This window comes from Gobius niger, assembly GCF_951799975.1.
Source record: "Gobius niger genome assembly, chromosome: 11".
Taxonomy (NCBI): Eukaryota; Metazoa; Chordata; class Actinopteri; order Gobiiformes; family Gobiidae; genus Gobius; species Gobius niger.
The window spans coordinates 30,944,704-31,016,792 of NC_136862.1; the positions used below are offsets into that span (position 1 = coordinate 30,944,704).

The 72,089-nt window shown below is 43.5% G+C and overlaps 3 protein-coding genes across 3 annotated transcripts; 1 reads left to right on the forward strand and 2 right to left on the reverse strand.

Annotated features, from left to right (window-relative positions):
* Window positions 1–10,087: 10,087 nt before the first annotated feature.
* On the reverse strand, window positions 10,088–11,765 carry LOC306970700 (C-type lectin domain family 4 member K-like; the record flags this gene model as incomplete). The annotated part of the gene is made up of 6 exons (XM_079566728.1): window positions 11,641–11,765; window positions 11,394–11,457; window positions 10,611–10,681; window positions 10,421–10,540; window positions 10,229–10,340; window positions 10,088–10,155 (listed from the first exon to the last, which is right to left on the reverse strand). The coding sequence occupies exons 2-6, from the start codon at window positions 11,455–11,457 to the stop codon at window positions 10,088–10,090; spliced, it is 435 nt and encodes a 144-aa protein (XP_079422854.1). The 5' UTR covers window positions 11,641–11,765.
* An 8,307-nt stretch (window positions 11,766–20,072) lies between these two features.
* LOC306970838 (C-type lectin domain family 4 member K-like) lies at window positions 20,073–21,426 on the reverse strand. The gene is made up of 5 exons (XM_079566870.1): window positions 21,368–21,426; window positions 20,652–20,722; window positions 20,462–20,581; window positions 20,270–20,381; window positions 20,073–20,196 (listed from the first exon to the last, which is right to left on the reverse strand). Exons 1-5 carry the CDS (start codon window positions 21,420–21,422, stop codon window positions 20,129–20,131), a joined length of 426 nt encoding a protein of 141 aa, XP_079422996.1. The 5' UTR covers window positions 21,423–21,426; the 3' UTR covers window positions 20,073–20,128.
* Window positions 21,427–26,364: 4,938 nt separating this feature from the next.
* On the forward strand, window positions 26,365–28,043 carry LOC306970314 (lectin BRA-3-like). Its single transcript, XM_079566231.1, has 6 exons — window positions 26,365–26,420; window positions 26,605–26,668; window positions 27,394–27,464; window positions 27,535–27,654; window positions 27,735–27,846; window positions 27,920–28,043. Exons 2-6 carry the CDS (start codon window positions 26,605–26,607, stop codon window positions 27,985–27,987), a joined length of 435 nt encoding a protein of 144 aa, XP_079422357.1. The 5' UTR covers window positions 26,365–26,420; the 3' UTR covers window positions 27,988–28,043.
* Window positions 28,044–72,089: the final 44,046 nt, after the last annotated feature.

Genomic DNA, 72,089 nt, shown 5'->3' on the forward strand with positions numbered 1-72,089 from the left:
ATTGATCTCATTTGGCAAGGCAACTTTATTTATACCGTTCATTTTGTACACAAGGCAACTCAATGCGCCTTACAAAAGAAGATAATGCGAAATTACAATCAGGTTAAAGGAATAGGCCACCGTTTTTACATACTGAGATATGTTCTTACCTTAGCTTTGACGAGTTCTTTAGGACCTGTCTGATCTTCACCCGTGCCTTCAGTCACGTAAACACAGCGCAGACGGCGTTAGCATTTAGCCTCTCCCCCTCTCCACTATAGCTCCAAAACAGGTCAAGATAGAAGCTACCAAGCTCTTCCACGTTTTCCCTATTTCCCTATTTTGGCATCCGTGAAGTAAAGTCAAGATTACTGCGCGGATTTCGAACTACTCCTGGTATTATTACGCCTTACAATATAGTCCCCCCTTTTATCCGCTTAGAAAATCCACATTGTTTAATTTTGTGTAATTATACTTTGTAGTGTAACACTTCACGTAACCATATTTAAATAGGGAAAACGTGGAAGAGCTTGGTAGCTTCTATCTTGACCTGTTTTGGAGCTATAGAGGAGAGAGGGAGAGGCTAAATGCTAACGCCGTCTGTGCTGTGTTTACGTGACTGAAGGCACGGGGGAAGATCAGACAGGTCCTAAAGAACTCGTCAAAGCTCAGGTAAGAACATATCTCAGTATGTAATAACGGTGGCCTATTCCTTTAAGTTCAGGCAAACACATATATAGAAACATCAAGACATGGGAAATACATGATGACCGGCCATTGACCGGGGGGGGCGGGGCTGATGAAACGTGTTGAGGAAGACGCAGAGAACGATGGGGGAGTGGTTAGGGAGGGGGTATGTGTGTGTTATTTACAGTCTGAAAGTCAGTGTTATGCAAAATATGACCCATAGAGCTCAGTCCTTATCTGGTTTAGCTCTGTGGCTTGGCCTTGAAGGGAAAGTGTTGACGGCGTAGGAGAGATAAGTGGTCCAGCTGCTTCAAACCTCCTCTCTCACTTTGGGCGCTTGATCCCCGTTGTCATGGGAATAAGTTCGGCGAGCAGCTGATCGTTGTTACGTGAATGATAGGCTTTTGGAGCACTTGAATGTGAATGAACTAACTTTGAAGGTGTTGTGTCCTCGGGCAAGACGACCCACCTTGTCTCCAGTGTCTGCGTGCATTGGTGTATGAATGAGAGGGTGACTGGTTCGTTGCTGTAAAGCGCTTTGGGCCGGATGAAGCTAGAAAAGCGCTTTATAAGTCGAGACCATTTAGCTCAGATGAAACTAGACTGGAAACTAGTCTCGGGTCGGCCCACAAAGCGCTCCGACATGTGCGAAAACGACGCAAGAGAAAGCCCTGAACCTCGAACATCTAGCCTTGGATACAGCATGTGACAGAGTTAGAAGCTGAGCTGTTTCTGTAGCGTTTCCTCAGAGGGTTCATCGATATGAGCCTCAGATGTGTTTACTGTGTTGAGGCTAATTGCTAAGTGCAGACGCATGCTAATTAGGGATGCGCCGATACCACTTTCTCTAAAACCGATACGAGTACGAGTACTTTGATTTAAGTACTTGCCGATACCGAATACCGATACGAGTACAAGGCATTTTCTCCATTCTTACTTTTTTCACAGCAGATTGGTTTGTAATTAGTTAATTTACTCATGTACATTTCCTTAAGTAAAGTAGGTGACACATTTAAGAGCCGTTATATTAGAATTGTGCTGGTGCCATTTTTTTTTTTTTTTATTGCACAGTCCACCATAGACAGAAAAGCCCATGTCCAAAAGCTCCCCAATGCCTGTGCTTTATTCATGTATGTATTTTTATTTAGTATTGAGATTTTCGTCTTTACTTCAGCTCCTGTAGATTTTCTCGTGTGTTTGTAGTAACTTAGCGAGTAGCTACAGCGTTTTCATTGTTCTGCTGCAGCTCATTTTGGCTCAATATAAACATGCTGTATGTCTTTAATTTGCATTTTCTGAGGACTTTTTAGTCGTTGGGTTAGTTTTTCAGATGAATAAACCCCTGGGCATAAAACAGCGTCAGAATGGCCAAAACTGCTAGCCGCGAGTTAGCAACGTTAGCCTGTGTCTTGTAAACACTGCAGACTCCACGCTGCAGCACTAACAACATTAAGCTCTGGTTAAATCCAGCTCAGACTCTGGTTTAGAGAGCGCAGTCTGTAACAAAGTCAGCTCTATGTGGATTATTGTATTTACACTAAAGAATTCTCCAGTTTGTTGCTTCTTCTCTCCTCAGCTGAGAGCTGCGCCTAGTAGGTATCGATCAAATGGTATCGGTTTCTGGTATCGGGACCTCATGAATGAGTACGAGTATGAGTACAAGCATGTGGTATCGGCCCGATACCCAATACTGGTATCAGTATCGGTGCATCCCTAATGCTAATATCAGCAGCTGAGCACTAACGCACTGTTGACACTCCAGAATGTAAAATGAACTCATAAATTACTACAGTTACACACAAAATGCTACTGTCAGGTAGTTGTCATTGATTTTCATGAAGAGCTTGTTACATGTTATAGTGGGCGCGTCCGTGGAAGAGCATGGGAGCTTCCCACTTAACTCCTTTTGGAGCTATAGGAACATGCTGGGAGAGGCCAAATGAAAACAACATCTTTGGTCGTTGTGCGTGACAGAGTGCATGCACAAAGACAAGACAGTTGTTCCTTTAAAAATGGCGGCCTTGGCTACAGTGGGAGGAAAAAATATGTGAATCGTTTGGAATTTCTCACATTTCTGCCTAAATTGGTCATAAAATGTGCTCTGCTCTCTATTTAAATCACAAGAATGAGTTTTATTGTTTTTATTTATTTAATTGGGACAGTGCATATTAATGAACATCTGTAGTTACAGTGTAAATATGCCAGATTATAGCAAACATGCTAATTTCCATCTGCAGTCCCTCGGCAGGTGACACAGAAACCGTTAAAACTTACATTTACATTCAATTACAGGAAGGCATAAAACAAGTAAGAGGCTGGATTAAAAGTGGTTGCACAGTAGATTGTCAACAGTGTCTGCTTGAACTAATACCACTAATACATGTCATCGTACTTCTATTGGCCATAACAAGTAAACATTCACAGGACAGCGTAGAATAAGTAAGTACACCTCCTGGCTAAGGATCATCCGAGAGCTAACTAGACACGTGTAGGCGGACATTTGGAGTCAGGTGTGAGCCAGCCTGAAGTCCAATCGCTGAGGTGTGGCTTAAAGCTGCCCTGGGCACTGAAAAACACACTAGTTAAGAATTGTCTCTTGTTGAGAAGCATTGTCTGATGTGCCCCATGCCTCACTCAAAAGAGCTCTCTGAAGATCAAGAATTATTGATTTGTTTAAAGCTGATGTCCATGAATCCACGGTTAGAAAAATTATCTACAAATGAAGACAGTTCAGCCTATTTTAGTCCAAACAATGAATAACAATGCCTACATTTATTATGCGCACCCTTTGAAAGAAAATGTATTTTTGTTTGCTCACATTTTCACGGATTTCCGAATAAATCACGTGAAAAAGGATTCATTTTTTTAAACGCCCTGACACCGTTTGACAGCAGCACGCGGGTTATTCAGCCGTTCTAAAGCTAATTACCCCGTTATCTTTCCGCGGCACACGCTCATTTGTTTGAATCAGTCTCATTTCCTGCCCGTGTCCCCCCCCCCTCTCCAGCCCACGCCCCACTCCCTGTGTGTCCCGCTCTTATCTGCCGATTTCTGACAGCGCCACATGCCCCTGCAGCATTCCTCCGCTCCGGCGTCCAGGGATCGATACCCGCTAAACAAGTCGCTCTGCAGCTGAGGCGGGCTGCATGGCAATTGGCCCAACAGCACACGAAAACGCCAAATGATGCAATTTAACTCTGAGCAAGGGCCGGACAATATATTCCAAAAATAAAATACCCTTAACTACATTGCTTCAACTATTTTTACTCCATAACTTTATAAATAATGCAAGAATGCAGAGTAGAGCACGGTGAGCACTGATGTGGGTTCCGGTTGTGTCACTACACACGGGTCCAGGATACCAGCAACAGGACTGGAAAGCAGAAAGGTAAACGTGAATGCTGTCAAACAAATCCAAGGCACTTCGTGGTAGAAAAATAGACTAAAAGTCCTTTTATTCAGCCGTGGACATGTTGATATCACGTGTCCCTGAAATACAAATCTACACAAGTACCTAAGTGATCACTGCTACACTAGGATTACACATGTACATGTACATAAAAATATTAAAATGATCATTATTTTGAGCAGCTATTTTTGACGAACGACACAATGTTATATTCGACACATTAAAGGGATATTTCAGGATATTTGACATAGGGCCTCATTTCTTAGTTATCCAGAGTGTTGCTGATTTCTGGAGATTATTTTTGTAATTCATGCAGTTCTTATATTTGAAGAGTTTCGTGGCGCTAGGCTAATGCAAGGCTAGCACATGTCTATGGTATCAGCTAGCCTGCATTAAAAACAGTGTGACCCGCTCCACAGAGCACCTGAGGCAAATCACTTATAACGCCAGACTAACCATATAAATGTCTGTGTCGATTGAGTAATATTAACCATTTTGCATTTGGGCGGCGGTTAGCGCTCACGCCTCACAGCAAGAAGGTACCGGGTTCGATTCCAACCGGGACAGGGCCTTTCTGTGTGGAGTTTGCATGTTCTCCCCGTGCCTGCGTAGGTTTCCTCCGGGTACTCCGGTTTCCCCTACCACTAAAACATGTACAATAGATTCCCCTCTGGGGCCAGGACTCCCCTGAAAAAGAGATTCTTAATCTCAGTGGGACTATCCTGGTTAAATAAAGGTCAATAAAATAAATAAAAGACCTTATATTTGAGCAGCATCCGCTTCGTGGTTGTATAACTATAAGCTACGCAGCGGCGGAGTGATCTGCTAGAAAACAGTCCCTCAAAATGTGATCATTCATGTGATGCAAGGTCAGTTATATTCCAAAAATTATTCTATGGACACAGACATTCATATGGTTAGTCTGGTGTTCTAAGTGATTTGCCTCAGGTGCTCTGTGGAGCGGGTCAGACTGTTTTTATTGCAGGCTAGCTGTAGAAGTGTGCTAGCCTTGCACAATCCTAGCGCCACGTAACTCTTCAAATATAAGAACTGCATGAATTACAAAAAAAAATATCTCCAGAAATCAGCAACACTCTGGATAACTAGGAAATGATGATGTCAAAAATCCTGAAATATCCCTTTAAAATCTATTAATAGATGTAAGCTCTTGCATTTTTGTCCACAATAAGACTGCATTACTTGAGTGAAGTTACCCCCCCATAATGTCAGATTTGCTTCAAAATAGTGTCATTTTGTCACCTTTGTGCTTCGTTAGAATTAGCGTTTGTGCACACTTCGTTTTTGCTCAGACCAAGACCTGAACCAAGACCTGAACCAAGACCCGAACCAAGACCAGACCAAGACACGAACCAAGACCCAAACCAAGACCAGACCAAGACCCGAACCAAGACCTGAGCCAAGACCCGAGCCAAGACCCGAACAAGACCCGAGCCAAGACCTGAAGCAAGACCTGAACCAAGACCCGAACCAAGACCTGAACCAAGACCCGAACAAAGACCAGACCAAGACACGAACCAAGACCCGAACAAAGACCAGACCAAGACCCGAACCAAGACCCGAACAAAGACCCGAGCCAAGACCTGAAGCAAGACCTGAACCAAGACCCGAACCAAGACCTGAACCAAGACCCGAACAAAGACCAGACCAAGACACGAACCCAGACCAGACCAAGACCAGACCAAGACCTGAACCAAGACCTGAACCAAGACCCGAACCAAGACCAGACCAAGACCTGAACCAAGACCTGAACCAAGACCCGAACCAAGACCAGACCAAGACCAGACCAAGACACGAACCAAGACCCAAACCAAGACCAGACCAAGACCTGAACCAAGACCTGAACCAAGACCCGAACCAAGACCAGACCAAGACCCGAACCAAGACCCGAACCAAGACCAGACCAAGACCTGAACCAAGACCTGAACCAAGACCCGAACCAAGACCAGACCCAAGACCCAAACCAAGACCCGAACAAAAACCCGAGCCAAGACCTGAACCAAGACCCGAACAAAGACCAGACCAAGACCCGAACCAAGACCCGAGCCAAGACCCGAGCCAAGACCTGAACCAAGACCCGAACCAAGACCCGAGCCAAGACCCGAGCCAAGACCTGAACCAAGACCCAAACCAAGACCAGACCAAGACCCGAACCAAGACCCAAACAAAGACCAGACCAAGACCCGAGCCAAGACCCGAACAAAGACCTGACCAAGACCCAAACCAAGACCAAACGAAGACCTGAGCCAAGACCCGAACCAAGACCAGACCAAGACCCGAACCAAGACCCAAACAAAGACCTGACCAAGACCCAAACCAAGACCAAACGAAGACCTGAGCCAAGACCCGAACAAAGACCTGACCAAGACCCGAACCAAGACCAGACCAAGACCCAAACCAAGACCAAACCAAGACCCGAACCAAGAGAAGACCAAGACTAAGAACCAAACCAAGACCAGACCAAGACCTGAACAAAGATCAAACCAGGAGTAAGACCTGAGCCAAGACCCAAACCAAGACCAGACCAAGACCAGACCGAACCAAGAACCGAACCAAGACCAGACCAAGACCAGACTGAACCAAGAACCGAACCAAGACCAGACCAAGACCGGTACCAAGATCATACCAAGACCCAAACCAAAAGCAAGACCCAAACCAAGACTGGAATCCAGAGCCAGACCTAAACCAAAACCCATACCAAGACCAGACAAGTTGCCATAGTTTCCGGAACCAAAACCAGATCGAGGTAAACCACAGAAGCCGGACCAAGTCCAGACCAGGTTACCATAGTTACAAGAACCAAATTATTTCAGCAGTGTGGGGAATTTCAACAGTTTCAAGGACACTTTCAATGTCAGGAGTTTCAAGGATTTTATTTAGAACATTTTATTCATAACGTTTCAAACATTTCAAACATTCAAACAAACAGAGAACCTAGTTAAACTACTTGTGTAAAGGACGACATGCGGCTGTATTTTTCTTCTCTCTGAACAAGTGGCCACATGGCTGGACAGGTCATCGTACCGCTCCCAAGCATATGGCCTCCTGCAATATGCCACATAGTGTCCCATAGTGGTTTGGCGTGACCCTGGAACAAATGCCACTAGTCCTCGTAGCAAAAGGGTGTCAGTCTTCAACGTTATGTTGATTGGGAATTCTTGGAGTCGGTGAGTGCCAGTGCCATCTGTCTCAATCATAACTGCTGCTCCGGTGCTGTATGACTGGGTCACAGTTCCTGCGCACTTCACTTTTTTGGATGTGGTATCCTTTGTTTTTAAATGGTCAGGACAATCTTCTGGTGATGTCAATGGACGGAGACAAACCGAGGGTGGAATATTCACTCCCCTTTCAAGTGACTCTTGAAGGGCTGCAACACCCACTCTCTTTAAGTGCTCAACATCGACCATGACAAGCGGGACAGTCACTGAACGTTTTGTGCAGAACGGAGATGAGCAGATAGTTTCTCTTGTTAGTGCAGGACTTTGTTTCATTGTTGACATAATAATATTTGCAACATTGCTTTCTGCATCCAGCTGATTTGGGCCTGACACCATAAGGTCACAGTTAAAAATCTGCATGAGAATTTTCGCTCTTGCCTTATAAGCCTTGTGCGTTGTTCCTTTGGTCACAATCGTCTTGACCAAATTCAGCATGGCATTGTTGCTGTTTTCTTCAACATATTTAGTAAATTGCTCACTGTCGCAGAAGGCACAACATAGACATTGGAAAAGAGAGTCAAAAGCACAGGTGTTGGTAACAAAAACTTCTGTTTTTTCTAGTTTGATTGGTCGATAGGCCAGATGATTTCCGTTTTTCATCTGTATGTTCTGTTTCTTTGAGGAAGACTCCTTATGAAGCCATTCGGGGCATGCTGTCAAATATGACCTTTTCTTTTTAAGTGGTACTGCTAGACCTCCCCAGTTCTCTCCCCAGTCCTCTTGATTTACAGACTTGGCCACAGACAGTTTCATCCTTCCTTCAATGAACTCCAAGTGCCTTGACACAAAGCGGTCTATGTCTATTGGCAGACTGTCATGCTTGAATAGTCCCTTTTTCAGATTTTTGAACTCTGCCTCAACATTGGCAGGACTTGCTGTAGGGTTCTTGCTGTTAAAAAGTGAAGTCATTATTCCACTCCACAGAGGGAGAAAGGAGGCCATTCGAATCAGATGTGGCACTAGATCTGGAAGAAAGTGCAGGTTGTCCCGATCACTTTCACTGGTAGCAAGAAACCTGCTTTCCTCTCAAAATGTCTTGGACCCACTGTTGTACCACACTCTTGCTATCCCTGATGTACTCCTCCTCTTTGTAGAAATTCACATCATCATCTATGTGAATGAGATAATCAGGCTGCCCTCCTAATCTTTTTTTATGGTTTGCTTTGCATGTCTCTGATGCAATTGGAATGCCTGCTTTATTGTGTCCTTCTGATTCACTCAGGGCAGTAAGATGGCATTACTACATGACAGGTGAAAGACATACGGACACTGTGTAAACTAGAACGAACCATCAACTGGCGGCGCCCCAGTTGGACTGTATTTACCGCGGCGCTTACGGAGAGGGCAGAGGTCAGCCATTGGACCAAAGGCTATTTCACTTCCACTGATTTTCCCACCAGTTTTTACGAGCGTGTACAAGCATCGCTTCACTGACGCTCTCGCGAACTCCAGAGCAGTCACCCAGAAATGACCGGTGGAAAATGGTTTGCACCCGGACACGCCATCATTTAACCAACAGAGGTAGACAATAGCGCACCAAATGCCCATTATGTTTTACACAACATTGCCAATGCGGTTCTGTGTTATCTGCTCCCCCTCATTGCTCCGAGCCCTGCGTTGATCGAGAAAACAAATGGGAAACATTGGTAATTGCGCTGAACAATAGCTAGTTACGGGCATGTTTAATTAGATCATTGCGGCCCTCGTGGTTTTAAGACTTCAACAAGCCGCGATTGGGAGCCACGCTGCTGCACGACTCGGGTGTTTTACAAGGCCGGGTCCAAAGTTCGGACCCGAGGTTCAAGGTCTGGGCAAAGTCAGCTTGTTTGGGACCTCTGGGAGAACGTCTGTGGCAGTTATCAGTGAAGAGACCATTTTAGGAAGAAAAAAGACAGGGATTTTTCACACAGTGGTCAATTTTAAGGTTTTTGGTTTTCTCCATCATCTTAGTTTTAATAACTCCAAATTTTCCAGACTTCTTTTTCTCTTTTTTCGGAATAACTTTTAATATCTAATTTCCGCCTAGTTTATTGAGCTTTGAACCCCAAAAACAAGGTCAATTTGTATTTTTTCAAACGATATGTTCACTATACTTACATAGCCCTTTCCAAAACCATCCAAAGACCCAAAATCCCCTTTGAAAACAAATCTTTCTAATTAAATATGAAACCATACATTTAAACCTGGGTCGAAGAAGGCCTTATTTTTATATGAAAATGACTGAACACTTGCATTAAATGTGTTCCTCATATTTATATCAGTCATCTATGGCTAAACATTCAAATTGATATCTCCAAATTATATATATAATTATATGGGCAATTGAAAAGATGCCGTCTGTATCTATTCTTGCTCTTTATCTCTGGTGGCCCTTTCAACATTGCTTATTTCTCACTGAATGCAAATCCAGATCATCGAGCACAATTGGCTCTTATCTCTGACTCCTCAACGCCCTCACACCTTTCTGATTGTGTAACTCCTTTTCCTGTGGGGTGTGGTTAACAATGTTGTGATTTTACAGCTCTTTGCATCTCCTCGTGTTCACCAGACACTGGAGGAAGCAGAAGCTTAATGCATCTGCGAGACTGAAAAGGCTGAACTGAATGAAATTAAACATTGTGAACAAAGCATGAATGCATGTAACTGTTTTTAATATTCCATGAGCTTCAACACATTGATTCAGTTTGGACAGAACAGTAAAGGTTTCATTTTACACATGTCGTCTCACTGCACTGCTCCTTAAATCAGTCTGGATTCTGGCTGATGCCTCTTAAGCTCACACGGCCTTCGTACAGATGAAGCCGTACGGTGTGTGGCAATCCTGATCGTCCCAACACTTGTCCACTGGAAACAAAAGGAGCACATTAACAAACAATAATGATCCACCTCGTGTTCATTCTGTGGTAGGACTGCATACCGGTCCAATCGATCAGTGCACAGTTCTGGTGTCCTCCGGCATTGTTTGGCTCTCCTGGGCACCACCCAGTGTGGGTCGAAGCATCACTGTTTATCCACAGCCAGGCTGCTTCCTAGATGGAGAAGAAGCATGAAAACAGTACGATTTATCTCTGTTCTCTTTTCTCACACGTCGAAAGAACTGAACACGTACAGTCTGTGCATCCGAGTAACCGATCCATGCTCTATTTCCCTCTGCCAGAGCCTTCACGAAATCCTGCTCTTGGGAGGTGCGGATGGAGGCGAGGCTTCCACCCAACGTCAGGCAAAATTTCTGAGAGAGACAGATGGAGATTCTCAGGGAAGGTTCCTCTTTATTTCAGACACAAACCAGTTGGACTCACCTGAGCGTCAGTCCATATTAAGGGTTTTGAAACATAAGTGTAAGCCCGCCCTTCGAAGATTGCCCAATTGGCTGCAAATCAAACACAAAGCATAGGTTATTTATCATTCTAGTGTGTCATTGGAGAGAAGCCCAAGAATGAGTCATCTAGAGGTTTATGAAAAATATTAGCCGGTATGTATGACGTATGGGAGTGATAACCACTGCAGTATGTCTGGATAGAACATAAAGTAGTCCAAATTGTTCTTTTATAATGTTTACTTGGTGAATGCTTGTGGTCTCTTCAAACACAAACACAGACACAGACAAGACTGAAAATCAATAAACAAGTATTACATGAAAATGTCTTGTCTGTGCTATGTTGAATAGCTGTGATTGTAAAATACATTAAGCTTAAAGCAGTACAGGTACCATTCATGCACATAAAATCCTACAATTCCAAATCAATCATCTTATTGAGGCACTTGCTAATGCACGCACAAACGTTCATTTTGTTAGTTTGAGGTAGAACTTGAACATGTCCTGTTTTCTTTCATGAGAAAAATAGCCTTAACTTTTGTCTGCTGAAAACATGCTAAATTAAAACTAAATAACATTAATACAATTTGCTACGAGGAGTTGTCAAAACTGCACAAAGGAAGAAACCTGGCCTTTTGAACAGTTTAGGTTGAAGACATTTCACAAAAGGCTTTGGCTATTCTGAAGTCAAACTTGTAACACAACCATCTTCACACACACCGTGGAGAGATGACTGGTATTCAAAAGATCTGCAGCTTCAACCTACCATTGTCCTGGGCCATTATAGCTCCAACCAGCAGAGTGAAGACCACCAACTTCATTGTGGACATCTATACAAACATAGCAAAAAAATGTCAGCAGTTTGGAACCATGCTTCAAAACTAAAGCTCAGACCCACTATGACTAACATAAAGATGTTCAACAACGGGTTCAGCTCTGAAGAATGGCCGTTTCAGAATTTAAATCTGAACATTCGAGATCAATTATTGAGGATACCTTCAGACAGCACTCACCGTAGATGATGATCGTTGTTTGGGACCTGGGATGATGGAATTGCAGTCAATCTGGAAAGAACTCGTGGTTTGCACCAAAGGCTCTGTTGAGTTAACTGAAAACCAGGGTTTATAAAGAGCCTCAAATGTGGGGAGTCTGGGGGGGTCAGTAGCAGAGAAATTCTTTGGAATTTTCTCTGCTACAGAAAATTCACCAGAATTTTGGAATGGGGACATCATGTATTGAAGTTGGCACAGGCAGCGCCAGTGCAAACAGAAAGAGATAGTCAATCCCAAACAGACCAAGAGGTCATCCAAATCAATACGTGACTTGTGGTTGTTTATTTAAAGTCTGAAATACGACTGATTTAAGATATAGCAATAAGTGCTCAGGATCAGTCATACATTTATAATGTGACAATGACTGCACTCGGGAAGTCACCAGTGAAAAGTGTGGGTGTGTACATTTTATGGCCAGCAGGTGGCAAAAGAAGCATCAATATTAATCTCAAAACTTGCATCAATTGAAAATATTTCAGAATTATACAGGTGTCTCATACCTGAGGCTAAAAGTGTGGCCTACTGTTGATGAAGAGACTGATCCACTAAATAGCTATTGCAATATTAGAATTGATCTTAATATTCTTTAATTTTAATGCATTTAAATGACTTCTCCACTAAATTATTGCAGGTTGCACCTATTCATATGGACAATACTGTAATTAAAGAAATACAATAATATTTATGTATATTCAGGTTATATTACTTATTATTTTGTGAATTTGGTCAACCGTTGGAGGGCCCCTGCAGTGGCTCCAAGGAAATACAGGATGTTGTCATCAGAAAAATAAGTTTACTCTGGATTATTGCTGTGAATTAACACCCTGCTGCTTCAGGAAATCAAAATCAGAATTGTTTTATTGGCCATTGTTGGTGAACCGGTTCACAACAAGGAGGTTTTTGCGTTTCAATCCTGTAACATGAAACATAAAACATCAACACAAAACTTAGATAAATAATAAACTGTAAAAACGTAAAACTTTAAGACTGTAAGGGAAAAAACTGTTCATGTGGCGGGTGGGACACGGAGGGAAAGGACTGAGAAATACAGCATTGACCCAAATGCACACATTGGGTTAGCACTATTCTGAAGAAAAAAAAAAACTTTGATAAAAGGCTTAAAAGGTGCTTGAATTAAAATAATACATTCTCATTCATTGAGCCCACTCCGGCAGAGGATAGTCATTGTGCCTCTGATTTTGGTCAGGAAAATGCCCCAAAAATGATTGTAATACGTAAAAAGAGTCAAAATTGCTTGAATCTAGCTCACCTCTGTCCAAGGATCAGTCGGTGGAGAGTCTTTGCCTCAAGTGGAGGAGTTCAAGTATCTCGGGGTCTTGTTCACGAGTGAGGGACGGATGGAGCGTGAGATCGATAGACGGATCGGTGCGGCGTCAGCAGTGATGCGGTCGCTGTATCGGTCTGTCGTGGTGAAGAGGGAGCTGAGTCGGGGCAAAGCTCTCGATTTACCGATCGATCTACGTTCCCACCCTCACCTATGGTCATGAGATTTGGGTCATGACCGAAAGGAATATGGTAATGGCCGAAATGAGTTTCCTTCGCAGGGTGGCTGGGCGCACCCTTCGAGATCGGGTGAGGAGCTCAGTTACCCGGGAGGAGCTCGGAGTAGAGTCGCTGCTCCTTCACGTCGAAAGGAGCCAGCTGAGGTGGCTCGGGCATCTGTTCCGGATGCCTCTGTCTGGACATCTCTGCTGAGACTGGATGGATGAATGGAAAAAAAGAATGTTGACATAAATTCTTCCAAATGGCCGCTTGTCGCTTTGATTACTGCTTTCCATTTTTAACCTTTGCTCAGTGAGCTTCACGATGTCGTCACAGAAATGGTTTGGACTCTGTCTCTCAGAGAGTTCTTTTTAAAGCATGTATGCAGATTTAGAGCTTGTTCTATAACTCCTGTCACCTCTGATCAACTGCACTTAGGAATTGAACTGTTTTGCACCAACCCAATATCCCATAGCCTGCTCGTTCACGATGAAGTCTATTCCTTTAGCCGTTTGTTTTTAAATAGGGCAGGGCACTTGCCATGAGTTGGATAGGTGTCTACTTAACTATGGCCAATGCCTAAACGGGTGATGCAGCTGTTTGGACATGGACAAAGACAAACATGCATTTATCCACATTTAAGGACACAGTTCAATTATAAGTAATAATAAATATAATTAAATAATTCTAAGATATTTTTTGAATATTACTGTTTGTGTTGACTGTGCACAACCTTTCCAAGATGAAATAACATGCACTTTACAAGCCTGTGTCACAAGTTTCATTCACTCCACACTCTACTACTATTGTAGCCACAGCCACCCCGGGGCAGACTGTCCTTTTACCAAGTGGCAATAATGTGTTAATAATAATAATAATAATAATAATAATAATAATAATGTGTCGGATCCTTATTGCTGATTATATCAGTGCCCTCTGCTGGACGTGTGTGGACTTCTTTCCTTTATTTAAGCTGCCCCCAAGTGGCTGGAGTGATCATTCTGGTTATGTCTTTAAAAATCCATAACTCCACACAGGAATGGGCTAGAGCAGGGGTGTCCAAACTTTTTTCATGGGGGGCCGCATATTGAAGTGTACACGGGGTGAAGGGCCGTAGATCAGTAGTTAGTGCCGCAAAACCTTCGACTAGCAGAGGTTTAAATTGTGCCCCATACCTCTATTTAAGCTTAAAACCTTCATGCCAGCTCTGTCTCACAATAAAATGTTAGTGGTTAGGTTACAATTGTATAGAATTTATACATTTCAAATAAAAAGGTCCATCTCTGGTGATGTGTACCGATACAGCAAGAGGCCGAGGGCCGCACTTTGGGCTAGAGACTTACTCTTTATTTTACATAACTCAAGAGTTTGTGCTCTATAAGGCATGGGCCGGATTGAATAATCTCACGGACTGGAAGTGGCCCACTGTCGGCCTGTCAGGGACCCCTGACCAAGGAAGGCCACATCAATAAGTAGTGAATGGGGGACAGATTGTGTGATATGGTGGGAAAGCACTGAGAATTACAGCCTTGACCCGTCAAATTTTCAATCACACATAAGGCTAGCACTATTCTGAAAAAAAAGAAAAAGAAAAAAAATGATGAAAGGCTTAAAGGCGCTTGAATTAAGAGAATACATTCTCATTCATTGAGCCCGGTCTGGCAGAGGATAGTCATTGTGCCTCTGATTTTGAGCAGGAAAATGCCCCAAAAATGATTGTAATACGGAAAAAAGGTCAAAATTGCTGGATCAAGGATCAGTCCAAGAGTCAGTCGAGCACTCACAAAACAACCCCACCATGATAAGGTGGAAGTTTAAAGGGATGTTCATTGTTTAGACCTTTGAGTACAAAGTATCTGAAATTATCAAGTTATGCAAATTTGTATAGTGCGTATTCGGCCTTTTAGTGATCCAGTGGCCTCTGTGATGCTTCAAGATACATTTTCTTTCTGTGTTTCTGTGTCTTTCTGGGGGTTCTTGTGAGTTTTCTGGATGGAATGTATGCGTCACCATGGAGACGGTTCAATTGGCAGGGAAAACCTACCAGAAACACTAAAACCAATTGATCCTGGGGCGTCTTGCACTGAGATGATTCTTTTTTTTCCATGAGAGAACACATACCAAGGTTGCTGGACCCTCGCTGCGTTTCGGATCTGCTGAATTCAGGCACGGCACTGTGGAGGAAACGCACAGAGACAAAGAGACTGCTGTAAACTTTGTTGAGAGGGACGAGTGAAACAGTGGTCGCTGATGCTCTATTACCAAAAAGCAAGGTGAGAAGTCACTTTGAGCATGGCGTGGTGTAAGTGAGTTCAGTGACTGGAACAGGGGGTGTAGAGATGTTATGCTTGGGCCACACAAGGTCTAGTAAATAATCTATAGGTGTCTGTTAGGGATTGACTATCTCTTTCTGTTTGCACTGACGCTGCCTGTGCCATGTTCAATACATGATGTCCCCATTCCAAAATTCTGGTGAATTTCCTCTAGTTGAGAAAATTCCAAAGAATTTCTCTGCTACTCACCCCCCCAGACTCCCCACATGTGAGGCTCTTTATAAACCCTGGTTTTCAGACAACTCAACAGAGCCTTTGGTGCAAACCACGAGTTCTTTCCAGATTGACTGCAATTCCATCATCCCAGGTCCCAAACAATCATCTACGGTGAGTGCTGTCTGAAGGTATCCTCAATAATTGATCTCAAATGTTCAGATTTAAGCTCTGAAACGGACATTCTTCAGAGCTGTACCCTGTCATTGAATATCTTTATGTTAGTCATCGTGGGTCTGAGCTCTAGTTTTGAAGCATGGTTCCCAAAAGCTGACATTTTTTTGCTATGTTTGTACAGATGTCCACAATGAAGTTGGTGGTCTTCACTCTGCTGGTTGGAGCTATAATGGCCCAGGACAATGGTGGGTTCAAGCTGCCGCCCAGGTCATCTCCCCACGGTGTGTGTGTGAAGATGGTTGTGTTACAAGTTTGACTTCAGAACAGCCAAAACCTTTATGATGAAGGTTTCCGTGAAATGTCTTTAACCTAAGCTGTTAAAAAGGTTTCATTTGGCATGGCTTCAGCAATCAAAAGCTAAAGCGACTTTTCTCATGAAAGATCGTGTTCAAGTTCTCCCTCAAACTAACAACATAATGTTTGTACGTGCATTAGCAAGTGCCTTAATAATGATGACTTATGTGGAGTTGTAAGTTGCTTATGTGTATATAGATAAATGCTAGATGTAGTACTTTAAGCTTAATGTATTTTACAATCACAGTTATTTAACATAGCACAGATGAGACGTTTTCATGTAATACTTGTTTATTGATTTTCAGTCTTGTCTGTGTCTGTGTTTGAAGAAACCACAAACATTCACCAAGTAAACATTATAAAAGAACAAGTTGGCCTGGTCACTGCTATAACGGACTACATTATGTTCTATCCAGACATACTGCAGTGGTTATCACCCCCATACGTCATACATACCAGCAAAAATTTTCATAAACCTTTGTCCAGATGACTCATTCTTGGGCTTCTCTCCAATGACACACTAGAATGATAAATAACCGATGCTTTGTGTTTGATTTGCAGCCAATTGGGCAATCTTCGAAGGGCGGGCTTACACTTATGTTTCAAAACCCTTAATATGGACTGACGCTCAGGTGAGTCCAACTGGTTTGTATCTGAAATAAAGAGGAACCTTCCCTGAGAATCTCCATCTGTCTCTCTCAGAAATTTTGCCAGACGTTGGGTGGAAGCCTCGCCTCCATCCGCACCTCCCAAGAGCAGGATTTCGTGAAGGCTCTGGCAGAGGGAAATAGAGCATGGATCGGTTACTCGGATGCACAGACTGTACGTGTTCATTTCTTTCGACGTGTGAGAAACGAGAACAGATAAATCGTACTGTTTTCATGCTTCTTCTCCATCTAGGAAGCAGCCTGGCTGTGGATAAACAGTGATGCTTCGACCCACACTGGGTGGTGCCCAGGAGAGCCAAACAATGCCGGAGGATACCAGAACTGTGCACTGATCGATTGGACCGGTATGCAGTCCTACCACAGAATGACTGTGAGGTGGATAATTTGTGTTTGTTAATGTGCTCCTTTTATTTCCAGTGGACAAGTGTTGGGACGATCAGGATTGCCACACATCGTACGGCTTCATCTGTACAAAGGCCGTGTGAGCTTAAGAGGCATCAGCCAGAATCCAGACTGATTTAGGGAGCAGTGCAGTGAGACGGCATGTGTAAAATGAAACCTTTACTGTTCTGTCCAAACTGAATCGATGTGTTGAAGCTCATGGAATATTAAAAACAGTTACATGCATTCATGCTTTGTTCACAATGTTTAATTTCATTCAGTTCAGCCTTTTCAGTCTTGCAGATGCATAAGCTTCTGCTTCCCCCAGTGTCTGGTGAACACGAGGAGCTGCTAAGAGCTGTAAAATCACAACATTGTTAACCACACCCCACAGAAAAAGGAGTTACACAATCAGAAAGGTGTGAGGGCGTTGAGGAGTAAGAGAGAAGAGCCTATCGTGCTCGATGATCTGGGTTTGCGTCACTGAAAGAAAACAACAGAGAAAGAGAGAAAGTTGTCACACAACTGGCGTTTGGTCTCCTTGTGTGGTTTATTATTACAATAAAGGTGTTATATGGGGTTCATTGTATGGTAAAACACCAACCTGAAAGCAACTCGGCAGATATGTTTAAAAATGTTTCATGTAAATATATGGGAATTAATGGGAATAAACAGGGAAGTAACACTACTGAAGGTTGCTTCTATACAGATAGTTAAACACTGCAGCATAGGAATCTGATTTGATAGTCATACACAGAAACATTGATCACAGGATTAAAAAGAGTCCAAGAAATCATCAGCGTCATGTCTGAGCACAAGTGTTTGTTTGTTTCGAGTTGTGGCCGATACAAAGAAGAGCTTTTGGAAAACTTTTTAAATTTAATATAAAGTCCTTTTCCGGCACTTACACCATGTTTTTATCCATCTTGCCTATATTCACCAGTGTGCAGTATTGCGGCATATTTTTTAAGAGTTTGTCTGTTGAGATTGTTCTATAGCATAGGTGTGTCTATCTGATGCAGGCCCCGTCCATCCTATTCCTATTGGCCAGAATATGATCCGAGTCCGTGACATGTGAATTTCTCATTAATGTCATTAACATTAATATGTTAATAAGCCTTTACTTCTGTCTGCCTTGAACTCTTCTTTCTACTTTGAATTCCTCTTTCTTCTTTGACCTCTTCTTTCTTGCTTGACTCCTTTTTTCTGCGACGAATGATGCTTTCTGCATTGACTTCTTCTTCTATCTACCTTGACCTCTTCTTTCTACCTTAACTTCTTCTTTCTGCCTTGACTTCTTTCTGCCTTGAATCATGCCTTCTGCCTTGAGTTCATCTTGCTGTCTTGACTTCTTTCTACCTTGACCTCTTCTTTCTTCCTTTTTTTCTTTTCTCTGCCTTGACTTCTTTTTCTTTTTTGACTTCTTTCTGTCTTGACTTCTTTCTGTCTTGACTCCTTCTTTCTTACTTGACTTCGTCTTTCTTACTTGACTCCTTCTTTCTGCCTTAACTCCTTTCTGTCTTGACTTCTTTCTGCCTTAACTCCTTCTTTCTGCCTTGAGTTCGTCTTGCTGTCTTGACTTCTTTCTGGCTCTACATCTTCTTTCTTCCTTTACTTCCTTCTGCCGTGATTTCTTCTTTGTGCCGTGACCGCTTCTTTCTGCCTTGACTTCTTCTTCGAGCCTTGACTTCTTCTTTGTGCCTTGAACTCTTTTGTCTGTCTTGACATCTTTCTGTCTTCACGTCTTTCTACCTTGACACCTTCTTTCCTTCTTGGCTCCTTTCTGCCTTGAATAATGCTTTCTGCCTTGACATCTTCTTTGTGCCTTGAACTCTTCTGTCTGTCTTGAACTCTTCGTTCTGCCTTGACTTCTGTTTTCTGCCTTGACTTCTTTCTGCCTTTACTTCTTCTATCTGCCTTGCCATCTTCTTTGTGCCTTGACCTCTTCTTTCTATCTTGACTTCTTTCTGCTTTGACTCCTTCTTTCTTACTTGACTTCTTTTTTCTTACTTGACTTCTTTTTTCTACCTTTGACTTCTTCGTGCCTTGAACTCTTCTCTGTCTTGACTTCTTTCTGTCTTGACGTCTTTCTACCTTGACACCTTCTTTCTTTCTTGACTCCTTCTTTCTGCCTTGAACTCTTCCGTCTGTCTTGAACTCTTCTTTGTGCCTTGACTTCTTCTTTCTGCCTTGACTTTTTTCTGTCTTGACTTCTTTCTGCCTTGACTCCTTCTTTCTTACTTGACTTCTTTTTTCTACCTTTGACTTCTTCGTGCCTTGACTTCTTCTGTCTGCCTTTCTAATTAAACATGAAACCTTACATTTAAACCTGGGTCGATTCACTTGGCCATTTTTATGCATAGAGGCCTCATTTTTATATGAGAGTGACAGAAATCTTGCAGTAAATGTTTTCCTCATATTTATATCAGTCATCTCCAGCTAAAGATGTCTGTATCTATTCTTGCTCTTTATCTTTGGTGGCTTTTTCTCCATTGTTTGTTTCTCACTGAATGCAAATCCAGATGATCGAGCACGATTGACCCTTCTCTCTGACTCCTCAACGCCCTCACACCTTTCTGACTGTGCAACTCCTTTTCCTGTGGCGTGTGGTTAACAATGTTGTGATTTGAAAGCTCTTAGCAGCTCCTCGTGTTCACCAGACACTGGAAAAAGCAGAAGCTTAATGCATCTGCGAGTCTGAAAAGGCTGAACTGAATGAAATGAAGCAAAATGAACACAGGATGTAACTGTTTTTAATATTCCATGAGCTTCAACACATCGATTCAGTTTGGACAGAACAGTAAAGGTTTCATTTTACACATGCCGTCTCACTGCACTGCTCCTTAAATCAGTCTGGATTCTGGCTGATGCCTCTAAAGCTCACACGGTCTTTGTACAGATGAAGCCGTACGATGTGTGGCAATCCTGATCGTCCCAACACTTGTCCTCTGGAAATAAAAGGAGCACATTAACAAACAATAATGATCCAACTTGTGTTCATTCTGTGGTAGGACTGCATACCGGTCCAATCGATCAGTGCACAGTTCTGGTGTCCTCCGGCATTGTTTGGCTCTCCTGGGCACCACCCAGTGTGGGTCGAAGCATCACTGTTTATCCACAGCCAGGCTGCTTCCTAGATGGAGAAGAAGCATGAAAACAGTACGATTTATCTCTGTTCTCTTTTCTCACACGTCGAAAGAAATGAACACGTACAGTCTGTGCATCCGAGTAACCGATCCATGCTCTATTTCCCTCTGCCAGAGCCTTCACGAAATCCTGCTCTTGGGAGGTGCGGATGGAGGCGAGGCTTCCACCCAACGTCAGGCAAAATTTCTGAGAGAGACAGATGGAGATTCTCATGGAAGGTTCCTCTTTATTTCAGACACAAACCAGTTGGACTCACCTGAGCGTCAGTCCATATTAAGTGTTTTGAAACATAAGTGTAAGCCCGCCCTTCGAAGATTGCCCAATTGGCTGCAAATCAAACACAAAGCATAGGTTATTTATCATTCTAGTGTGTCATCGGAGAGAAGCCCAAGAATGAGTCATCTGGACAAAGGTTTATGAAAAATATTAACCGGTATGTATGACGTATGGGGGTGATAACCACTGCAGTATGTCTGGATAGAACATAATGTAGTCCAAATTGTTCTTTTATATTGTTTACTTGGTGAATGCTTGTGGTTTCTTCAAACACAGACACAGACAAGACTGAAAATCAATAAACAAGTATTACATGAAAACGTCTCGTCTGTGCGATGTTGAATAGCTGTGATTGTAAAATACATTAAGCTTAAAGTACTACATCTAGCATTCATCTATATACACATAGGCAACTTACAACTCCACATAAGTCATCATTATTAAGGCACTTGCTAATGCACGCACAAACATTATGTTGTTAGTTTGAGGGAGAACTTGAACACGTCCTGTTTTCTTTCATGAGAAAAGTCGCTTTAGCTTTTGATTGCTGAAACCATGCCAAATGAAACCTTTTTTACAGCTTAGGTTAAAGACATTTCACGGAAACCTTCATCATAAAGGTTTTGGCTGTTCTGAAGTCAAACTTGTAACACAACCATCTTCACACACACCGCGGCGAGATGAGCTTGAACCCACCATTGTCCTGGGCCATTATAGCTCCAACCAGCAGAGTGAAGACCACCAACTTCATTGTGGACATCTATACAAACATAGCAAAAAAACGTCAGCAGTTTGGAACCATTCTTCAAAACAAAAGCTCAGACCCACGATGACTAACATAAAGATATTCAACAACGGGTTCAGCTCTGAAGAATGGCCGTTTCAGAGCTTTAAGCAAAATCTTTTGGAACAAACTACATGAAGGAGAAAATAACTTAAATCTGAACATTCGAGATCAATGCAAGGCTTTTATTGAGGATACCTTCAGACAGCACTCACCGTAGATGATTGTTTGGGACCTGGGATGATGGAATTGCAGTCAATCTGGAAAGAACTCGTGGTTTGCACCAAAGGCTCTGTTGAGTTGTCTGAAAACCAGGGTTTATAAAGAGCCTCAACTGTGGGGAGTCTGGGGGGGTAAGTAGCAGAGAAATTCTTTGGAATTTTCTCAACTAGAGGAAATTCACCAGAATTTTGGAATGGGGACATCATGTATTGAACATGGCACAGGCAGCGCCAGTGCAAACAGAAAGAGATAGTCAATCCCAAACAGACACCTATAGATTATTTACTAGACCTTGTGTGGCCCAAGCAAAACATCTCTACACCCCCTGTTCCAGTCACTGAACTCGCTTACACCAGGCCATGCTCAAAGTGACTTCTCACCTTGCTTTTTGGTAATAGAGCATCAGCGACCACTGTTTCACTCGTCCCTCTCAACAAAGTTTACATCAGTCTCTTTGTCTCTGTGCGTTTCCTCCACAGTGCCGTGCCTGAATTCAGCAGATCCGAAATGCAGCGAGGGTCAAGCAACCTTGGTATGTGTTCTCTCATGGAAAAAAAATAATCATCTCAGTGCAAGACGCTCCAGGATCAGTTGGTTTTAGTGTTTCTGGTAGGCTTTCACTGCCAATTGAACCGTCTCCATGGTGACGCATACATTCCATCCAGAAAACTCACAAGAACCCCCAGAAAGACACAGAAACACAGAAAGAAAATGTATCTTGAAGCATCACAGAGGCCACTGGATCACTAAAAGGCCAAATACGCACTATACAAATTTGCATAACTTAATAATTTCAGATACTTTGTACTCAAAGGTCTAAACAATGAACATACCTTTAAACTTCCACCTAATCATGGTGGGGTTGTTTTGTGAGTGCTCGACTGATCCTTGGACTGATCCTTGATCCAGCAATTTTGACCTTTTTTTCCGTATTACAATCATTTTTGGGGCATTTTCCTGCTCAAAATCAGAGGCACAATGACTATCCTCTGCCAGACCGGGCTCAATGAATGAGAATGTATTCTCTTAATTCAAGCACCTTTAAGCCTTTTATCATTTTTTTTTCTTTTTTTTCCAGAATAGTGCTAGCCTTATGTGTGCATTTAGGCTAAAATTGAAAATTTGACGGGTCAATGCTGTAATTCTCAGTGCTTTCCCACCACATCACACAATCTGTCCCCCATTCACTACTTATTGATGTGGCCTTCCTTGGTCAGGGGTCCCTGACAGGCCGACAGTGGGCCACTTCCGGTCCGTGCGATTATTCAATCCGGCCCATGCCTTATAGAGCACAAACTCTTGAGTTATGTAAAATAAAGAGTAAGTCTCTAGCCCAAAGTGCGGCCCTCGGCCTCTTGCTGTATCGGTACACATCACCAGAGATGGACCTTTTTATTTGAAATGTATAAATTCTATACAATTGTAACCTAACCACTAACATTTTATTGTGAGACAGAGCTGGCATGAAGGTTTTAAGCTTAAATAGAGGTATGGGGCACAATTTAAACCTCTGCTAGTCGAAGGTTTTGCGGCACTAACTACTGATCTACGGCCCTTCACCCCGTGCACACTTCAATATGCGGCCCCCCATGAAAAAAGTTTGGACACCCCTGCTCTAGCCCATTCCTGCGTGGAGTCATGGATTTTTAAAGACATAACCAGAATGATCACTCCAGCCACTTGGGGGCAGGTTAAATAAAGGAAAGAAGTCCACACACATCCAGCAGAGGGCACTGATATAATCAGCAATAAGGATCTGACACATTATTATTATTATTATTATTATTATTATTAACACATTATTGCCACTTGGTAAAAGGACAGTCTGCCCCGGGGTGGCTGTGGCTACAATAGTAGCCACCATCACCGAGTGTGGAGTGAATGAAAAATAACTAGAGGGTAGCAGAAACTTGTGACACAGGCTTGTAAAGTGCATGTTATTTCATCTTGGAAAGGTTGTGCACAGTCAACACAAACAGTAATATTCAAAAAATATCTTAGAATTATTTAATTATATTTATTATTACTGATAATTGAACTGTGTCCTTAAAGGAATAGGCCACCGTTTTTACATACCAAAATATGTTCTTACCTCACTTTAGTCGAGTTAATATATCCCCGTCTGGTCTTTGTCCGCGCGCTCTGCCAGGCAAACGGAGCACATACGCAGCCTCTCCCACATGTCATATAGCTCCGAAAAAGCTCACGATAGAAGCTACCAAGCTCTTCCACGTGTTCCCTATTTAAATAAAGTTTAAGCTTGGTAGCTTCTATCGTGAGCTTTTTCGGAGCTATGTGACATGTGGGAGAGGCTGCGTATGTGCTCCGTTTGCCTGGCAGAGCGCGCGGACAAAGACCAGACGGGGATATATTAACACGTCTAAAGTGAGGTAAGAACATATCTTAGTATGTAAAAACGGTGGCCTATTCCTTTAAATGTGGATAAATGCATGTTTGTCTTTGTTCATGTCCAAACAGCGACATCACCTGTTTAGGCATTGGCCATAGTTAAGTAGATGTGTACCTATCCAACTCATGGCAAGTGCCCTGCCCTGTTTAAAAACAAACGGATAAAGGAAGAGACTTCATCGTGAACGAGCAGGCCATGGGATATTGGGTTGGTGCAAAACAGTTCAATTCCTAAGTGCAGTTGATCAGAGGTGACAGGAGTTATAGAACAAGCTCTAAATCTGCATACATGCTTTAAAAAGAACTCTCTGAGAGACAGAGTCCAAACCATTTCTGTGACGACATCGTGAAGCTCACTGAGCAAAGGTTCAAAATGGAAAGCAGTAATCAAAGCGACAAGCGGCCATTTGGAAGAATTTATGTCAACATTCTTTTTTTCCATCCATCCAGTCTCAGCAGAGATGCCCAGACTTCCCGGTCCACACACACCTCCTCCAGCTGTTCTGACCCCGAGGCGACACCAGGCCAGCTTGGAGACATAGTCCCACCACCGTGTCCTGGGCCTTCCACGAGGCCTTGTCCCACTAGGACATGCCTGGAACACCTCCCACGGGAGGCGACCAGGAGGCATCCGGAACAGATGCCCGAGCCCCCTCAGCTGTTCCTTTCGACGTGAAGGAGCAGCGACTCTACTCCGAGCTCCTCTCGGGTAACTGAGCTCCTCACCCGATCTCGGAGGGGGGCGCCCAGCCCCCCTCCGAAGGAAACTCATTTCAGCCACTTATATTCGCGATATTGTCCTTTCGGTCATGACCCAAATCTCATGACCATAGGTGAGGGCGGGAACGTAGATCGATCGGTAAATCGAGAGCTTTGCCCCGACTCAGCTCCCTCTTCACCACGACAGACCGATACAGCGACCGCATCACTGCTGACGCCGCACCGATCCGTCTGTCCATCTCACGCTCCATCCGTCCCTCACTCGTGAACAAGACCCCGAGATACTTGAACTCCTCCACTTGAGGCAAGGACTCCCCACCGACTGATCGTTGGACAGAGATGAGCTTGATTCAAGCAATTTTGACTCTTTTTATGTATTACAATCATTTTTGGGGCATTTTCCTGGCCAAAATCAGAGGCACAATGACTATCCTCTGCCGGAGTGGGCTCAATGAATGAGAATGTATTCTCTTAATTCAAGCACCTTTAAAGCCTTTTATCAAAGTTTTTTTTTTTTTTTTTTCAGAATAGTGCTATCCCAATGTGTGCATTTGGGTCAATGCTGTATTTCTCAGTCCTTTCCCTCCGTGTCCCACCCGCCACATGAACAGTTTTTTTTCCCCTTACAGTCTTAAAGTTTTACGTTTGTACAGTTTATTATTTATCTAAGTTTTGTGTTTTATGTTTTATGTTTCCGAACCGGTTCACCAACAATGGCCAATAAAACAATTCTGATTTTGATTTCCTGAAGCAGCAGGGCGTTAATTCACAACAATGATCCAAAGTAAACTTATTTTTCTGATGACAACATCCTGTATTTCCTTGGAGCCACTGCAGGGGCCCTCCAACGGTTGACCTAATTCACAAAATAATAAGTAATATAATCTGAATATACATAAATATTATTGTATTTCTTTAATTACAGTATTGTCCATATAAATAGGTGCAACCTGCAATAATTTAGTGGAGAAGTCATTTAAATGCATAAAAATTAAAGAAGATCAATTCTAATATTGTAATAGCTATTTAGTGGATCAGTCTCTTCATCAACAGTAGGCCACACTTTTAGCCTCAGGTTTGAGACACCTGTATAATTCTGAAATATTTTCAATTGATGCAAGTTTTGAGATTAATATTGATGCTTCTTTTGCCACCTGCTGGCCATAAAATGTACACACCCACACTTTTCACTGGTGACTTCCCAAGTGCAGTCATTGTCACATTATAAATGTATGACTGATCCTGAGCACTTATTGCTATATCTTAAATCAGTCGTATTTCAGACTTTAAATAAGCGACCACAAGTCACGTATTGATTTGGATGACCTCTTGGTCTGTTTGGGATTGACTATCTCTTTCTGTTTGCACTGGCGCTGCCTGTGCCAACTTCAATACATGATGTCCCCATTCCAAAATTCTGGTGAATTTCCTCTAGTTGAGAAAATTCCAAAGAATTTCTCTGCTACTTACCCCCCCAGACTCCCCACATTTGAGGCTCTTTATAAACCCTGGTTTTCAGACAACTCGACAGAGCCTTTGGTGCAAACCACAAGTTCTTTCCAGATTGACTGCAATTCCATCATCCCAGGTCCCAAACAACGATCATCATCTACGGTGAGTGCTGTCTGAAGGTATCCTCAATAATTGATCTCGAATGTTCAGATTTAAATTCTGAAACGGCCATTCTTCAGAGCTGAACCCTGTCATTGAACATCTTTATGTTAGTCATTGTGGGTCTGAGCTTTAGTTTTGAAGTATGGTTCCCAAAAGCTGACGTTTTTTTGCTATGTTTGTGTAGATGTCCACAATGAAGTTGGTGGTCTTCACTCTGCTGGTTGGAGCTATAATGGCCCAGGACAATGGTAGGTTGAAGCTGCAGATCTTTTGAATACCAGTCATCTCTCCACGGTGTGTGTGAAGATGGTTGTGTTACAAGTTTGACTTAAGAACAGCCAAAGCCTTTCGTGAAATGTCTTCAACCGAAACTGTTCAAAAGGCCAGGTTTCTTCCTTTGTGCAGTTTTGACAACTCCTCGTAGCAAATTGTATTAATGTTATTTAGTTTTAATTTAGCATGTTTTCAGCAGACAAAAGTTAAGGCTATTTTTCTCATGAAAGAAAACAGGACATGTTCAAGTTCTACCTCAAACTAACAAAATGAATATTTGTGCGTGCATTAGCAAGTGCCTTAATAAGATGATTGATTTGGAATTGTAGGATTTTATGTGCATGAATGGTAGCTGTACTGCTTTAAGCTTAATGTATTTTACAATCACAGCTAATTAGCATAGCACAGACGAGACATTTTCATGTAATACTTGTTTGTTGATTTTCAGTCTTGTCTGTGTCTGTTTGAAGAGACCACAAACATTCACCAAGTAAACAATATAAAAGATAATATATATATATAAAACAATTTGGACTACATTATGTTCTATCCAGACATACTGCAGTGGTTATCACCCCCATACGTCATACATAGCGGCTAATATTTTTCATAAACCTTTGTCCAGATGACTCATTCTTGGGCTTCTCTCCAATGACACACTAGAATGATAAATAACCTATGCTTTGTGTTTGATTTGCAGCCAATTGGGCAATCTTCGAAGGGCGGGCTTACACTTATGTTTCAAAACCCTTAATATGGACTGACGCTCAGGTGAGTCCAACTGGTTTGTGTCTGAAATAAAGAGGAACCTTCCCTGAGAATCTCCATCTGTCTCTCTCAGAAATTTTGCCTGACGTTGGGTGGAAGCCTCGCCTCCATCCGCACCTCCCAAGAGCAGGATTTCGTGAAGGCTCTGGCAGAGGGAAATAGAGCATGGATCGGTTACTCGGATGCACAGACTGTACGTGTTCAGTTCTTTCGACGTGTGAGAAAAGAGAACAGAGATAAATCGTACTGTTTTCATGCTTCTTCTCCATCTAGGAAGCAGCCTGGCTGTGGATAAACAGTGACGCTTCGACCCACACTGGGTGGTGCCCAGGAGAGCCAAACAATGCCGGAGGATACCAGAACTGTGCACTGATCGATTGGACCGGTATGCAGTCCTACCACAGAATGAACACGAGGTGGATAATTTGTGTTTGTTAATGTGCTCCTTTTGTTTCCAGTGGACAAGTGTTGGGACGATCAGGATTGCCACACATCGTACGGCTTCATCTGTACAAAGGCCGTGTGAGCTTAAGAGGCATCAGCCAGAATCCAGACTGATTTAAGGAGCAGTGCAGTGAGACGGCATGTGTAAAATGAAACCTTTACTGTTCTGTCCAAACTGAATCGATGTGTTGAAGCTCATGGAATATTAAAAACAGTTACATCCTGTGTTCATTATGTTTCATTTCATCCAGCTTAGCTTTTCCCCCAGTGTCTGGTGAACACGGGGAGCTGCTAAGAGCTGTAAAATCTCAACATTGTTAACCACACCCCACAGGAAAAGGAGTTGCACAGTCAGAAAGGTGTGAGGGCATTGAGGAGTCAGAAAGATGTGGGTTCACGTCACCGAGAGAAAACAGAGACAGAGAGAAAATTGGAAAACTGGCGTTTGGTCTCCTTGTGTGGTTTATTATAAAAAATAAAGGTGTTTATGGTAAAACACCAACCTGAAAGCAACTCTGCACATATGTAGTACTTGGGGTTTAAAAGTATTTAACACAACTGAAGGCTGCTTCGATGCAGATTGGTGAATATAAGCAAGATGGACAAAGACATGGTGCAAGACGTTTTCCATTTCCAAAAGCTCTTCTTTGTATCGGCCACAATCTCAAACACTGTCCTCTTCACACTTGTGCTCAGACATGACGCTGACGATTTCTTTGACACTTTTTAATCCTGTGATCAGTGATTCTGCATATAACTATCAAATCAGATTCATATGCTGCACTTTTTAACTATCAACTTCTGAAATTAAATATAAAGTGCTTTTCTGGCTCTTACACCATGTTTTTATCCATCTTGCCTATATTCACCAGTGTGCAGTGTCACGGAATTCCATTTTTAAAGAGTCAGTCTGTCGTGATTGTTCTATAGATGAGGTATGTTCTGTTTCATGCAGGCCCCGCCCGTCCTATTCCTATTGGTCAGCCTGTGATCCGAGTGAGTGAGTGACAAGTGAGTGAGTGACAAACTGTAATTAACCTCTTAACTCCCGCCGGAACCGAGAGGATCTTTTTCCTCGCGTCATCAGATTTTTTTTCCATCATTTTTTGGTTAGGTATTCAACTCATTTTTGTAACTTTTTTGTCATTTTTTGTCATATTCTTGTCATTTTTTCGTCCATTTTTTTAATCACATTTTTTCACATTTTTGTCTTTTTTTTGTGCCATTTTTTCGTCCATTTTTTATCACATTTTTGTCTTTTTTTTGTCACATTTTTATCATTTTTTGTCACATTTTTATCATATTGTTGTCACATTTTTTTCATTTTTTGTCACATTTTTGTCATTTTTTTGACACATTTTTGTCATTTTTTTGTCATTTTTTCGTCCATTTTTTTAATCACATTTTTTCACATTTTTGTCATTTTTTTTGCCATTTTTTCGTCCATTTTTTATCACATTTTTGTCATTTTTTTGTCACATTTTAATCATTTTTTGTCACATTTTTATCATATTGTTGTCACATTTTTGTAATTTTTTGTTACATTTTGTCACATTTTTGTCATTTTTTTGTCACATTTTCCGGCAATTTTTTGTCAATTTCTTGTGACATTTTTGTCACTTTTTCATCCATTTTTCGTCACTTTTTTGTCAATGTTTTCTCACTTTTTTGTCACATTTCCATCATTGTTTTCGTCTCAGTTTTGTTGCTATTTTCCCAGCTTTTTTCCAGAAGCTTTTGGACTGGGGTAAAGCCAAACTGGAGAAAATGTGCTCGGTTCAGGTGGGAGTTAAGGGGTTAATGTAATTAAAACCATGACTTCTTCTTCCTGCCTTGAACTCTTCTTTCTGCCTTGCTTCTTCTTTTTGCCTCATGTTTCTGTTTATTATGAACCTCGTTAGCGTCAGTGGGTTCACCGCTTCGGCCACTCTTCCTGGGGACTTCATGGGGACAGGCACTCACTACTAATACATTTTGATATACAAAAAACACAATCAAGCTTCCTGTTTAGTTACAACAGTATTTCAACAAAGAAAAAATATCTGATTTTGACCGTCTTGAGTGCCTTGAATTCTTCTTCTTTCTATTCTGACATCTTCTTTTTCTGCCTTGACTCGTTTCATTTTCTGCCTTGACCTCTTGTTTCTGCCATGACTTCCTCTTTCTGTCTTGACTTCCTTATCTAAGAGGCCTTCTACCCCTACATGTATCACAGTCTCCCCTGAAGTAAATGCCACACAAAATGCCAATCCAGGGAAAACCTGGTCTTTCCAATTCACAGTAAATGTGTGCCTCTGGGAATATTGCAGAACGGCACTTTTCTGCCCTCTGCTGGCCATTTGACCTGTTTTTTGAAAAGCACCGGGGAAGAAAGGATTCAACAAACACATTTCTTTTCTTTCTTTTTTTTTTTACTGAGCGTCTGATCATGTTTTAAGTAGGACTAAATCTGTAATTGAGGTGAAGTTTTGGTTTGAAAAGGCAACAGAAAACAAAAAAAACTTGAACAAACCTGAATCTAATTTTAGAAGGATATCAATGAGGCCGTCCCTTGTCCTGTTTGCTCTCTGTTGTCGAGCCTCTTATTCACACACACACACACGTGCACATGCGCACACACACGCACATGCACACACACATTTAGAGACACATGCAGCCCGTAATAAAATGTGATATTTGCAAAACGAAAGCTCATCTCGGCTTCATGAGGATAAATGGCGCACCAGCTGCCTCCGCATTAGAGAACATCACATACATACGGCTGCTGTAGGAACATGAGCAATAGACTTTCTGTGCAATTTCTACCACAAATTCTCCAAATTTAACAAGCTCTTATCCATCATGATGTGCACATTGTTGAAGTATAGGCCTGCCTGTAAACAAACATTAAAGGTCCTATATCATGCAATTGTAGCCATTCCAAAGTTAAGTATAGGCATGTATATGATATATTGTACCTCTACCACTATGGAGCACTCATTTTTGTGATAAATATAAGTGTTTTCTGGAGGTATTTTTCGAAACCGGAAGACACAACGCTTCGATTCAGTTAACTCCGCCCCCTCTCTCCGCACATACAACTTTACCGTAATATAAATAAACAGCAATAAGTGAAGTCACTTCACGATGCAGTTATACGGAGTTGAGATCTGCAACACAGCTTCATAAATGGCTAACACACATGCTAATATGCTAACACACAAGCTAACACGCGTTTGGATTGACTCACCGCTCTGGTCCATCGCTGTTTACATTATGGGACTCGCGTTGGTTATAAAAGTTAATCCACTTTGGTTCTGGTGAAGGTTCACCAAACATCCATCAGAGACAGTCACAGAAAAACACTATTTTGGTGAAAGTCGCCGAATCCCGGAGAAAAAAAACAGCCACTCCTCGTAGCCAAACGCGCTTCTTTTTCTCCGTGACATTATCGTTAGGTAAGAATAAAGAACAGGTGTGTCCAGTTATAACGAGCTCCATCTTCTGCAGCGCAAACATGATTGATCTGTACAGACGCTCAGGGATGTGTTTGTTTTGGCCACAGCTGACCTGGAAGCACCTCGGGCACATCCTTTTTATTTTTAAAATTATTTTTTATTTATTCTTTTTTCTCTTTGTTTCTCTCTTACGACAGAAATAATGAAAAGGCTGTTTTACAAATTAAAATCAGGCTGTAAGACATTACATTACAGACGTCGAGCACTTCCGTTCCGCTGTTACGACACAACTGAACACTCAGTCGTTCACGAGGAGAGGGCGGAGCAGCTGCTCAGAGAGCAGGATTCAGGAGGATTACTGAGAGCTGCGTGAATGAAGCCGCAAACCACTCTGGGGGTGTTTTTGATAAGGAAATAGCATAACAACATGGCTAAAAGCTATAAAAAAGTCGATTTTGCATGATATAGGACCTTTAAGGCTAAGCAGGGCTCAAAAGTGCGACCATTTTTGTTGCACGTTTGTCTAAATATTTTACTTATGTGACTTAAAGGGGCTATATCATGCAAAATGTACCTTTTGGACCTTATAACCATGTTGTTATGCTATTTCCTTATGAAAAACACCCTCAGAGTAGTTTTTGGCTTCATTCACACAGTTCTCAGCAATCCTCCTGAATCCTGCTCTCTGAATGACTGACTTGCTCCTATGTTTCGTCACAGCAGAACGGAAGTGCTTGATGTCTGTAATATAATGTCTTAATTCCATGCTTACGGCCTGATTTTAATTTGTAAGACAGCTTTTTCATTACTTCTGTTGTAAGAAAGAAATAAAGGAAGAAAAAAAAAAGGAAGTGCCCTTTCAGGCCTGCGCTGCCCCTGCAGACAAAACAAACGCACCCCCTGGGCGTCTGAACAGTCATGTTTGCACTGAAAGCTGTGAAGAAGGAGCTCTTTCTAACCTACTCTGGACACGCCTGTTCTTTTTTTCTTTCCTGACGATAATGTCAGAGAAAAGAGTGTTTGGCTGCGAGAGTTACAGACTTTATTCAACCTTCCTAAAGAAGAGGCCACTCGCCAGAAGTCGGAATTTCTTTCCGAGATTCAGCGACTATCAGCCAAAATAGTGTTTTTCGGTGACTGTCTCTGATGGATGTTTGGTGAACCTTCGCCAGAATCAAAGCGGATTCTCTTTTATAACCAACGCGAGTCCCATAAAGTAAACAGCGATGGACCAGAGTGGTGGTGAGTCAATCCAAACGCGTGTTAGCTTGTGTGCGCTAGCTTGTGTATGTTAGCTTGTGTGTGCTAGCTTGTGTGTGTTAGCTTGTGTGTGTTAGCTTGAGTGTGCTAGCTTGTGTGTGTTAGCTTGAGTGTGCTAGCTTGTGTGTGTTAGCTTGTGTGTGTTAGCTTGTGTGTGTTAGCTTGAGTGTGCTAGCTTGGGTGTGTTAGCTTGTGTGTGCTAGCTTGTGTGTGTTAGCTTGTGTGTGTTAGCTTGAGTGTGCTAGCTTGTGTGTGTTAGCTTGAGTGTGCTAGCTTGTGTGTGCTAGCTTGTGTGTGTTAGCTTGTGTGTGTTAGCTTGAGTGTGCTAGCTTGGGTGTGTTAGCTTGTGTGTGCTAGCTTGTGTGTGTCAGCTTGTGTGTGTTAGCTTGAGTGTGCTAGCTTGTGTGTGTTAGCTTGAGTGTGCTAGCTTGTGTGTGCTAGCTTGTGTGTGTTAGCTTGTGTGTGTTAGCTTGAGTGTGCTAGCTTGAGTGTGCTAGCTTGTGTGTGTTAGCTTGAGTGTGCTAGCTTGTGTGTGTTAGCTTGAGTGTGCTAGCTTGTGTGTGCTAGCTTGTGTGTGTTAGCTTGAGTGTGCTAGCTTGTGTGTGTTAGCTTGTGTGTGTTAGCTTGTGTGTGTTAGCTTGAGTGTGCTAGCTTGTGTGTGTTAGCTTGAGTGTGCTAGCTTGTGTGTGCTAGCTTGTGTGTGTTAGCTTGAGTGTGCTAGCTTGTGTGTGTTAGCTTGTGTGTGTTAGCTTGTGTGTGTTAGCTTGTGTGTGTTAGCTTGTGTGTGTTAGCTTGAGTGTGCTAGCTTGAGTGTGTTAGCTTGTGTGTGCTAGCTTGTGTGTGTTAGCTTGTGTGTGCTAGCTTGTGTGTGTTAGCTTGTGTGTGTTAGCTTGAGTGTGCTAGCTTGTGTGTGTTAGCTTGAGTGTGCTAGCTTGTGTGTGCTAGCTTGAGTGTGCTAGCTTGTGTGTGTTAGCTTGAGTGTGCTAGCTTGTGTGTGTTAGCTTGTGTGTGTTAGCTTGTGTGTTAGCCGTTTATGAAGCTGTGTTGCAGATGTCAACTCCTCGTAACTGAATCATGTATGCTTCACTTTTTGCTGCGTATTTATTTATTTATTTCTACTATTGCAACAGTTGTATGAGCGGAGAGAGGGGGCGGAGTTAACTGATCACTTTTTTGTCACATTTCCATCATTGTTTTCGTCTCAGTTTTGTTGCTTTTTCACAGCTTTTTTTCCCCAGAAGCTTTTGGACTGGGGGTAAAGCCAAACTGGAGAAAATGTGCTCGGTTCAGCTGGGCGTTAAGGGGTTAAAGGCTGTTAAATCAAAACCCAACACACACACTCAACCTAGTTACATCAGATGCAGCCAAATCCTCCAAAGAAGCGCTTGGATTTTTGTGGAAATGTTCAGAAACTTTTGACATTTTTCTCAGCAGGCACTCAAAGATGGGGTGTTTTAAAGAGGCATGTGACAACAACAGTCAAGTCCTGGAGTGACACCAGATGGGAGAGTAGGAGTGAAAGTGTTCGGGCTGTGAGGCACCAAGCAGTAAGGACCAGAGAGGCACCATTGGAAGTAAAAGGAATGGTCAATGACCCACAGGCCAAAGTAGAAGCACATGCACCCGCTGAAGAGATAGGTTCCTCTCGGTTTCTGGCAAACGACTGAGAAACTGCAAGAGACAGTTCAGCTATGAAGCTCCGGATGATCCGATAAAAGATGCCATGAAAAGCTTGGAGGTCAACTTCTTTAACGTGGTGGTTGATGCTGCAGTGACGTCAATGCAAGAGAGGTTTGAAACACTCAACCAAGTGGAAAAGAAGTATGGCATTTTGATGAACTTCGCCCGTGACTCTGGTGTCACGTCTGATGATGGTGACAGACAGCTCCTGGACAAGTGCCTGGAACTTGAGAAGGCCTTAACCTCCAAAGACTGCGCAGACATCAATGGACAGGACCTCGCCAATGAGATCAGCAATCTACCTGATCTACCAACAAAAAGGATGACTCCTCTTCAGCTCCTAACCTTCCTCTGCCACAAAAATCTCCAAGAACTGTACCCTAACCTATGGATAGGTCTCAGATTTGCAGTTACTCTACCTGTGACTGTTGCTTCAGCTGAGAGAAGCTTTTCTAAATTAAAGCTGATCAAAACATATTTGAGATCTTCAATGGATCAGGAGCGATTAAGTGGTCTCGCCATTTTAAGCATTAAAGCAGTACTAAGTAATGTGTTTACCTTAATAAATCCTTTCCGTAGTCCCTGTGGGGGTAATACAAGTGTTTATGGGATGATTGGAGGGTCTTTCATCTCCCCCTGGTGTCTCTGGACAGAAAACCATGTTTGCAACTTGACTGCCACCGGTCCGGAGAAAGCAATACACACTAATGGAATCACGAAGAAGAAGCTAACATGCTAACAGGCAAAGCTAACTGCGGGCTAACGTCACTTTAAACAGTATTTACAGCAAGGTTTGAGTGAAAAAAAATATTTCCATTGTATAATTGGATGCACAGTGACCCTCTCTCCCTTCGCCTTTCCTGTCAGCGTCGTATTTACTCTACAAGACAATTAATACGTTAAAAAATCGTAACTTGCTACTACACCTGCAGTTGCGCTTATGGCCTCTAGGGGGAAGAGTTACTTAGTATTGCTTTAACAGGGATATTATGAACACAATTACCTACGATGACATCATTGATGACTTTGCAATGAAAAAAAGCCGAAAAGTAAAATTCTGACATGTTCAACTGTACTGTTTGGTGAGTAGTTTCAATACTTGTTAGTAAAAAAGTGAGTTATAACTATAACTTAATAGAAATAATACTGTGTAGCACAAGCTTGATGTGTAAATGTTGAAACTTAATAAATATTATTACTTTTTAAATACTTTATATTGCCTGGCGTCTTTTCATCCCCACAGGTGCTTTCTTTGAAAGAAGGCTGTAAAAACACTGCTTCCACTTGAGCGATCATGGTTCGTAACATTGGCTGTAGGGCCCCTGAGCTAATTTTTCCTAGTAGGGCCCCAAAGAGGCCAGCACTGGCTCTGCGTACACAGACATTTTGAGGGGCAGGTGCTCATAAAAGGGCAACTCCCCCCACCCCGCATAAAAAAGATTTTTTTTTTTTTTTTTCTGTAACTACTGACACTAACAGACCATTGATTAACACAGCAACATAAAATGTCCAATTATGTGGACCCAAACATAAAGTAGATAGACCTGGAGGACGATGTAGGACTTTCACAAGGCTCTGCACTTAAGATTAGTATAAATACAAATAAATAATGCTAAGGTATCATGGCCTACACTTAAAACATCTGGTTTGTCGATATCATTGCTTTGTCCATGTCAAAAATATCTTAAATAACAATAATCTTGATCAACAATCAAGGTCGTGTTCCTGTGCTCCTCACACAGATGCACAGTGTCCAGAACCCAGGCACCTCCTCACCTTCTCTCTCCTCCTCACCCTTCTCTCTCTCTCCTCTCCCTTCTCTCTCCTCCTCTCCCTTCTCTCTCTCTCCTCTCCCTTCTCTCTCCTCCTCTCCCTTCTCTCTCCTCCTCTCCCTTCTCTCTCCTCCTCTCCCTTCTCTCTCCTCCTCACCCTTCTCTCTCCTCCTCTCCCTTCTCTCTCCTCCTCACCCTTCTCTCTCCTCCTCTCCCTTCTCTCTCCTCCTCACCCTTCTCTCTCCTCCTCTCCCTTCTCTCTCCTCCTCACCTTCTCTCTCCTCCTCTCCCTTCTCTCTCCTCTTCTCCCTTCTCTCTCCTCCTCACCCTTCTCTCTCCTCCTCTCCCTTCTCTCTCCTCCTCTCCCTTCTCTCTCCTCCTCTCCCTTCTCTCCCTTCTCTCTCCTCCTCACCCTTCTCTCTCCTCCTCTCCCTTCTCTCTCCTCCTCACCCTTCTCTCTCCTCCTCACCTCCTCTCCCTTCTCTCTCTTCCTCTCCCTTCTCTCTCCTCCTCACCCTTCTCTCTCCTCCTCTCCCTTCTCTCTCCTCCTCTCCCTTCTCTCTCCTCCTCTCCCTTCTCTCTCCTCCTCTCCCTTCTCTCTCCTCCTCTCCCTTCTCTCTCCTCCTCACCCTTCTCTCTCCTCCTCACCTCCTCTCCCTTCTCTCTCCTCCTCTCCCTTCTCTCTCCTCCTCTCCCTTCTCACTCCTCCTCTCCCTTCTCTCTCCTCCTCACCCTTCTCTCTCCTCCTCTCCCTTCTCTCTCCTCCTCACCTCCTCTCCCTTCTCTCTCCTCCTCTCCCTTCTCTCTCCTCCTCACCCTTCTCTCTCCTCCTCACCTCCTCTCCCTTCTCTCACCTCCTCTCCCTTCTCTCTCCTCCTCACCTCCTCTCCCTTCTCTCTCCTCCTCTCCCTTCTCTCTCCTCCTCTCCCTTCTCTCTCCTCCTCTCCCTTCTCTCTCCTCCTCACCCTTCTCTCTCCTCCTCACCTCCTCTCCCTTCTCTCACCTCCTCTCCCTTCTCTCTCCTCCTCTCCCTTCTCTCTCCTCCTCACCCTTCTCTCTCCTCACCTCAGCTCACACTGCTCTGGCCCTGGTCCACGCTCAGCTCTGATTTAGTACATTTTATAGTGCAACAAAACAGAACTGCTGAACATTAAAAGTGTATCTTCAGCACATGTTGGCTTAGTAGGGCAAATATCTAAGAACAATAAAATAAATAATACTTAATATTGGGGAGGGAAAAAAAAAAACTGCCCCCCCCCCCTTCATATCGCTATCGGACCCTGAAAACCCATATCGGTCGGGCCCTACAAACAACACCCCCTATGAAGAGACAAGACACAATAAAACTAGTTTCCCTCTCGAACTTTACAAACAAACTTTCATTCCCTGAGCAGAAGCACCAGAAGCCCTTAGGATTCGCCAAACAAAGTTCAGGCGATGCGTTTTCCAGCATTGGGATAACACAGAAGACATGCTCGCTTCCACATCACGCCGCTACCAATCCTCGCAGATGATTAATTTATTTGGGAAAATGCACCCCGCACTCCCAAAAATAACCGGCTGTAATAAAAAGTCATTAGTATTTGGCAATAACAGTGCCGCCGAATAGGGAAAATCCCGCCGAGATTGCATCGAGACAACACAATTACTGCCCGTCACAAGTCTAAATTGTACATGAGCGTATGGAGACTACAGCTCCTGCATATTTGATGGGGAATCTTGCACGCTTACAAGACGTGACCCAGATTCGGAGGAGGGTTCGTCCATTGTCTGACATAGTTTTAGCTCATGAAATGTTTAAGTGCCCACCTACGGAGAGATTTACGGTAGGCGGGCAGTCTGGAGGTGGGGGGGGGGGGAGGCCGCGATGCTTTCGGTCGTGCATAGGAACCATTGAGATGCAAAGGCAGCGGCGAGAGAATTAAAAAAATGCAAGATGCGGTGTAGGAATTGAAAGGAAATGCCCACACGCTGCCGGCGAGTGGAATATAAAGCAAACAAACGCTGGTAAATGAAAGATTTTGTAAGTGCTCCAACACTGCTTTTTTTTCTGCAGAGGGTCATCAAATTCATGCCGGGTTCATGAGGCCCTCTGGAACTTGGAAAATTCAGAAGAACTCGCACTCAACAGGGGAACTCCGGTCAAAACCAGCTTCTGGACTTCCACCTTCCATGGAAATCAGCGAATGCTAGCTTTTAAGGATCTGTATCTGTATGCCCAAAGTAAAGTATAGGCATTTATATGATATTGTGTACCTCTACCACTATGGAGAACAATTTTTTGTGAGAAATATAAGTATTTTCTGGGTATTTTGCAAACACGCTAACACACACACGCTAACACACATGCTAACACACACACGCTAGCACACACGCTAACACACACGCTAACACACATGCTAACACACACGTTAACACACACGCTAATACACAAGCTAACACACACGCTAACACACACACGCTAACACACACATGCTAACACACACGCTAACACACACATGCTAACACACACGCGAACACACACGCTAACACACACACACGCTAACACACACGCTAACACACATGCTAGCATACACACGCTAACACACAAGCTAACACACACGCTAGCACACACACGCTAACACACGCACGCTAACACACACGCTAACACACACACACGAACACACACGCTAACATACACACACGCTAACACACACGCTAACACACATGCTAGCACACACACGCTAACACACAAGCTAACACACACGCTAGCACACACACGCTAACACACGCATGCTAACACACACATGCTAGCACACACGCTAACACACACATGCTAACACACACGCTAACACACACACGCTAACACACACACACGCTAACAAACACACACACGCTAACACACAGGCTAACACGCGTTTTGATGGACTCACCGCTTCATCGGGTGTCTAAATTATGGGACTCACGTTGGTTATAAAAGTTAATCCACTTTGATTCTGGTGAAGGTTCACCAAACATCCATCAGAGACAGTCACAGAAAAACAATATTTTGCTGATAGTCGCTGAATCCCGGAAAGAAATTCCAGCCTCTGACGAGTGGCCTCTTCTTTAGGAAGGTTGATTAAAAGAACAGGTGCCCAGAGTAGGTTAGAAAGAGCTCCTTCTTCACAGCTTTCAGTGCAAACATGACATCTGCTCAGACGCTCGGGGATGTGTTTGCTTTCCCTGCAGGGGCAGCGCTGACGCTTCAGGCACTTCCTTTTTTTTTTTTTCTTAATTTCTTTCTTACAACAGAAATAATGAAAAATCTGTTTTGTAAATTAAAATCAGGCCGTAAGGCACTACATTACAGACGTCGGGCTCTTCCTGTTTGACACTGACATATAAAACGTCAGAGTGTCATAGATTTAAAAAATCAACGTGTAGTTTTTGAGAGGCTTTAGAGTTAAGTGGTTAGCTCGGTTCAGCACTAATCTGTGATAGAAAACCGTCTTCATGTGGTGCGATCAACCACCCAGAATATCAATGCTTCTTCTTCTGTTCCCTTTGTTAAACGGTAATCCTCTCGTGGTAATACACAGCCACATATTGAAGAGAGAACTTCACTTGCTTTAAATGCCAAAGTGTCAGCTCATGAATCGTGTCTGTAATCTTGGTGCTGCAGCTAAAAGTCGTGCTGGTAATAAGCCGTGTCAACTTCCAAATGATTCTCTAAAAGTGCAGCTTTGCATAGCTGTAAGTTGTAAAATAAGAAAGATTTTAACTATAGATAGACCATATCAGAGGCTTCCCCATAGTGTTCAAAGCAGGCTAATGGAAGCTCATTCATGCGGGCTGTTTGGGCTTGAGTAGCCAGCTCCATTATATAAAGTAGGGTGAAAATAGACATTTAAATTGCAGAAGAACATATCTGATGCACATATGTAAGAATGGCAAGCCTGTGTTCAAGAGTGACTTAAAGAGGAGCAAAAAAGTTTCCATTTTGGAGAGTCCATTAGAGTAAGGGACTTTCGGTTCTTTTCGGACTTTTGTGTGGCAACATTAACCGTCCTGTTATGTTCATTTGTCAGGAACGTCAATGATGTTCTGGGTCAATTTGACCCGGTACATGTTTAATTGTCCAACAGATGTCTGAAACCCAACAAATCCTAACAAGCAGTCTGAATATTTCATCACTAACTCCATTACTAATTATTTTATCAGTTAGAGAGTTACAGAGTTCCAAAAAGGTGCAACTACAGATTTATCACACAGATTCATGCCATTAAAATATGTTGTGATGCCTCTAAAACTGAGGGTGCAAATATTTGAAAGTGAGGTTGCAATGCACCCTTTTGCCCCCCTGTATAAATCCGGGCCTGCATCCTGGGGGGCCCTGGCACTGTCTTTACTATGTTGTACTATGAGAGTTATGCCTGACACACATTTGGGGATGAAGACCACTGTATTTCCCCATTTTTTGACATAAATGTTTGCTTGGAGGAAAAGGAATACCTATTCCTTTCCTCTAGTTCAAAATAATGATCATTAGAATCAGAATTTAGCTCAAGATAGTCTTCATCTTCAGACACATCCTCCTCCATTTCACTGTCATCATCAATGAAGAGTTCCGGAGCCTCCTGGACCGTCATCCTTTTGCTTCGACTGCTCATTTTGCAAAGTCTACCTGAGTGTAATGTGTGTTTGCTTGGGGTGAAATATGTCTCACGGTTGCAAAGAAAGAAATATCCATCCATCCATCCATCCATCCATCCATCCATCCATCCATCCATCCATCCATCCATCCATCCATCCATCCGTCCATCCATCCATTTTCTTCCACGTTTCCGGGTCGTGGGGGCAGCCGTTGGAGCTGCCCAAATCCCATTGCACCAGCCCCTTATGGGTCCTCCTGCAGGTGGTGGGTCCACAGATGGACGGCCTCATGGTTCTAACCGGGCCAGTTGGTCTCTCATAAAGGGGCTCTTTGTCTGACCCGTCACCTCGGACCTGTTTGCCATGGGAGACCCTACCAGGGGCACGAAGCCCCCGACAACAGAGCCCCCAGGATCATTCGGGCGCTCAAACCTCTCCACCACGTTAAGGTGGCGGCTCCAGGAGGGGAAGAAAGAAATATAGTGACATTTTTGACACCCTTTAACCTTCAGTTTGACTGCTGGGTCAAATTGATCCAAGTCAATCTATGTGATATAAACATGCAGGGGGTGGTTATAAACATGTGAGATGATCCATTTTCATATTATATGTTGATTACAGGAAACTGGTTGAATTTCATTGCTGAAAATAAAAGCAATTTTGACCATTTTTAATACAATGTCTTACTTTGATATGAAAACAGAAAATGACAGAAAACTTGGAATATTTTTTTTCCTCATTTATGTCAGTAATCTACAGCAGAGGCTTCAAATTGATACCACCCCCCCCCCCCCCCCCTCCATTCACCTGCAGTTTGAATAAAAACAAAACATACAATAGGGTCCTGGATGAATGCGATGGCATCAGAAGCAACAACAGTGTTTGTTTTGTGCGTATAAAGCGCTTGGCAGTTCTCATTTAGCACTTGGCTTGATTAGTTTACTCAGATAGGACGGTTTATCAATGCTCTCTGTCAGGGAGAGCCACGATCGCCCTCCCCCAGACTAACTAGGTCACTTTCATTTTAATATTTAAGCCGTCGCGCACCGCCGCTCCGCGTGTCAGCCCGTATCACCGCGAGCTAAAAAGCTGAAGTGTCCAAACTGATTACATGTGTGGCGGCGCGGCAGAAAACCCCCGCAGCCTCCGGACGTTTGGAAATAAAAAGGTGGAGGTATAGACGGGGAAATTGAAAGTATGAAATATTAAAAAGGGAGTGTGGTGGGTGGTGGGGTGGGGGGCTGTTTGTGGCCACACGCACTGACCATGAAATTGTGCCGCAGCGCTGTGAGCGCAGAGGGCCGCGGCTCAAAGGGGAAATCAAATCCGTTTCACACTCGCAAAGTTTGGTTTGGAGCAAGAGGGAAGTTTTGGAGTTAAAAGGATTTGGACGTATAAACATCTTCAAAGTCGACTCGGGGAGTGAAGGTGGACTGGATGGTGTCTCTTCATTTGCGCCGCACAGGGATCTTAGTGAGTTAGTATAGCCGAGGATTAAGTCTTAACCAAGTGAGTTTTCTCCAGTTCGGCTTTACCCGAATCTAAACACTTACACAGCCTCTAGGCCGGTGTAACGGCTCATTTGAAAGCTAAGACCTACGGAAACTCTGAGCTGCCAGTGTGAGTGAAACATTTTTGACTGCGCTTTCTCGTTTGAACGTAATACCAAGTCTTTCCAACGTAGATGACAACTCGTTCAAACGTAATACCAGGTCGTTCTAGCGAGTTGCCAAAAGGCCAACGCACACCAGAACACCACTTCAGTTCAGAGGCTTTTCCTCAAACCATGTGGTGCTTTAAGGCGAGACACTGAAGGTGAATAGGGAAAAAAATAAACGTAGAGATATCAATTTGAAACTTTTGCTGAACATCACAGATATAATAAGATAAATATAAGGCATAAGGCAAAAAAATAAGGCATTTTGAGCATTAAAATGGCCAAAACTGCCTATATTTTGGGCAACACAATCAAAATAATGAACTGAGGCAGATTAAATTTTATGGTTTTATTTTATTGACATATTAGTAACTAAGATTTTTTCAGATTAAATTTTGGATATTTTGTTTAGTTTTTCAATAAACTAATCATCAGTGAAAAAATCTGTAAAAACTCAAATTCTGCCTTTTTTTTTGGTTTCAAAGCTGAATAAATCAGGCTAGGAATTAGATATTAAAAAATCCCTCTGAAAAAACCTTCAAAATATCGTTAGGTCTCAGACTGTAAAGTTTGGAGTCTGTGGGAGCTTCTATAAGGGCTCAGGCTCTGCCCGAGTGCGGCTTCTCTCATTCAGAGAAAACCAGGCCATTTTTCATCACTCTAGTTGTGTTTTTGCCTCTAAAATCCTGCACTGTCACTCAGAATGGTGTTACTTCTAGTTTGAAGTGCCGTCATGCACGAGCTTAATATAGAAGGTGCAGTTACACGTAAGACCTGAGGTGGCAGTTGTGAGTATAAAATGGCTAACTTGCATCTAGCCCCTTTAAAGTGTATCAGGATACGTATTGTCTTGAGGGCTCTCTATCAAAATGCATGTGTATCGTGAAGCGAATCGTATCGTGGCCCCAGTATCGTGATATGCATCGTACTGTGGCCCCAGTATCGTGATATGCACCGTATTGTGGCCCCAGTATTGTGATATGCATCGCATTGTGGCCCCAGTATCGTGATATGTATCGTATTGTGGCCCCAGCATCGTGATATGTATTGTATTGTGGCCCCAGCATCGTGATATGCATCGTATTGTGGCCCCAGCATCGTGATATGCATCGTATTGTGGCCCCAGTATCGTGATATGCATCGTATTGTGGCCCCAGTATTGTGATATATATCGTACTGTGGCCCCAGCATCGTGATATGCATCGTATTGTGGCCACAGTATCGTTATATATATCGTACTGTGGCCCCAGTATCGTGATATGCATCGTATTGTGGCCCGAGTATCGTGATATGCATCGTATTGTGGCCCCAGTATCGTGATATGCATCGTATTGTGGCCCAGTATCGTGATATGTATCGTATTGTGGCCCAGTATCGTGATATATATCGTACTGTGGCCCCAGTATCGTGATATGCATCGTATTGTGGCCCGAGTATCGTGATATGCATCGTATTGTGGCCCCAGTATCGTGATATGCATCGTATTGTGGCCCGAGTATCGTGATATGCATCGTATTGTGGCCCCAGTATCGTGATATGTATCGTATTGTGGCCCAGTATCGTGATATATATCGTACTGTGGCCCCAGTATCGTGATATATATCGTACTGTGGCCCCAGTATCGTGATATATATCGTACTGTAGCCCCAGTATCGTGATATGCATCGTACACTGTCACTCAGAAAGGTGTTACTTCTGGTCCGAAGTGGCGTCATGCACGAGCTTATATATATATAGAAGGTGCAGTTACATGTAAGACCTGAGGTGGCAGTGGTGAGGGTAAAAATGACCAACTTGCATCTAGTCCCTTTAACATGAAGGATCAGTCTGGCTTTTTTTGCGGCTTTATTGTTGCTTTTTCATCACTCTTTAGTCGTGTGTTTTAGTCGCTCTTCTGCCACTTTTTGCTTTTAGATTTGGGTAAAGCCAAACTGGAGAAAATGCGCTCGGTTCTTGAGGGTGTTAAGGGGTTAAGTCAAGCTGAGTTTTGACTAGAACCAAGAAATATGACCGTATTAGTCCAGTGCTCAGGTCTTGTCGACCAGGGAATAGACTTTTTGCATCCCTGCTGATTATTACAGCTGTTTAGATGAGTTAGATTTTTTTTAAAATCTATCTGTCTTAGCTTTCAAATGAGTCGTTACACTGGCCTATAGGCTGTAAACTCCAGTCCAGAAGCTTTCAGAATTGGGGCCCAGAGACTCCTAAAGAGAGCTGCTTTTAGATGAACACTGCTGAGGAAATAAAATCATGTAGTGAGCAGGAACAGAAGAAACAAAACAAAATATTGAGCATTTTGAGCTGAGACGCCAGCGCTGCATAAAGGCAACCAGAAGCATTCAAGAAGTGTACACATAGTGCGATTTTTCTCAGCTTTTTTCCCCCAACAAACTTCAGCGTTATTCTTCTGTGTAGGAGGTCTCTTCCCATGTCTCGTGCATATTTAATGCTTCATATATTTTACATTGTTTTTGGCTTAAACACTATGCATAATGTACAGTGAATGAATTATGTATACAACGTTAATAAATTATTAAAACGTCCCTTTATAATTTCGGACGCTGCGTTTGGTTTATTCTAAGTCAATCACAGACAAAAAGAAAAACCTTTGCAATGGATATTTCAAAAAGAAGTGGTGCCGAGACCCCGGCTCATGTGAAGTCTAGACGTCGAGGCTTAAGTTTCCACTCTGATGTGTTTCCAGAATGTACCAGTCAAACCAGTCTCATCTCACTTACAACACAGGGACTTATTGGAATGGAGCAGGAGGGGAGCAGCGCAACTCCCAGCCAGCAGGGGGCCAGCCATGTCCTATGGGTCTCACGTCAGGGTCGACCGCAATGTTAAAAGGGACTAATCATGTATTTTCCTCCCCTTACATGCTCCAACAATGTCCTGATGTCTGAGTCCAGACCTGTTCACCACCACTGCCGCTAAAAGCCTTCACTGTCACTCAAAGGGTTAGAAACTATCTCCATTGTCATGCACGAGCTAAATATAGAAATTGTAGTTACGTGTAAGACCTGAGGTGGCAGTAGCGAGTACAAAAATGATAAAATATCCCCCAATTTTTCACTAAACAAGAATGTTTTTCTGAAATTGCTCCAATTTCTGAGGACATTTTGCTCAATTCTAGCAATTTATTTGCTTAAATTTAGTGTTTCTTTCTTGTTTTATAATAAGAATGCTTAGCAAGAAAAAAAATGCTTACCCTATTGGCAGATTTTTTTCCTTAAAACAAGACAGTGTTTTATTTTAAGATTTTTTCCTTGTTTTAAGCAGGGTGCTTTTTGCAGTTAATACAATTAATACATTGATAACATCTGAATGTTTGTTCTGTGACTTGCACAATAGAATAGCATATTTTTTTTGGTGCGAGGGCTGGTCATACATCTCAACCAGAGGACGTTATGAGGATAAACATGTACAGTTATTATCTACAAAGCAACACCTGTTTAGAGCATCTTTACTCAGGAGATCTGTAGGGTCTAATGAACACATTGTTTATTTGATTTTAACCAGATTTTTTAATTGAGTCCTGAAGGTGTTAAACTTGGGGCGTTCCCTTACAGTGAGAGGGCTGCTGTTCCAGATGTTACAGCCCCTAACTGAAACAGCAACACCAGACCACAGCTCTTTGTTGATGAGGTGTGTGATAAAGTATAAATGCAACAAGCACAACACAGTTTGAAAGGTTGTTCCATAGCTGATGCTTTTATTGACTTTATCGGTGCTCATTTCTTGTTTTCGAATGACTGACGACTGTAGCTCCCATGAGAATCTTCTCTTTCTCATATGGCCCAACACACATTCTCTGCACTGATCCAACCACGAAAGGGAGCTCTCCCATCCTCCATGTTAGAAGGTAACATGATGCGTTGGCGTTCCTTTCGGCGGCCTGACAGTCAGTCAGTCAGTCAGTCAGTCAGTCAGTCAGGGACAGCATGCACACTTATCTAATGCCTTATGATTCGACGATGCTGCTCATACTCCTCTAGTCGGTCTGCAGTCGGCCCAGGCAGGTCACGAATCGGCTCCGGGGGAAAGTCAGGAGGCTTCCTTCTATAGGAGATGCTCATCTGTTCTGGTCATTCTTTTACTCCGTGGCTCACATTGATACCTGAGGTTGAGAAAGTACAGACATGTTACACATTTCCTGAAACATCAGCCTTGGGTGGCACTGATATGTCTGGTCTGGCCCATGGACTATTATGGCCCCTGTATGCTTTGATTCGCCTCCGCTCAAAGAACGTTCAGCACAGCCCTCAGTCTTTACCGTCACTGGACTCTGTTCTATGGCTGCAAAAAAAAAAAAAGAAAAGCTAAATGCTCTACCAACATGTTTTGTTTGTGCGCTCAGCTGAGATAGGAGTGTCAGCTGGAGACGTTTGTGACAGTAGCCTTTTACAAACATGCACGTTCAGAGCTGCTTATTTGTACACAAGCCGCCCGAGTTTCTCCACCTGGAAGAGAGGCTTCCGGGGAACTAGTGTTGAGTGCTGCTCTGGCGGCTGTTTGCCCAGAGAAAGCAAGGGTCTTTGGCCAGCCTGAGTGACGCACGCACCGTGGAGTGCACTCACAAATCTATCATAAACTCTATAGGATATTCCTTTGCCATGGCAACCATAGAATTCACAGAAACGCCATTAGCTACAGTGGGTTGCATGAGTATCGAAAAGTTCAAGGGGGGTCGATACTTATACAACCCACTGGATCTGAGCCTGTTCCTATGTGCACGCCACACATCTGTTAGTCCAGCTTCCTGGACCTGGTTTGAACTGAGCGCTCTCTTCCCATACAAATGAATGGTGAAGCCAGGCCCAACATTAAAGTATGGCGAGGTATGATAAGTCCGTTTCGTGCCATTTATTTACACTACCAGTCAAAAATTTGGGGTCACCAGGCCAGTTCTATAGTTCCTCTAATCCAGTGTTTTTCAACCTTTATTGAGCCAAGGCACATATTTTTCATTGAAAAAATCAGGAGGCACGCCACCAGCAAAAAAAAAAAAAAAGTAACTCTGTAGCCTATATTCAGTAGGAACACCGTATAGTCTCGCTAGACACAATGCCATTGATCATCACAAATGAGCTACCTGCGGCCACTTACTGATTATGGAAGAGTATTACATGGTTACTCTGCCGAAACACTAGAGGGCACAGACATTTGAAAACTGTACATTATTTGCGGATAATAATGAATTTATTACAACAAAAAAACCTAGGTGAAATTGCATAATTTCCCAAGGCAAAACAGACAACATCTCACGGCACAGTGGTTGAAAAACACTGCTCTAATCAGCACAGTTTTCAGGCTAGCATAAAGTGCTAGCACAATTGTATAAGGGTTGGCAAATCATCAATTACCCTGGAGCGATGGTTGCTAGAAATGCCTCTGCACACCTATTAACTTACCAACTTACTTACTTACAACCACAATACCATACATATCACGATACTGGGGCCACAATACGATGCATATCACGATACTGGGGCCACAATACGATTCATATCACGATACTGGGGCCACAATACGATGCATATCACGATACTGGGCCACAATACGATTCATATCACGATACTGGGGCCACAATACGATGCATATCACGATACTGGGCCACAATACGATTCATATCACGATACTGGGGCCACAATACGGTGCATATCACGATACTGGGGCCACAATACGATGCATATCACGATACTGGGGCCACAATACGGTGTATATCACGATACTGGGGCCACAATACAGTGCATATCACGATACTGGGGCCACAATACGATGCATATCACAATACTGGGGCCACGATACGGTGCATATCACGATACTGGGGCCACAATACGATGCATATCACAATACTGGGGCCACGATACGATTCATATCACGATACTGGGGCCACGATTCGATTCGCTTCACGATACACATGCATTTTGATAGAGAGCCCTCAAGACAATACGTATCCTGATACACTTTAAAGGGGCTAGATGCAAGCTAGCTATTTTATACTCACTACTGTCACCTCAGGTCATACGTGTAACTGCACCTTCTATATTAAGCTCGTGCATGACGGCAATTCGGACCCGAATAAACATCTTTTTGAGTGACAGTGCAGGATTTTAGAGGCAGTTCTTGTGAACAGGTCTGAGCTCATTCTACACTTTAGGACATTGCTGGAACATGTAGGGGGAGGAAAATACATAATTTAAACATTTTTAAACTTTATAGTCCCTTTAAGTAAAAATAACTTATGAATACACCTAATAGATTTTTCTTATTTTGGTGTGGGCTAAGGTCTGATTAAACATAAATGAGTCCACATTACTTAGTTCACATGAGTTCTTGATGAGTTCACATGAGTTCACATGAGTTCTCTAGAATGGGCAATAGTGCCATAGTTCCAGTGGCTTACTCTGGCATCGTCCTATGCAGATTTTTATTATAGATCTGAGAGTATTGATCTCTACATGTTTGTGATTCACTTTTCCTTGTACTCAATGTTAAGAATTATAATGCAAATTGTGTTCAGTACAGTGCAGTGCAATTCACTGAACTGAATGAAACAAAATAGAATGATAAAAAAAAGTTGAGTTTACCTTAAGAAAGCATAGGAGAAAGAGTCCAAATACAGCTGTCATTTTCTGATTTTGCTCATATTTTAAAACAGAAAAACAAGACACACTTTTCCCATTTCTATGTAGAAGTCTAACTAAATGATTTCTTTTCTTGGTCTTGTTTGAATGCCCTTGAGTGGCTCGGTGGGCTCCGACTCAGTGCCGAGGAACAGACTGGAGCCTTGTGTTTTTTTTCCAAGGGTTTGAGAGTTTCACTTGGCATCAACAATATGAGAAGCGCAACATGTTCCCCTTCACTCCTGCTCCCAATGGTGCCCACTTGAAACCAACATTTTTCTACTGAATAGACGGTTTCATCTCAACATGAAAATCAATTTCTTTTTAGTGATGGGGTGTCCACATGATGATTTTTACTCTGCCTTTCATGTTGCTATTGTCCTCATTACTGACTGTAATATGCAAATTACACTGTGTTTCAAATTATTTAGCAAATTGTATTTCAGTGTCAAATAGTACAAAAAAAAAAAAGTTTTTTCAATGAAACTCATGGATGGTATTGTGTCTCGGGGCTCTTTGAATCACTGACATTAATCTCAAAAACCTGGGATGATTAGTTGTCAGGTTAAGCCCAGTTAAGGGAAAAACTACTGAAAAAGGGTGTTCCACTTTATTAAAAAGATCATCATTTTCAAGCAATATGGGAAAGAAAAAGGGTCTCTCTGCTGATGAAAAGCGTGAAATAGTTGAATGCCTTGGACTAGGTATGAAAACCTTCAATATTTCATGAAAGATGTGGCGTAATCATCACTGTTCAGAGATTTGTTCAGAGATTTCAGAGCACACACAGGTTTGAGCAGATAAAGGTACAATAAGGATGGTTTCAGCCAGACAAACACATCAGATGAATGGAACAGCTGCTACAAAGCAGCAGACAGGTATTTGAAGCTGCTGGTGCCTCTGGAGTCTAGCGAACATCAAGGTGTAGGACCCTCCAGAGGCTGCAGTTGTGCATAAACCTTCTATCCGGGCCTCCCCTAAACTGTTAATTGAATGCTTACAAGCAGAAACGGCTGCAGTGGCTCAGAAATACATGAGGACTCATTTTCAAACAGTCTTGTTCACTGATGAGCGCCGTGTAATGGCCAGAATCATGGTCATTACATGGTCATTAGAGAGCTGGTCAGTCCCTTTAGGCCCTTTTAGGCTCCCTGAAGGTGTGAAAATGACCTCTGAAAAATATGTGGAGTTTCTGACTGACAACTTACTTCTCTGGTACAAAAGGAAGTGCTGTGCTTTCCCTAATAAGATCATCTTCATGCATGACAACACACCATGTCCTGCTGTAAAGAAAACCTCTGCATCACTGGCTGCTATGGGCACAAAAGGAGAGAAACTCATGATGTGGACCCCATACTTAATGAGTTGCATAATCATTTGAAACAGTCGATTTTGAGTTTTTTACTCTTTTACTCTCTTTCTTACACTTTTTATTTTTGGAAAACACAAATGTTATCACTGGGAATTTTTTTCAACCACATTTAAATGATCCTCTACGAGTTAAAGGCTTGAAAATGATGCTGACTCATTTGAGTTGACAGTTTAGAAAATCATGGGAAAATGTAATTTGCATAATAATTTGGAACCCTGGGATTCTTTTCCTTTCCCCATAGTTTGATATTTACAGATATCATTTACAGAGCAATTTGATTTGGTGAATATTGATTTATAGTGTATCTAAAAAGTATATATTCATTTCCAACTCAGTTATGCCAGCAGTACCTCTGAGATCTTAAAACCTGCTTTGAGAACCACTGCAGTGAGATTTGATCCAGGAACTTCAAACACTGATCATAGACGATTCATAACCAGCAGCTGGTCTTTCTTCACGTTTATGTGGTTCATAGTGAGTTACTGATGGACAGTCGACGGCAACGTGTTCAGAACTTTAATCAGAAAGGTAAATGTTTTTGTCTTCAAGCCAATGGCTGTAAATAAAAAATAAGATAATGCCAAGACTTGATCTAATCTGTATAAATCTGTTTGCCTCTGTTTCTCTCTCTGGGCCTCAGGAATGATGACTAAAACTTTAAAGGACGATCCACACCAACCTGACACACTGTCGCTGTTTGGGGGGGCGACTCAGGTCTCCTCTTGTCTGCCCGGTCTCACCTGCTCAGAGCAACACCTGAACCCCAGACCAAGCCTGATAGCAGTGCGCGTGTGCATAATGTCTGTAGCTTACGTTAAGCAGTAAATTGGAAACATAAGGTTTGTTCCCGTTCAGACGCCGTGTGGTGGTCATCTCTGGCCAGTGATTTGTTCTCTCAGAGAGGCCCGTTGCATTTTCATTTCCGTAGATGTTACAAAGAAGCTTGTATATTTTTCGCCTACCTGATAAAACGCGCAACGTATGACAAAATTAGCCCGAGGGAGCCAGATTTAGTGAGTTCAATAACTCAAATACACTGTAGAAAAGCGCCCCTTCAAATATCCAGCTGATTCGCTCACCAGCTGGTAACGCACTGAATCTGAGGGAGTGGTGTCCTGTCGATTCTTAGGGTCCGGACTGAAGCAGCCAAGCAAGCAAGCCGAGGCTAAGCTAAGCTAAGCTAAGCAAAGTTCGTAAGTCCTTTATTGTCATTGTACAAGTGTACAACAAAATAGTGTTCAGGCGTCAGTCCTGAGCAGCTGTGTCTGAGCTGCGCTGCCACTGTGGGTCAACCTGACCCGCATGACCTTAAAGGACGAGGAAACTGTAGCGCTCAGAAGAAACCTGGCTGGCCCTCAGTCTCCTCTAATCCTCTGAAACAGTGCACCGCCCCCTGGGCTTGTCCACGTCTCAGAGCGGGGTGTCCTGCACTGGTCAGCTCCACCTCCTCCTGCACAGCTCCCTCCGCTCCACAACTGTCTTTCACCATCTCCTCGTTTGTACCTTTTTTGGTTTCCTGTAGCTCCTCTTGTGACCCCTCCACTGTGCTGCAGGTGTGGGGGCTCTTGGTGTCTCTTCAGTGTCTCAGAAGAAGAAATGTGTGGGTCTCAAATGGGTTTAGCTCATAAGCTTGCAGTTTACCTTCAAAAAGCTGCTTTATTCCGGACCCTTTTGGACTCTCGAAGTAAACAAATCCACCAAACCTCCACAAAAACATGGTAAAGACGTACAAAAGTATCCAGAAAAACAACGCGGAGCAGAAAGCACAAATGCAGCTGGCAGAAAAAGGCAAACACTTCAGCTGCACCAGGAGAGACGGTAAGGCATGGTAAGGCTGCGTTTCAGTGGTGTGCTGCTACAGTCTGGAACCAACTTTTGGAGAATGTGAGAGGAGCCCAGACGCTGGCAACGTTTAAAACATCTCTTTAAATTGTGGCTTATGGTACTGGATTGTAACTGATGGTATTTTATTTTGTTTACAGTTTGCTTTATCCTTTTTATTATTTATTTAGTTTTTGTAAAATGGTCTTATATTATAACTACTGTGGTATTATTTTCCTTGTAAGGCACATTTAATTGCTTTTGGCACAAAGGGTCTGATAAAATGCTGTTAAAAAGTGCATCCATTGGCCTGGTGTATCAGGAGACTGCCAAGAGGGAGCATACGCAGGTTAAAAAGCACTGGGCCTAAAACTTAACCCTGAGGAACACCACTTATGGACATTAGAGGAGTCTTTACAAAATGTATGTTTTTTTGTTCTTCCATAAGCTCTGTATTCATCCAACCTTGATGAATATGAATACATTTCCCGGTGAAATATTTAGTTATTTTACATGTGTAATGTTTCATACATGTTGCCAGTGACTCGCGGTCTGCCCTGTAATACCATGTATTCTTGAAATATGATTTTATTTCTGTAGGGCTAAGCAAACAGTACCAGCATGGTATTGCGAAAATAAAGTCTACTAAAGGTACTACTTGGTTAATTCCAGAATAGAATTGAATAAATGATTGGGGAAAAATTGAATGGATGAACATTATTTGTTGTCTGCTATCGCGGTAGATAATGACTTAAGTAGCATTAATGTACCAACAAAAGTATTACCTTGAAGTTAGAAAATTCAAGGACAAAGACCTTCATGCTGTGACAGAAGAGTACTAACCACTACGCCAGGGGGAGGCAAGTTTTCTTGGCGGAGGGACGATTTTCTTTATTGTAAATAGACCGAGGGCCGAGGCCGCTGATTATTAGCCCAAAGTAAAGCACAACACTGGAAAAGTGACCATCACGAGATAAATGACTGAAAATTGCTTGAATTAAAGTTCTTCTATGTTGAATTTGAGTCGGTTTGACCTAATCCAAGATACAAACGCTATAGCGCCAATGTAACAAAAATAAAACCCACTTCAAATCAGACAATTTTTCACTTGAAATGACACAAAACTATCTGAATTAAGAGAATAACGACCACTAGAGGTTTTATCTCATCTAAGATCAGACCAAATCTACTCAAACCTTAGATTGAATCTCTTAATTCAAGTAGATTTATGTCATTTCTTCCTTAAAACGATTCTTCTTTTTCCAGTGCGCTTCCTTCAAATACCAGTGTTGTGTATAATATACGACCTCATTGGGTGCATTGACAGTATTTCTAGCTTTTGTTTCCCCCATTTAAGGCAAGACACTGCAGGTGAATAGGGAAAAAATGTATATTTACAGATATCAATTTGAAACTTTTGCTGTAGATCACGGGCATAAATGTGAGAAAAAAATACATGGCAGGTTTTCTGTCATTTTATCTTTTCATATAAGAACAAGGTGTTTTATGCCTAAAAAAATGCCCCAAATTTCCCATCTTTCGGCGACGAAATCTGAATAATGGATAGAGCTACATTTAAATTTATGGTTTCATTTTATTGATGAATGAGTTACCAAAATTTTCTCAGAGGGGATTTTGGATTTCTTGTTTAGTTTTAAAATAAGCTGTTTTTCAGTGTAAAAATGTGTAAAAAATAAATTTTTGCCTTATTTTTTGACATTCAAAACTCAATAAATGGGGCTAGGGATTAAATAATAAAAAATCCCTCTGAAAAAATCTTCCAAATATTGTTCAGTCCAAGGCTGGAAAATTTGAAGTCTCTAGGTCCGACTGACATGGACATAGCGTCGCCACAATGACAGAAAAATGTGTTTTGAGAAAAAGGCCCTTGAAATTACATTCTCCCATATAAGTCTATGGGAGAACATTGAATCAGCGCAATATTTAAACATGTTATTGTGAAGATTAGGCATATTTTCTGTTTCCAGGTGAAAGCTTGTATGTTCAGAGACCAATGTGGCCCAAAACCTGAAAACTAACAAAATTGAGTTTTGCCTGTTGTGTCTCCCCTTAACTCTAATAATGTTAAAAGTACTCTCGGATTTGTGTGATAATGTTTCTCCAAATCATCTTGAGGGCCAGAGGTTCTGTGACGTTGCCTACCCCTGCACTACGCCATAGTGTTTTCTTCAGAAATTGGAACTTGTAATTGCCTTTTAACAACAATTTCCTACAATATTTCCAATTTTAATTCTTGTCGCATTTGAACAGAATTCCAGGCGAGGTCTCAGCCGATAATGATGCAACGTCACGGCATGTTGTTGTTCCAAATGAGCCCCGTTTTGGTGAGGGTTACATGCTGCCAGACTAAGGGCTGCAGCGTGGGACCAGATGGTAATCCCGTAGTATAACTTCAACTCACTGATTTCCCCTCCTCCACCCCCTCCCCGTTCCCTCCGATCACAGCGCGTGTTAAAGTATTCTGAGGCCCATCTGCCTTGCTTTAGCGCTAACATCTGCTAACTGGCTCCTCGGCTGTCACTGCCGCCGTAAATCCACATAAAAAGACACACAGCAGTGATCATCCCGCGCAGTGTTTACCCGGGCTCTCTGCTTTTCCCCATTTTCCCTCGCAGTGGTTGAGAAAATGAGCAGGTACGTACGCAGGCACACGGTTCACTCTGTTCCTCTCAGTCCCACCTCGGAATTACATTTAAAGGAGGCAGTACCTGTAAGTCTTATCTTCATTTTTATTATAATAAATGAGGGAACGCAGGCTTACTGGAACCGTCCTCCTCACGGCGCGTTGGGACGAGATAGATGCATCTGGTTTACACTGTTCAAGCTTTTTTTCTTGACAAAGCTTTTGTTCAGATGAAGCAGGTAAAGGAGCTACTACCGGCTTTGGAGAAAAGGATTGGAAAAAAGTTGAGATGCAACTGATGTAATTGATGCTAGAAAGCCCTTGCAGATGTTTTTCTTCCTGGCACCTGAGTTTGAGAAGCACACTACAAGTCCCTTAAAGCGGAGGCATTGTGCTTTATACAAGTACGGTCTTTAGTATTGGTCTCAAACACATCTCGAAGACCATCCGGTTTTGTTGGTTAGAAAATGCTTCATTGATCTAAAACGGCTCATTCAAAGATTCCCATTGGCTTTGCTTCCGTTGCTTTTGTTGACTGGTAGTGAATCTTTGGTCTTGTGTTGTTTTCCCTCTTGGTGCTCTGGTCCCGACAGGTCTGCTCCATCTGCTTTGTTTCCTGTAGATCTTAATGGTTATCAAGTTTAGTAATTCAGGAGTTACCAGTAGCTGTCCAGTCCTTTCTTGGTCGCTCGCCAAAGTGTTCTACATTTCTACATACGTCTATTCGCCTAATGTCTCTCATTGAATTATTATTACTTATTTTTTATTTTTTTTCTCACAGGTCAAGTGTGTCTTTGGACAATATGACTAAATAGCCCTCTGGGGTTTTGGTTGGGTATTGACCAGAGGTGGGAGTAAGTCACTAAATGCAAGTCTCGAGTCAAGTCCAAGTCGTGAAGGTCCAAGTCCTAAGTAAGTCCAAGTCAATCGGTCATGGGCTCAAGTCAAGTCAAGTCAAGTCATAGCTTTTGTCAAGTCACCTCAAGTCACAAACGCCAGCGTGTCTACTTTTCATGTGTTTAATCTTCCATCCATCCATCCATTTTCTTCCGCTTTATCCGGGGCCGGGTCGCGGGGGCAGCAGTCTCAGCAGAGATGCCCAAACTTCCCGATCCACACACACCTCCTCCAGCTGTTCTGGGGGGACCCCGAGGCGACACCAGGCCAGCTCGGAGACATAGTCCCACCACCGTGTCCTGGGTCTTCCACGAGGCCTTGTCCCACTAGGACATGCCTGGAACACCTCCCGCGGGAGGCGACCAGGAGGCATCCGAAACAGATGCCCGAGCCACCTCAGCTGGCTCCTTTCGACGTGAAGGAGCAGCGACTCTACTCCGAGCTCCTCCCGGGTAGCTGAGCTCCTCACCCGATCTCGGAGGGTGCGCCCAGCCACCCTGCGAAGGAAACTCATTTCGGCCGCTTGTATTCGCGATCTTGTCCTTTCGGTCATTACCCAAATCTCATGACCATAGGTGAGGGTGGGAACGTAGATCGATCGGTAAATCGAGAGCTTTGCCCTCCGACTCAGCTCCCTCTTCACCACGACAGACCGATACAGCGACCGCATCACTGCTGACGCCGCACCGATCCGTCTGTCGATCTCACGCTCCATCCGTCCCTCACTCGTGAACAAGATCCCGAGATACTTGAACTCCTCCACTTGAGGCAAGGACTCCCCACCGACCTGAAGAGGGGAAACCACCTTTTTCCGGTGGAGAACCATGGCCTCGGATTTGGAGGTGCTGATTCTCATCCCGGCCGCTACACACTCGGCTGCAAACCGCCCCAGAGCGTGCTGGAGGTCCTGGTTCGTTGAAGCCATCAGAACAACATCGTCCGCAAACAGCAGAGATGAGACTCTGAGGCTCCCAAACCGGACACCCTCCGGCCCCTGGCTGCGCCTAGAAATTCTGTCCATAAAAGTAATGAACAGAACCGGTGACAAAGGGCAGCCCTGGCGGAGACCAACACGCACCGGGAACAGGTCTGACTTACTGCCGGCTATGCGAACCAAGCTCCTGCTGCGGTCATACAGGGAACGGACAGCCCTTAACAGAGGGCCCCGGACCCCATACTCCCGGAGCACCCCCCACAGGGCACCACGAGGGACACGGTCGAACGCCTTCTCCAGGTCCACAAAACACATGTGGACTGGTTGGGCGAACTCCCATGAACCCTCAAGCACCCGACGGAGGGTATAGAGTTGGTCCAGTGTGCCACGACCAGGACGAAAACCGCATTGTTCCTCCTGGATCCGAGGTTCAACTATCGGCCGGATCCTCCTCTCCAGCACCCTGGAGTAGACCTTACCGGGGAGGCTAAGGAGGGTGATTCCTCTGTAATTGGAACACACCCTCCGATCCCCCTTCTTAAAGAGAGGGACCACCACCCCGGTCTGCCAATCCAGGGGCACTGTCCCCGACCACCACGCGATGTTGCAGAGACGTGTCAGCCAAGACAGTCCTACAACATCCAGAGACTTAAGGTACTCAGGGCGAATCTCATCCACCCCCGGAGCCTTGCCACCGAGGAGCTTTCTCACCACCTCGGTGACTTCAGCCCCGGTGATGGGCGAGCCCACCTCCGAGCCCCCAGCCTCTGCTTCCTCATTGGAAGACGTGACGACGGGATTGAGGAGGTCCTCGAAGTACTCCTTCCACCGCCCGACGACATCCCCAGTCGAGGTCAGCAGCCCCCCACCCGCACTGTAAACAGTGTTGGTGAAGCACTGCTTCCCCCTCCTGAGGCGCCGGATGGTTTGCCAGAATCTCTTCGAGGCCGACCGATAGTCTTCCTCCATGGCCTCCCCGAACTCCTCCCAGACACGAGTTTTTGCCTCTGCGACCGCCCGAGCTGCAGCACGCTTGGCCTGCCGGTACCTCTCAGCTGCCTCAGGAGTCCCACAAGCCAACAAGGCCAGGTAGGACTCCTTCTTCAGCTTGACGGCATCCCTTACTTCCGGGCGCCACCACCGGGTTCGGGGATTGCCGCCGCGACAGGCACCAGAGACCTTACGGCCACAACTACGAGCAGCCGCATCGACAATGGAGGAGGAGAACAGAGTCCACTCTGACTCCATGTCCCCCGCCTCCCCCGGAATCTGGGTGAAGCTCTTCCGGAGGTGGGAGTTGAAGACCCCACTGACAGAGGGATCCGCCAGACGTTCCCAGCAGACCCTCACAACACGCTTGTGCCTGCCAGGTCTGACCGGCTTCCTCCCCTGCCAGCGGATCCAGCTCACCACCAGGTGGTGATCGGTTGACAGCTCAGCCCCTCTCTTCACCCGAGTGTCCGAGACACGCGGCCGGAGATCAGATGACACAACTACAAAGTCGATCATCGACCTCCTGCCTAGGGTGTCCTGGTGCCACGTGCACTTATGGACACCCTTGTGCTCGAACATGGTGTTCGTTATGGACAAACTGTGACTAGCACAGAAGTCCAATAACAGAACACCACTCGGGTTCAGATCGGGGAGGCCGTTCCTCCCAATCACTCCCTCCCAGGTCTCACTGTCGTTACCCACGTGGGCGTTGAAGTCCCCCAGCAGAACAGTGGAGTCCCCAGTCGGAGCACTATCTAGTACCCCTCCCAGGGACTCCAAGAAGGCCGGGTACTCTGCACCGATGTTGGGCCCGTAGGCCGAGACAACGGTGAGAGACCTGTCCCCGACCCGAAGGCGTAGGGACGCGACCCTCTCGTCCACCGGGGTGAACTCCAACACGTGACGGCTGAGCTGGGGGGATATGAGCAAACCCACCCCAGCCCGCCGCCTCTCCCCGCGGGCAACTCCAGAAAAATGGAGAGTCCAGCCTCTCTCCAGGAGTTGGGATCCGGAACCCAAGCTGTGCGTGGAGGTGAGCCCGACTATATCTAGCCGGTATCTCTCAACCTCCCGCACAAGCTCAGGCTCCTTCCCCCCCAGCGAGGTGACGTTCCATGTCCCGAACGCCAGAAGCTGCGCATGTGGACCAGGTCGTCGAGGCACCCGGCCTCGACTGCCACCCAGTCCTCTCTGCACCCGACCCCTACGGATCCCTCTGCGGGTGGTGGGTCCACAGGAGGGCGGGCCCACGCCGTCTCTTCGGGCTGTACCCGGCCGGGCCCCGTGGGCAAAGGCCCGTTTTGTTTAATCTTGAAAATAATAAGTGCTTTCTCAAGATACCGATTTTGAACATTTAGGCTAAAATCAAACTTTCTATAATCTCATGAATTTGGATTTAAAGTCTAATTAATATTTAAACGCCACAACATTCAAAATATATGTATTATAAATAAACAGTCTATGTACAAAATTGCTGGGACAGCATTCATAAAGAATATGAAATATAGTATTTTAAATATGAGCTGCTTTTCCCTGCAGTCTGAAACATAAATATAAAATAATATTTTTATTTGTGTTAGTTTCTGGCGGTTTTTCTGTCAGTGGTTCCCTGTAATGCCCCAGCCCCTGTATACTCGGATTCGCCCCTGCTAAAAAATAAATTCCGCGTAGCCTTCAGTCCCGCTGTCACTGGGCTGTGTGTGTGTGGGTGATGTGTGCGGATGCAGAAAATATCCTCTAAATGCTGTAAACTTTGTGTGAACAACTTAAAACATCAAAAAGCCCCAAGATTCCCAAGATTAATCAGCTCTTACATCGTGGTTCTGGAGGCTCCGTCTGCGCTGGAGGTACAGGCCATTGTTTCAAACGTTTTCCTGTCCGTAAATCTCCTCCTCTTCACTGTCTTTCGAAAACGTTTAATGCACGTATTTCGACGTCGTATTTCCTCCTGCCTTTACGCGCTGTATTGATTAGAAGCGCTGTGTCGGGAAACCGAACATGTGGATAATTACCATAATGTAAACATAGATGCGCCGCTTTTACGAAATTAATCCTGATCTTTCGACAGTTTCACTCAAATAAATTAAAACTATAAAGTCACAGCAAGTCACTGAGAGTCATTGGCCTCAAGTCCAAGTTAAGTCTCGAGTCACAAACAGCAAGTCCCAAGTCAAGTCAAGTCTTTTTGCAGCTTTGGTCAAGTAAGTCTCAAGTCCCGAAAATTGCGACTCGAGTCTGACTTGAGTCAAGCCATGTGACTTGCACAAAATCAACACTCCCCTTGGACTAAACCAACACTGGCCCAACCCTGCCCTTTTGACTCACCCTCCTTTGACTCACCCTCCCCTTGGACTGACCCAAGCCACCACAGTCAGCAAAAATATCTAATTTGCATTCATCTGTTTCTATTGAATATTAAATTCTCATGATTAGTGAGAGTTATTTTGCTCATTGTTCTGGAGAGTGTGGGTACTTAATATCTTGGCAAAATGTTGAAAGTCTTGCTAGCTGACAAATGTCTCACGTCACTTTCCCCTATGGCATTTTTATCCGAAACACCCAAAATGAAAAGTCACTTCTTTTTTTTAAACCTGATGATTTATTTCAGGGACCAGGCCCGCTATCCCTCTACATTCATCCAGCCGCTCTATTCAATCTGCATATTAACAATAGTCATTTCCCCTGCCCCCCATCTGCAGGACTGTATGCATATGAACCCGGCCGCTCCGCGATAGGCCTCGGCGGCTGTATTTTCAGCCTTTTAATTGGCTCGCGCTCACACAGACTGATTAGCGCGTGACCTTGGCGCTTCAGAAACAATCACTGAGTCAGCGCGCGGGGTGATTATGTGTTTACGATACCGGCCTGCAGCGGGAGAGCCGGGGACAGAGTGGTAATGCGTCACTGCCACACGCCCGCCACGGCTCAATACTGTTATCTGCCGCCGAGAGGACGGAGATAATGTACAGCCACGAGCGGGAAGCGGCTTCCTTGGAAAGCGAGGACGGGGGATTTCTTAGTAATGAGGAAGGCTGCTTCAATTGATTGGTTCTGGTCTTTTGGTGCGTAAAGAATTATTGTTTTTGTTGCCTGTTTGTCCAGTCTGAAAGCCACGAGTGTTCTTTTCCTGTGAAAGGTGAAACACTAATGGCAAAAGACAGAGAAAACAAGTGGACAAACTAAGGAATTGCCCAATCTTCACATTAAGGTGGTGTTTTCCCTAAAAGAGGCATTGAATCATTTGAGAAATACAAAAATAACATCTCCAATTTGGCACGTTTATGTTCTAGTATTTGATGTCATGATCTCACTTGGAGGTCAGGGGTCAATACAACTCTATAGGAGAGATACTGTTATTGAAAGAAACCTCCACAAAGAAAATAAACAGATATCGAAATTGATCATCATTTGGAAGTGATTCACAAACCATATTATCCTGATGGCTCAAAGTCCTTGCAATTGGTCAACATCCCGGACATGTTTTTTATATGCTGTGTTACCAATCCCCTCCTGGAACCGCCACCTTCACGTGGTGGAGGGCTTTGAGCACCCGCATGATCCTGGGAGCTCTGTTGTCGGGGGCTTCGTGCCCCTGGTAGGGTCTCCCATGGCAAACTGGTCCTAGGTGACGGGTCAGACAAAGAGCGGTTCAGAAACCCCTCATGAGAGACCGACAGGGCGGGTTAATCGTGAGGCCGTCCACCCGTGGACCCACCACCTGCAGGAGGAGCCATAAGGGGCTGGTGCAATGTGATTTGGGCTCCAACAGCTGCCCCCACGACCCGGCAACGGACAAGTGGAAGAAGATGGATGGATGGATGGATGGATGGATGGATTACCAATTTTAGACACCTGTATATGAGAGAAATAATTGATTCTTAGATCAAGTCCAGTAAAGGACTTGATTGATTGGACTTTTTGACTGTTTTTGTTTCTAGTGGGTTGTCCCAATAATGAAAAAGTTATCAGTCGTAAACCAAGACAAAACAAATCTGCATTTTGACTGTTACCATAGTTACCACCATGCAATGTTGGGAATATTGCAGTTTTCCTCGATTGAGATGACACTAAATTCCGATCACTGCCGTCAACACACATTTCTCAAGACTCTGTTGTTGAAACCTTCAACTTAATTCACGATTGGACCTGAAAGCTTCTAGTTTGTAAAATGAGGAGCCAAGAGATTCCACACATAAACAATCAAGCCCCTTCCCCCGCCCATCCTAATTGGGCTCGAGAGGCTGGTTCACAGTCACAGGGATGGCACCGGGGACTCTGACCAGTGTCTGAGACCAACAAAGGGAAGGCCTGCATGAACTCCAAAGGCCAGAGAAGATGATGGGGAAATGATGTCAAAACGTGCACTATTTCTCATCGCAGCGATCAACTTTTCTCTGCAGTAAACTGTAAGAGGAGCCTATTCTTTGCTCTGATGATGAGGCATGGTCTCTGTGCTGTGTGAGAGAAGCAGAACAAACTCGAACGCCAGACAGTGTGTGTGATCTGAGGCCCCTCTCTGCTCTTGGGGCCGCGATGTGCCACCGCTTGGGCTGCGTCCGAAACCATCAAATTATAGCCTCTAAGCACTAACACTAGCAACTAACTCCTTAACCTTTCATGGGGTCGACTGTTAGATCTGTGCAGTTAGTGAACTAGAGCTTCAGCAGAATTTGCACAATCTGTCCGTCCTTAAACAGGGGAAAGGGAAGTGACCTCACCAACAGCTGTTTTTCTTCTTCTTTAAAGCTATTGGTGGAGTGCAGGCCAAACAAAAGTGCATGTCGCCCCCTAGTGTCCAAAAACAACATAGTGTCCAAACAAAGACATTTAAGGAGAAAAATAAACCCAAATGATCCCTTTAGTGTTATTTTATTTCAGCAGCTGTTTCTTAAAGCTACAGCAGCAAATGATCCATGTGGCTTAAGTTTCTACTAAATGAAAACAAAAGCATTTAATCTGTTTCCTGAGTTTACTCTTTAACACTGACATGTGACTGAGCTGTGGAGATGACAACATGGATTTTGTCACTTTTATAAAGTTTGGCTTGTGCAGAATCTTAATTTTTATTATTAAACATGCTCCTGTCAATAAACAGTGATGCATGAATCACTCGAGGGTGGGGGCGAGGGGGGTGCGGGGATTTGGCGCAGTGGCTTGTGGGATGGTACATAGCTCCTAATCACCGGTTATTTAGCACCAGAGGTCCCTATGCTAAAGTGGCTATGATAGTTAGCATCAAGGCTCCTTTTCCTAACTACTTCCTAACTGACAGACCAATTCGGAAGCAACTTGCCATGGCGGACGCTGACGCACATCCGGTTTGGCGTAAGACCTCTTAGCAATCTGACCATTTCGGATGCAGCATTGGTCTCGCACTTGGTCTTAAACCCACCTAATATCCTTTCTCAAGTTCAGGAAATGACCTCATGGTGGGTTTGGGCTGCACAGTGGTTGGTTCTCTCGTCTCACAGCAAGAATACCCCAGGTTAGGTTCATGGACGAGGGACCATGTTCTCTAGATTGCTCCAATTCTACAATCGCCTCGCCTCTGGAGCCAGGGCTGTCATGAAAAGGAGATTCTGAAATGTCAGTGGAGACAAAACTAAAGAGGACCCTTTGTCTTTTACAGTGCCGTCACAAATCCCAAATACATTTATACAATTACCGCTGACACTGTTGTTCTGTTGCACCTGAAAGCTGCCTCCGCTGACACAGAAACCACTAAATCCCCCACAATGCGCCCGTCCCCGTCTGTTGTCACAGCGCCAGGAGCGACTTGTCTCTCCGATGTCACTTCAAAGGTGACGGCTTGATTTATGGTAAAACCACAGAAAACAATGTAGCCACGCTCCCCGCGGCGGCGTGCGTCAGGCCTCAGACGCGTGACATTCGCCACATCCGTCTCTTCAGGACTCGGGGGGAGCGTACGGGAGGCGCTCGACTCGCACCTGCACTCTCTCCGCCGCAAATGAGATTATGGTGAAGCAGAATGGTGTTTGCTTAAAGCTGAGGGGCCGATCGCGCCGCGCGCTCCGTTACGCACGAGAAATAGCTAACATTGTGTGTCGAATGCGTGAAGGGTTTGGATTAAGCTTTGAGCTGTGTGCGCAGCATGAGGCAGGACGGTGAAGGGGTGGAGAATGTGGAGGGGGTGAAGGGAGGAAGCGGCTTCTGCACTATGTTTACACGTGGAGATGAAGGTATAATTAAAGGAACAGACCATTTTTCCATACTGAGATATGTTCTTGCCTGAGCTTAGACGAATTGATACGTACTTGTCTGGTCTTTGTATGTGCCCTGCAAAACGACCAAAGATGTTGTTAGCATTTGGCCTCTCCCAATGTATTCCTATAGCTCAGAACGGGGGTGAAGTTAGAAGCGACCAAGCTCTTCCACGGGCACAAAGACCAGACAGGTACGTATCAACTCGTCTAAGCTCAGGTAAGAACATATCACAGTATGGAAAAACAGTGGCCTGTTCCTTTAAAGGAATAGGCCACCGTTTTTACATACTAAGATATGTTCTTAGCTCACTTTAGCCAAGTTAATATATCCCCGTCTGGTCTTTGTCCGTGCGCTCTGTCAGGCAAACGGAGCACATACGCAGCCTCTCCCACATGTCACATAGCTCCGAAAAAGCTCACGATAGAAGCTACCAAGCTCTTCCACGTGTTCCCTATTTAAATAAAGTTACGTGAAGTGTTTTCATGCGAAGTATATTTACCCAGAAATGTAGCATGTCGATTTTATAAGCAAATAAAAAGGGGGACTATATTGTGAGGCGTAATGATACGAGGAGCACAGCGTCCGCGTAGTAACTCCTAAAGACTTCCCCCGCTCACTTCCGTCAATAACCTTTAGGAGTTACTGCGCGGACGTTTTACTCCTCATATCATTACGCCTCACAATATAGTCCCCCTTTTTATTTGCTTATAAAATCGACATTCTACATTTCTGGGTAAATATACTTCGCATGAAAACACTTCACGTAACTTTATTTAAATAGGGAACACGTGGAAGAGCTTGGTAGCTTCTATCGTGAGCTTTTTTGGAGCTATGTGACATGTGGGAGAGGCTGCGTATGTGCTCCGTTTGCCTGGCAGAGCGCACGGACAAAGACCAGACGGGGATATATTAACACGTCTAAAGTGAGGTAAGAACATATCTTAGTATGTAAAAACGGTGGCCTATTCCTTTAAGGCAGTTATAATGTGAGCGTTTGAGTATGATGAAACTTACCCTTTACGATTCTTATTTTATGGTGTTTTGTTGTTTGCAAGCCGGAAATTTTCCACAACGGCCGGTTTCCCACGATTCATTCGCAAATATTAACATATTTTGTAGCCACGTGTACTGCAAAAGGCGACAAAGATGACTGTAATTCCATACATCCATCCATTTTCTTCCACTTGTCCGTTGCCGGGTCGTGGGGGCAGCTGTTGGAGTTGCCCAAATCACATTGCCCCAGCCCCTTATGGCTCCTCCTGCAGGTGGTGGGTCCACGGGAGGACGGCCTCACGATTCTAAATGGGCCTGGTGGTCTCTCATAAGGGGCTTCTGAACCGCTCTTTGTCTGACCCGCCACCTATAGGACAAGTTTACCATGGGAGACCCTTCCAGGGGCACGAAGCCCCCGACAACAGAGCTCCAGGATCATTCGAATGCTCAAACCCCTCCACCACGTTAAGGTGGCGGTTCCAGGAGGGGATGACTGTAATTCAAATATGGTCATTTCCTTTTCATTGCAATCTTGCAACAAAATCTCCACCTTAGTAACCCTTACCAACTCCAAACTTTCCAGTCTTGGACTTAACAATATTTAGAATTGTCTTTTTTTTTTTTCAGAGCGATTCTTAAAATATCTAATACCTCCCTGATGTTTTGAGCTTTGAACCCCCAAAAAACAAGGCACATTTGTTACAGATTTTTTCACTCATATTTAGTCTATTCAAAACCGGAACAAAATATTTAAAATCCCCTTTGATAAACTCTTCATGATTAATGTATCGACAATTGCAACAACATTGCAAGATGTTCTTTTCTCATATTTATATCAGTAAACTACTGCTACATTTTCCAATTGATATCCCTTTCATTTTATTACATTTTCAATATTCACCTGCAGCGTCTCTCTGTAAATAGAAAAAGAAAACTGGTCCCGTCGACTGAAACGGTTGATGTGCAACATCGATGCCAATCTGGTTTATCTCATAGTAACATTATTTGTCAATTCAATCTGTATGAGCCGCAGTGACAGTTCCAGCTGTGCTAATAAGTCCAACAATTCCGCCATTCAGCTCAGCCATTTCTCACAAAACCACTCAAAACAGCCAAACACGACTCATTTTCTATAAACGCAGTCGTTTTGATCAACTATCACATTCTGGAACCCTGATAATTTGATAACAATATTGGCCTGATGTTACAATATTTGCTTGTTACATTTAAAATGATACTTTCTATAGTTTTTCACGTACTGTATATGGCGGCTAGATTGGGCTCTACCAACTCGACATAGTTCAGCGCGCTCAGTGTCAAATAGTATCTTCCTCTTCCAATGAAAGAGAAAAGTGACGCAAAAGTCCTTTCTGATTTCGCCATCTCGGCCATTATTTGACAGAAAACAGCAGCTCGAACTCCTGCTAGCCCAGTTGACGCCCAGAGGCAATAACATCCAGTCCGCAGGGAATTTTGTATTTCTTAGCAAATCAAAGCAACCGATCACCCCAAACTGTGGGTAGAAAGAGAATCCTTGAGTGGGATCAGAGTGAAGGCGAGAGCGACTCCCCGAACACCGAACTGTAGGACGGACAGGCCATGAATGTGCCATGGTTCAATCCCTGTGTTTTCATTTCATACGATCATCTTACAGAACTTGTGAGGGTATTTCTATATGAGCTGTAATTTCAGGTCATGTCCAGAGGCTGTGGGATCCTATTTTCATCGCTTTCTCATAACGCCAAAGTGCAACACCCGCCAAAGATACACTGCTATTTCCACACTTTGGAAAGTCTGACACAACCTGCAGCATACACCTACTTCTGGACCCCTTTTCAGTAACGCTTTAGATTACGGACCACTAACAACAGCGTAGTTATACTGTAATAAATATGTAGTAATAATGCTATAACATGTAATAAGTCCTTCAAAAAAACACAGTAATTAGAGTGTAATTACACTGTAACTCAGTGTTAATTTCGTCGACTAAAATATTTAGTCATAATTTTTGTCAAAGTGTTATTTTTGACGACTAAAATTGGACTAAATAAAAATGAAAAGGAGAGACTAAAATCATCCAAACTTCTATTGACCGTCTGAAAGAGCCTCAGATCATGTAAATTCTCTGCCAAAGGATCTAAAGGACTAAATCAAAGGACTAAATTGACTTGCAATTTTAGTCGACTAAAACTAGACTAAAATTGAAAAGATTTTTTCGACTAAATCTCGACTAAAATTACATTACATTTTAGTCAGAAGACTAAGACTAAAACTAAATTAAAATATGTTGTCAAAATTAACACTGCTGTAACTGCATAATGATAACGGAGTAGCTAAGGTATAATAATACTGTAATAAAGCTAAAGTAATATGTAATAATGCAATAATGTGTAATAAAATCTCAAAACACAGAAAATAAACTAATTACATATAATAAATGAAGTAGTAACTGTGTCTTTGCACTGTAATAAACGCTGAAATAAATGTATATTTATAATGTACATGTATTAAACCCTCAAAACACAGTAAATACACTGTAATGACACAATGTTAACGGTGTAGTTAAAGTCTATTTACATTGAAATGAGGCTGAAATAAATCTATAGCTACATGTAATAAATTATATATACATTGGAAATACACTGTAGTAACATAATAACAACAACAACAACAACAACAACAACAATGGTGCAGTAAAAGTGTAACTAAAATGTAAACAAAGCTGAAATAAAGATGTTGTTACCATATAGTAAACCCTCAAAATACAGTAATTGCACGACTCCACATGATCGACACAGGATATTGCTGTAATTACACAGTAACAAAAAAGAACTACACTGTAACAACACCTTAATTAAAGTGTAATAAACATAGCATATGGTCCTTTTATTACTTTTTCAAGCTTTCCATCATGTTATTCTGTCATTCCCTCATTAAAAACATGCCTGAAGTGTTGCCTTGGCACATTCACGTATTTTTGAGTAATCTGTAAAAACTCTGATGGCGGCCATTTTAGGGATAGGCTTGCCTGAGTCCTCCTAGGAACGCCCCCACCTCCTGGAGACGCCTCCGAGCTTTCGTCACCAGCCGAGTAACCAACCACTGCTCCTCAGCAGAACCCCCTCCCCACTGATGCCACAGACAGCGTGTGGAGGGGGCGTGTCTAAAGGCTCAGAGGTTCTTAAAGAGACAGAGGCCTATTTCAAAACATTCACTACAGCCATTTTGAGAGAGACATTTTATACAAGGCAGTTATTCTAATTTACTGCATCTACAGACCAACAGAAGGTTTGCTCATCATTGTAGTGGGATATAGACTGGTGCTATGGGACTGAAAAAAGCATAATACCCCCACTTTAAATTGTAATAGGTCAACGCTGTAAATACACTGTAATTACACTGTACAAACAGACAAATACACTGTAACTACTTCATTTATTATATTTTGTTTTGAAATTTTATTACATGTTATTGCGTATTATTATTATTATTATTATTATTTTTATTTAAGGTTGTGCAAACAATACAAAAACAGTAGACAAGTCCACTGACGTGTAATAACCATAAATTCCATACAACAACAAAAGAAGGCACAAGTTAGAAGTGCTACCTTAAATTCTATTTACATGTGTATGCGTGTGTGCGTGTGTGTGTGTGTGTGTGTGTGTGTGTGTGTGTGCCTGTATGAAATGCTAAGTGCGACTTGGATATGTTTATAGGGGAAACACAAGAGAAGGAGAGTTTTGGCAGTATAGAAAGGAGCAGAAAAATACTACTAATAATAATAATAGTAATAGTCATACAACTAGAATATATAATAGTAAAATCAATCAAATAGATAATATTTTATCTTCAATTATACAATGCTTATAATTTAATTTAATTTATTTATTAATCATTTTTACTTATATAAGTTCAATACCCTTTTTGAAGTGGATGTAAAACCAGGGGCTTAAACTCTTGCGTATTATTTGAGCTTTATTACAGTATTATTATGCCTTAACTACTAGTTACAGTGTAATTACACTCTAATTACTGTGTTTTTTTAAAGTATTTATTACATGTTATAACATTATTATTACATATTTATTACAGTATAACTACGCTGTTGTTAGTGGTCCGTAATCTAAAGCGTTACTGAAAAGGGGTCCAGAAGTAGGTGTATGCTGCAGGTTGTGTCAGACTTTCCAAAGTGTGGAAATAGCAGAGTATCTTTGGCGGGTGCTGCACTTTGGCGTTATGAGAAAGCGATGAAAATAGGATCCCACAGCCTCTGGACATGACCTGAAATTACAGTTCATATAGAAATACCCTCACAAGTTCAGTAAGATGATCGTATGAAATGAAAACACAGGGATACTCGGGATACACAGGGTTATTTGTATGTAATTACAGTGTTGTTGCAGTGTTACTTTGTTTTAGGGTTTATTACATGTTATTACATTATTATTACATATTTATTCCTCTTTATTAGTTACACTGTAGTATAGTGTTGCCACATTAACGCGCCATGCTGTTGGTGATGGTATTCAGAACTGTTGTGATACAGATTTGGTCATCCATCTTTTTTGGAATATAAAAAGCGACCACTCTGAGCCCCGTGGTTCAGTACAGCAGCCGTGCCCACACAGTAGCAGCTCATTTGGCTTCATTTCTTCACTCTTGCGCTTCGAGCCGTGGACACTGAGGAAGCCTTGGTCTGTTGGATAATTAACTGTCCACTTCTCCATGTTCCTCTGGACGAGTATCTCAGGGTCCTTGGCATTAATTGAAACCACAATCTCAGTCTTTTATGTCTAGAATCACCATGCCATTTTAATGAACGCCTACAGCACGGAGCAGTGTGGGCTCCACCTCTTGGTTTGCGTCTCAAGTGCCTTCAGGATGAACCAGAGCGGTCCGCTACAGAATGACAAGTTTTTTTTATACTATTTTTACCTGTCCGTATACCTGTCACGTATTGGATTTGAAAAGAAGGGACATTTCCTGGTGTGCCACTGCCCCAACCGAGCTCCAAGAGGGGTAAAATACGGACGTTTCTCGGCTTGACAGCTATGCGACAACTGCCACCCAGGCTACTGCAGGTGGGTGTTCTTGCGAGGCTTGTGACAGAGTTCAGTTTGGAGAGGCAGAGAAATGCTTTTAGAAATGTGTTTACGGAAGATTTACGTGATATTTCAGGTAATGGGAGGACGACGGGAAAGAGGGGTCAAACAGGGGAGTTTCCCAGGTGTCGGCCCATTAGTCCGACAACCCATAATTCCGAAAATGTCCCATCGAGTAGGGGTGGAAAAATAAAATTAGGTTCAAGCAAGAGTCCACTGACCTGAAGGTGAGGGCCAGTGGTTGTATCTGGCTCTCTAATCCACAACACAACTGTGTTACAGATGTCGGACTAATGGCACCTCTGCTCAATGGGACGTTTTTGGAATAATGAGACGTCGGACGAATGGGTTGTCGGACCAATGGCATGGCACCTTCTCCGGCCGATATGGGAGACTTGAACAACAACCAGCAGCCAGGTGTTGTGACAAGTTTAGCCAGTTAAGCTGGTAAACCACCCATGGCGTCCTGTCGCTGGGTCACCTGCTGGGGCCTCTGACTAAACCAGGTAGGAAGACCGGCTTCTTCCTGTGCTCCAGACGAGACCCTCACACCTCTAGACAATAGGGCCCAAATGACCCGTCTCCTCAACATGACAAAGATCTCCTTCTGTCTCCAAACGCCACCTTGATGCTTTACCATGCAAAGCGCCTTTGGTGGCCTGCATTGACATCTCCAACTGTATTACCATTTCTATGTGTATTCTGTGCTTCCCTTGTGGTGTGCCTTTGGTGTGCTCACCTATAAAAGGTGATGCCAAAGCTGAGCCGGGCAGAGCTTACCATGAACTCGCTTTATGTGTAACCCTCTCCGCAATGCATTGTGTAATAAACTTCATATCTTGACTAGACAAACATCTCTTAAGCTTTATTAAGCAAGAAAATCCACAACACAGGCTACACGTGGCTGTTCTCACCAGGCTGGTGATGATAGAGTTCAGTTTGGAGAGTTCTGTTTTTTTTTTCTGAAGGGGAGATTTACAGGACCATGGCAGCTCAACATTAAAGGAACAGGCCACCGTTCTTCCATACTGCGATATGTTCTTACCTGATCTTAGACAAGTTGATTCGTACCTGTCTGGTCTTCGCCCCGTTTGGAGCCATAGGAATACATTGCTAACAGCATCTTTGGTCGTTTTGCGTGACTGAGGGCACGCACAAAGACCAGACAGGTACGTATCAACGAAGCTCAGGTAAGAACATATGAAGCCTAGGCGTTAATTCAACCTGGGAGACGATTTTCAGCATCACATGCCTCCAGCCAATGATCGCTTCCGAGCTGGCCACACCTCCACCTCAGCCGTCAGCGTAAGAGCCGCACCTCCATAGCAGCCAATCATCGCCCTCGGTCCCGCTTTTTAAGCCCCGGCAATCATGGGTCTTTCGCTTCCCAGCTGCGATGTGACCCACCTCCACCCCATCCATCCACAGCTTCTACCTGCTGCAGCTTCACGGGTCTTCCATACCCCCACCAGTGTCCAGGCTCCAGGGGAAGACATCCCTAACTACAAGCTCTTCATCCACACTGACTCTCATACATCGATGTTACCGCCGGGGTCCGATCGCCAAAACTAATGTACATGTCAATACATCTTCCTAATCGCTGCTTTTGTCTGTTTGAGTCTATCCAGGTTGAAATCTCAGTATGGAAAAACGGTGGCCTGTTCCTTTAAGTCGCCATTCTCACAGAACACAACACTGACCGGCTGAAACAGTTCAGCACTTGGTTAAATGTGACAAATGTATGTGCATGTGTGCTTGTGTATTCTCCCTCATCTAATCATAGAGTGCTTTACTTTGGGCCGCCGAAAAACACTCACCAAACACTCCGGCCCGTCCCGTTCCAGGGACAATGTACAGAGACATTAACCCCTCAACCCCCACCTGAACCGAGCACATTTTCTCCAGCTTGGCTTTACCCCAATCCAAAAGCTTCTGGAAAAAAAGGTGTGAAATAGCGACAGGACTGAGACGAAAACAACGAGGAAGATGTGGCAAAAAAGTGAGAAAGCTTTGACGAAAAAATGACAAAAATGTGACAAAAAAATGACCAAAAAATGACAAAAATTTGACAAAAAATGACAAAAAAATGACAAAAAAAAGACAAAAAAATGACAAAAAATGACCAAAAAAATGACAAAAAAAATGACAAAA

Bases quoted from the DNA above. Each gene is read 5' to 3' on its own strand.
- LOC306970838 (XM_079566870.1), bottom strand. From the start codon at position 21,422: ATGAAGTTGGTGGTCTTCACTCTGCTGGTTGGAGCTATAATGGCCCAG. The intron at 20,723-21,367 runs GTGGGTTCAAGC...TTTGATTTGCAG, and splicing joins TATAATGGCCCAGGACAATG to CCAATTGGGCAATCTTCGAA. The intron at 20,582-20,651 runs GTGAGTCCAACT...TGTCTCTCTCAG, and splicing joins TAATATGGACTGACGCTCAG to AAATTTTGCCTGACGTTGGG.
- LOC306970314 (XM_079566231.1), top strand. From the start codon at position 26,605: ATGTCCACAATGAAGTTGGTGGTCTTCACTCTGCTGGTTGGAGCTATA. The intron at 26,669-27,393 runs GTAGGTTGAAGC...TTTGATTTGCAG, and splicing joins TATAATGGCCCAGGACAATG to CCAATTGGGCAATCTTCGAA. The intron at 27,847-27,919 runs GTATGCAGTCCT...TTTTGTTTCCAG, and splicing joins TGCACTGATCGATTGGACCG to TGGACAAGTGTTGGGACGAT.